A 61,135-nucleotide genomic window follows, 5' to 3' on the forward strand; every position below is an offset into this window, starting at 1 on the left:
CGTCATCAGGGCAGCTGGTACAAAACTTGTCCTGATCTTTGGAAGAGGATAAAATGCTTATGCAGGCAGGGATGGTGCTTATTTAAGGCTACTATATGCTGGCATTCGAGATTCTTAAATGTATCATGTTCCAACCTTCACATTTCTCCAAATGAGGTGTGTATGTGTGCATTGTTTATTTCTGTTCATTACATTTTCTTCAATAAAATATCTCAATCACTTTTCAAAGGTGTCTGATCAATCTTATGAAATATATAAGCAAGCAAATAAATAAATAACTCAGCCATGGGGATGCAAATAATGATCTTGGGCAAAACTCAGAAAAAGCGCTATCCTTGCTCATGAGCAAACAGCTGGTGGGATGTTTTGCTTATAATCATGTAGCAGAGAACAAAAAACAGGGTGCTTACAAAATACCATATTTTGGGCTGGGATTCAACCACATACTGGCAAATTCAGGCTGTGCAATTAAAGTTGATTTTGAGGTATCGCACAACAAATCCTCTTCTCTCAAAAAATTGTGTTTTTTTGCGATAAGCAAAGTGATGAGAAAAAGCACTGGAAAGTGTGGGATAACAGTTCCTTGATGAAATGCTCAATAAATAGGCTTACTATTTATGGGATGGAGATGGAGATGAGATGGAGAACAAATTTGACTCAGTTTGTATTTAAAGGCAAATCTACCTACAGTGGTACCCCGCAAGACGAATGCCTCGCAAGACGGAAAACCCGCAAGACGAAAGGGTTTTCTGTTTCGGAGGCGCTTCGCAAGACGAATTTCCCTATGGGCTTGCTTCGCAAGACGAAAGCCCATAGGGAAATCTCCGGGGACCTGTTTTAAATTGCTGGCGGTCGGGAGCAAAGACTTTCGCCCACAGCCGGCCTTCAGAAGAGGTCCTGGACCTCTTCTGAAGGCCGGCGGGGGGCAAAAGTCTTTGCTCCCCCCCGCCTGCCTTCCCGGGACAGCGGAGACTTCTCCGCTGCCCCGGGCGATCTTAAAATGCTGGCGGGCGGGAGCGAAGCGTTCGCTGCCGACCCCCAGCATTTTAAAATCTCCCCGGGACAGCAGAGAAGTCCCGCCCCGCTCGGGATGGCGGCGCAGAGCTGTCTGCCGTCCCAGGATCAGCGCAGCTCTGCGCGGCCATCGGGAGCCGGGGGCGAAGCCCGCCCCGCTCCAGATGGCCGCGCAAAGCTGCCTGCAGTCCCGGGATTGCAGGCAGATCTGCGCCACCATCCCGAGCGGGGTGCTAAGTCCTGCCCCGCTCGGGATGGCGGCGCAGAGCTGTCTGCCGTCCCGGGATCAGCGCAGCTCTGCGCGGCCATCGGGAGCCGGGGGCGAAGCCCGCCCCGCTCCAGATGGCCGCGCAAAGCTGCCTGCAGTCGCGGGATTGCAGGCAGATCTGCGCCACCATCCCGAGCGGGGTGCTAAGTCCTGCCCCGCTCGGGATGGCGGCGCAGAGCTGTCTGCCGTCCCGGGATCAGCGCAGCTCTGCGCGGCCATCGGGAGCCGGGGGCGAAGCCCACCCCGCTCCAGATGGCCGCGCAAAGCTGCCTGCAGTCGCGGGATTGCAGGCAGATCTGCGCCACCATCCAGAGCGGGGTGCTAAGTCCCGCCCCGCTCGGGATGGCGGCGCAGAGCTGTCTGCCGTCCCGGGATCAGCGCAGCTCTGCGCGGCCATCGGGAGCCGGGGGCGAAGCCCGCCCCGCTCCAGATGGCCGCGCAAAGCTGCCTGCAGTCGCGGGATTGCAGGCAGATCTGCGCCACCATCCCGAGCGGGGTGCTAAGTCCTGCCCCGCTCGGGATGGCGGCGCAGAGCTGTCTGCCGTCCCGGGATCAGCGCAGCTCTGCGCGGCCATCGGGAGCCGGGGGCGAAGCCCACCCCGCTCCAGATGGCCGCGCAAAGCTGCCTGCAGTCGCGGGATTGCAGGCAGATCTGCGCCACCATCCAGAGCGGGGTGCTAAGTCCCGCCCCGCTCGGGATGGCGGCGCAGAGCTGTCTGCCGTCCCGGGACTGCAGGCAGATCTGTGCCGCCATCCCGAGCGGGGCGCTAAGTCCCGCCCCGCTCTGGATGCCAGCGCAGAGCTGTCCCGGGACTGCAGGCAGATCTGCGCCACCATCCCGAGCGGGGTGCTAAGTCCCGCCCCGCTCGGGATGGCGGCGCAGAGCTGTCTGCCGTCCCGGGACTGCAGGCAGATCTGTGCCGCCATCCCGAGCGCGGCGCTAAGTCCCGCCCCGCTCTGGATGCCAGCGCAGAGCTGTCTGCCGTCCCGGGACTGCAGGCAGATCTGCGCCACCATCCCGAGCGGGGTGCTAAGTCCCGCCCCGCTCGGGATGGCGGCGCAGAGCTGTCTGCCGTCCCGGGACTGCAGGCAGATCTGTGCCGCCATCCCGAGCGGGGCGCTAAGTCCCGCCCCGCTCTGGATGGCGGTGCAGATCTGCCTGCCGTCCCGGGATCAGCGAAGCGTTCGCTGCCGACCCCCAGCATTTTAAAATCTCCCCGTGTCCCGGTGAGATTTTAAAATGCTGGGGGTCGGCAGCGAAGCCCTTGTTCCCCCCCAGCCCCCCCCCAGCCTTCAGAAGCCCTTGTTCCCCCCCCCCCCAGCCTTCAGAAGAGGTCGGGGGAGAGACTGTCCCCGGACCTGGTCTGAAGGCGGTTTCCCTTGGAACGCATTAATTGATTTTCAATGCATTCCTATGGGAAACCGTGCATCGCAAGACGAAAAACTCGCAAGAAGAAAAAACTTGCGGAACGAATTAATTTCGTCTTGCGAGGCACCACTGTAATTCGCAATTTTCAAAACATGATTATGATCCAAAACACAGTCTTCCTCCAAAACTGTCACTCTCCAAATGGCTTGTAAAATGTGTATATTTGTCAAAACCACATACAAAAATGTCTTTATTAAACTTATGAGTTTAATAAAGACATTGCAGTGAAATGATTAATTTTCATTAAAGCTGCTCGGCTGGTGGCAATGGCCACTGTGTTTCAAAGCACAGAAACAGGAATTTAAAACTGGCAAAGCGAGAAAGCCAGCAAACCGAAATTGCCCATCTGCAAGTGACCTTAGATATTGTATATTACAAGAAACTGAGCACGCTATTACAGCAAAATATTTTAAAAATATGTACCATGTTCTCTCCCTGGAGCATAGATGTCAATGTTTCCCTTTTTTAAAGGGAAACTCCCTTATTCCAAATAGGATTCCTCGCAAGAAAAGGGAAAAGTTAACAGCTATGCCCTAGAGTACCAATAGACAATAGTAACCCCACTCTGGCTAATTCCCATCTGGCACCTGACCCTTTCATCATTAAAGTCAACAGAACTACACCAGTTTGCCTAATATGATGAACGGAACCCTCCTGTTTACTTAACCTGCAATAACTTCAGTTTACAAGGCTCTTCTGTCCAAATTACCCGAGAACATACAAAGGATTTTTCAGTGCAATTCATGAAAAGAAGACCAACAGTGTCAAATTCATCTTTTAACTTATGAAGTAGCAGCATAGGCCATAATAATCTGCTTATTAATTACTAATACATGGATGTTTCCTAAGTTCAACTGGACACTGACTTCCCCAGTTGCAATTGGAAGGAAAATTCCCAAGCCTTGTATGTGGGTTATGTTTCTTATTTCCAGGCATTCCCAAGCCAATGCTTCTGGGAAACACAGAAGCAGGCTTGTATTTATTTCTCATTTTTCTGAGAGCCCTCTCATTTTTTGCCCCCTACCACCTGATATTCAAAAGGCACTAGTGAAAAGGTACTGTTGTAGTGTCCTGTTCAGGGCTACAGCCAGCAAACCTCGCCCACTTCCAGAATACTCCATTACATCCCTCCTCCTCCTCTTCAATTTTTCCCCAGTCAGTCAGCATTCTATGTACATGGACCATGATCTGTCCTCAATAAGCTGATTTTGGTCTCTTCCCCTGCTCCACTTGAGTTTTCCACCCTGAGGTGTTTTTTTGGGCTTCTGCAAACCTTGGGGCTCCACCCCACCTCCAAAGCCTCCTGGTACCTCCATCTTGTGTGCAGATGGTGCCATTTTGTGTGCATAATACATTCACTGTCTGTTTATAGGAGAAGTGCCTCAGAACTTGCAAGCTCTGCTTAGCTAATTAATAACAATCACCACTTGGCAAACATTGGAGGAGAGCTAGCACTTCCTTGTGGACTTCCTTCAAACCTCTGGCAGGCCACATTAACTAGATAACAGGAGCATTAACTAGATAAGACAGGGGTGGTCAGATTTAGCAAAGCCACAGGGAGCACCCAGTTTGCCCTGTAGCTCAGTTACTGCACATGTCCTACAACTATGTGTTGCTCTCTGAGCAATGAATTGCAAAGGGACCAGGAAAAGCTACACTGGCTGAACTGCCTCCCACAGCAGTACAAAACTGTCTACCACAAAAGTATACAAAACCTTTACTATAACTAGTGCAAGCATATACCACTAGTTAGCTATTAACTCTGGGAAAGAAACAGAAAGCTCCATCCATGGTGGTGGTTGTTGTTGTTGTTGTTGTTTAGTCGTTTAGTCGTGTCCGACTCTTTGTAATTGGGATTAAATCAAAATTTAGATTTCCTGGGAAACATCACAACCATTTTTGATGAGGGTCAGCTCTGTCACCTGGCCTTGAGTTTTGATTGGCTAGAGACCTCCTCATAGAATCGCAGAATTGTAGAGTTGGAAGAAACCACAAGGGTCATCTAGTCCAATTTCCTGCAGTGCAGGAATCTTTTGCCCTATGTGGGGCTCGAACCCACAACTGTAAGAGTCCCATGTTCTAATGCTCCACCAACTCCGCTGTCTCATGACCTTCCTGAGACCACGCAGTGGGGAACTTAGGTGCCCTGGACCTCTGTGCAGTGAGGAGGAGCGCAATCCATCCAACCCCCTGTGGACTTCAGCACAGTAAACAGGCTACAAGAACTGCCTCAGAGCACACACAGTGTGAAAACTTGGAACATGCCTTTTGCAAGTTTGTTCTACGCAGGTGTTCTATCAAACAGTCTTTATCTGAATGCAAACACTACATGGCAAGTATGACTAGCAAACATTAAAGCCATCTCTGGGCTCATTGCTTCTTCAAGAGAACTGGGACATACAGTATGCAAACATTTTTCAGGAAAAATCTGAACTCAGGTAACACTGAATGTACTGCCTTTTTACAGCGGCTGAATGGCGTGTGCCCAGGTAACTTTTGAAATGTCCTGTGGTGGAAAGGTTAAAGCACCCTACCTTGTTTTATTTTGATCAGCAATGGGAACCTCCACCCCACACACTAAATTAGGCCTGGCACTGGGCTGCAGCATTCTGCACTAACTGGGGTTTGCAGGTCAAGTGAAAGGGACGCCCTACACATAGTGCATTACAATAATCCAACCTTGAAGTCCCCAGTGCCTGAACTAAAGGGGTCAGCCTCTCCCATCCCAGGAACAATTTGTAGTACATGTAGACCCAGTACATTTTTCCTGCTCTTCCTATATGGCAGGGGTGGGGAACGTCAGGCCTCAGGGACATACATGACCCTCCAGGACTCTCTAGCCAGCTCATGGGACTCACTGCAGACCCTCTCCCACTCAGGCCACACGACACTGCTGGCCCTGCTTCACACCTTCCTTGTGTGTTTTGCTTGGCTAGGTTATGCTCTTGAGCTGTGATAATGCCTTTTGCTTGCCTGGATGGAGAGATGATGTGCTGAAACCTCTGACTTTAGGATGACCAGAATAAAAGCTACTGCTCCACCCACTTTTGCCTCTGACCTTGCCTACCTATGCAGCTCCCAGAAGGTTCCCCAGGAGGGGCTGTGAGCCTTTGGCTGAAAACGATTCCACACCCTGTCACAGACTTTGTATCAAATGCAGGGCTGGCCCACTTAGGAGGCAAGGTGAGGCGACCATCTCAGGCGGCAGAATCCACAGGGGCAGCAGATGCAGATCCCGATGTAGATCTTTCCCTGCTTGTTCCTGGTATATTTTCCCTCAACCCTTCTTCCCTGGTGGGGAGGGGGGCACTATTTTGTGGTCTGCCTCAGGCGCCAAAATGTATTGGGCTGCCCCTGTCCAAATAATTTACTCCATTCCAACAGCTTACTGTTCTTACATTCTCCTTTAAAACCAAGTACTCTAGCTTTGGGACACGGGTGGCGCTGTGGGTTAAACCACAGAGCTTAGGACTTGCCGATCAAAAGGTCGGCGGTTCGAATCCCTGCGACAGGGTGAGCTCCCGTTGCTCGGTCCCTGCTCCTGCCCACCTAGCAGTTCGAAAGCACGTCAAAGTGCAAGTAGATAAATAGGTACTGCTCTGGCGGAAGGTAAACGGCATTTCCGTGCGCTGCTCTGGTTCGCTAGAAGCAGCTTAGTCATGCTGGCCGCATGACCCTGAAGTTGTACGCCGGCTCCCTCAGCCAATAAAGCAAGATGAGTGCCGCAACCCCAGAGTCGGTCACAACTGGACCTAAAGGTCAGGGGTCCCTTTACCTTTACCCTAGCTTTCTTTGTCATTTCACATCACTGGTTCAGTTGTACATTGGTTCTCGAATTTGATCCATTCCGGGAGTCCGTTCGACTCCCAAAACAGTGCAAAAACCAAGGCACAGGAATTTCCTGCAGCCAATCAGAAGCCGCATAAGCCACATCGGATGTTCGGCTTCCAAAAAACGTTCACAAACGTTCACTTCTGGGTTTGCGACGTTTGGGAGCCAATTTGTTTGACAACTGAGGCGTTTGACTACCAAGGTACGACTGTACATTTAACACCCTGTCCACTACACCACCCTAACTTGGGCTCAAACTACACATGCTTTTAACCTGAATCTATTGCAATGACATAGGCACCCCAATTTAAAGAGCAGAAAGGGGGATTGTGGGTGAAATGTGAGGAACACTCTCCTTGCTTGCTGCTTAAGCCTCTGCAGCTCCTCTGCCTATGTGCTTTTATCCCAGATTTATTCACTTCTGGGATCAGACATGTGAGGCCTCAGGTGAGGAAGGCCCCATTGCTTTTTCTCCCAACTCTGCTTTCTATCTGCCACCGTGTCATGTGTAGTTTGAGCCTCAGGCTATCAACATCAGCTTTACAGAAGAACACGTATTTTACAATATACCAGATAATGTGTATTGTCAGTAGCTAGCTGATAAGCAGTCAGCCTTGAGTATAAACAGTCAGCCTTGAAAATATAGCCTTGACTAGCACTGGTCAAGGGCCTTCAGTAATCCAGGTATCTTTAATCACTTGTATAGTAACTGGAACCATCAATTATCCTTGAACCTTTGAACAACAGAAGTCATTTCCATTAAATAGATGCCCAGAAATATTACAGTACAAAATATATTACGTTAAGACATTGAGATATAAGCAACACCTTACAGATATAAAAAGACCTTGATTATTGAGCCACACGTAGTTGCCAGGTGATTGAAACTGAGGAATTCTTAGAATGTAATGCTTACATTGTCAATATGTACTTCAGAGTATTTGACTGAGAAACCAGATAGATGTCCATATTGAATTAATAAAGTTTTAATCTTAGCGATGGATGAAATTGGATCTGAAATCAAAAGAGCTACATAAACTGCAAACAAACTTTTATGTTGGTACACCAGGCACGTCCAACTCCCAAAAGACTGCAATCTACCCATTAAGGGGGGGGGGAGAGGGCAAAGCCAAAGTTGTTGAGCTTTTTAGGGAGGAGGAGCTTTTTTTTACAGGGGGGGGGGGGACATCGCTCGCCTAGAGAAACAATGCAACAATAACAACTATTTTCGTTTTCAAACTACTTGGCAAAACTCCCTTTTGAACGACGGCGGGGGGGCACTTAAACTCCGCTGCTTATCACTATTGCAGATCAATAGGGATCCTACGATCAACTGCAATCATCATCCGGGGATTGTCCAGTCAATCATGGTCGACCGGTTGGACATCCCTGCTGTACACCAACCATTTCAGAACATTTAATGCCTGAATTCTTACTATGAAACCTCACTGCTGTTGCCAGAGGTTCCATAGGAAGACGACAGTCTGGTTTAGTACCTCTTCCAATTTTAATGTAGCCATTTTCAAAGGCATTTAGTCTAATGCTGGCTATGCTTTTATAATATACTTTGTGAATAGTCTTTAAGAATCTACTTCTAAAATGAAACCGTTCTAATGCGGCAGTTTAAAAAGACCAGTTTAATGAATCAAAAGCTTTCAATGCATCTACAGTAATTTTAAAATAGCTAAAGGTATTCCATGTTGTTTGCTATGCCATATAATATTTAATAGTCTGTGAACTGGATCTGATATTTGCCTACCCTTAATATACCACACTTGATCTTGATGGGCCAATGATGGTAGGATTGTACTCAAGTGATTAGCAAGTACAGTGGTATCTCGTGTTACGGATGGGATCTGTTCTGGAGGCTCATCCGTAACATGAAAAGCCTGCAACTCAAAGCACCGCACGTGTGCAAGTGCGCAGTGCGATATGGCACTTCTGTGCATGCGGCGAAACCTGGAAGTAACCCATTCCGGTACTTCTGGGTTGCTGCAGGACACAAGACGAAAACATGCAACCTGAAGCAGACGTAACATGAGGTATGACTGTACAGCTATGAATTTTTTTATCTTGATTTGACAAATTGATTGGTCTATAAGAGTTGACAACAATTCTGTAAGAAAAATTATTTGAGATGATCTCACATCGCAAGTTTTACTGATTTCATCTTCAGTAATTCTAGAATTTAGGAAGATATTTTGTTCTGTAGATAGTAACTGATATAAGTTCTTTTTAATTTGTAGGGACTGGAGAATATAAGGATTGCTAAAATGTTTTAAATTCCTGATGAATTTTCCTAGTATCAAAAGCATGTAAGTCATCTGTGTTGTATCTTGCACCACACCAATGTGATTATGAATTCTGCCATTTCATGTCACCTAATAAAATCATGGAGGAGTGACATGCAGGAAATTATAAGCATTGCTCCCTCTCTCTCTCATGCTATTTATTCCTGTGTATGCGCTTCATGTACAATCTTAAAGCACAAGCTTAAGTTCCTGGATGTTTTTGAATGAGCACCCATAGAGTCATACTTGCCACACATGATATCCCATCATTAGTAGGCAGCTTCTTTAAAGTACCCAGACAGTGGCTTTAAAGAGTTTCATGGTTAATAGGTGTTTGGCAGAGAGGCGATCAGCTGACGTAACTTCTCATGTCACTGTGACAGGAATAAGAAATCACATTGACACAGCTGTCAAAGAGGCCCTTTGGACAGGGGAGAATGCTAAATCAACTTTATTAAAAACTGAAATTGACAGCAAGAATTCAGCTGAAATATCCTTCTTAATTTAATCCTGCCTAATTTAAAGTTAATTCCGTTTAATTTTTTATGCTCATTGCACTAACAAGGGCTGCAGCCACCACTGTGTTCATCTACATTAATGGTTTTGCAAGAGACTAAAGGTTGAAAACAGCCTCCAAGCTGGATGGCACCTTTTTATGTAGATTGGCTTAAATCCAAGTAAAGCAGTACTGGTTAATCATGGGACCAATGCTACTTAACAATTCCTATCCCAGACTAACTGATTTATCAGTTAATCTTCTCCAGGTTTACCTCAAAAGAAATCATGAACACCAAATTCTGCAAGTCACAAATGCTGTAATTTGGATTATTTCTAACTTTGGTATTTGACCAAAACAAAAGGTCTTATAATAATTGATAATGAAAATATTCTCTCAAAATGAATTTAGCCAGAAATGCTTTAAGGCACATGAGGTAACATTCCTTTTTGGTAAGCGAGAAAGGTAGGAAGTTAGACCTCAAGGGTTATTTCAAGGTAAGGACCTCTTGAGAAGCTTGCTGGCTGCTAAACCAAGAAGACCACACTTCTTTTTATTTAAACAAAATGAATACATTAATAAAATATCTAGTGAGTGACTTAGAAAAACAGATTTTGTTTTGGTTAATGTAAAGCAAAAACTTAACTTTACCTGCACTGTCCTCCATCTCCAGCCTTCACCACACAGCTTGGCTTGTAGTAGAAATGAAATGTTAAAGGTGCTTCTGTCCTGTCTGCTTTTAACTGTTTGCATCCCTTTACAAAAGCTTCTTTCTCCTAACCTGCCTTCGAGTGGAGACGAAAATTTAAAGGGAAAGTTAAAGGGACTATTCTCCAGTATGACTGGTTTCCACCGCTTTACTGTTTGAAAAGTTAACGAGCTTGTTGCTAACATTTTACAAGCCATGCCTACTCAAGTTAGCATGGGGCTTTAAAAAAATGTTTTAATATACCCCAATTGAAACAGACACTTTATTAGTTAAGGAATCCCACACAGACAAATTTATCTTCACTTTCACCCCACAAGCAGCCATTTGAAAACATTGCTTTCTTTCTGTCTCCTAATCACATTACAGCACAAGCCTATAAGTGTCTGCAGCTGGGCTGTATTCTAAGTACCTCAGAAAGCCCCAAGGCTGGAATTTGAATTGCAAAAGGGAGAGGTGGTGGTTCTGCCTACTTTAGAAGCACCAGTAGGCTGAGGATGGCCAGAAGAGGGAATAAAATAGATCTTACTTGGTGATGTTAGGAGCAGGAGCAGCAGCAGCAGCACAATGCCTCAGACCTCTACACACACACTCACACAATATTGTCCCACCCTTGTGTCAGGTCCTGGGGCATGTACCTAGTTCATCTGAATGGTAACACTTGGGTTACAATGGGTTACACTCAAGCTCCATTGTCTTCACAAAGTTAACTTAAAACCCATTAGCTGTCTTGTGGTTCCACTTACCTGTTCCTCAGATTCACAGCAGGCACATACTCAGACACAGGCACATTTCCACTTTTTTTTTTTAAAGAAAATGAAATATGAAAAACATGTAGAAGCCATATAGTTAAAACATTCTTTTTATTGATTACCACAGGAGAATTTGCAATTGGTTCAATCATGCAGACATTAGATTTACAAAATCTTCCCCCAAGTTCTACTAAACCTTTTCAAATATTTGTAACTCTGAAATGTATATATATATACATGTGTGAATTTCAAGGGAAGCTGCTATACAGATCAAGAAGAAAAAAAGACATGGTTGACCAACACAAAATTAGTCAGAACAAATATTTATAGTTAAAAAAACCCCACACACCAATTTTGACGTAAGACACACTTCTCTTAATGTATCCCCCTTCTTCATTTTTGCTTTGAGAAACAGCAACAAGCTATACTGGAAGTGCCATTTTTCATCATTCAAATAATACTGAGCATGAGATATATAGCTAAAGGTTCTCCAGAAAGACTACTTTTCTTAAAAGAGTTTCAGGATTCAAATTAGGCCAACTATTAACAATCTGAATAGAAATGATGTCGGTCAAATTGTCTTTATGTTAAAACTTTAAGTTACTTTAAGCAACATATTGGCCAGATATTTGAATATGATAAGGTGCAAATTGGACTTATATTTAAGCAGAGACAGTGGCGTCCCACCATATATTGTTGAATTCCCAGACATAAGAGCTGCGCAACAGGCCAAATATCTCACTAGCACTAGATTAAAGTATATGTTTATATTATGCTAGATATGTGGAAGACAACCTATATAACAGAATATTTCCAATATTTCATACGATGGGGCATACACATATCTCAGCTGATAAAATAGTGCAATCCTGTTAGTGTCTATTCAGAGGAAAATCCCAATGAGATTAATGAGCTTACTCTCAAATAAAGGAGCATAGGATTGCAACCCTAAATTCTTAATGGCTGTTAGCTGATGCAGCATAAAATTCTTCCACAGTTCAAGTCTTACCAGAAAAGAGGCCCTTTCTCTTTCTACAAAAATGGCTTCTGCACCCTTATAAATTACCCCCAACCCTCACCTCACCCCCACCCAATAAAAGAAGTACTTGAATCCACACCAGTTTATATAGGCTGTTTTGAAAGAATACAAAAATCAATTAATATTTATTAGCATATCTCTGAATTCCAATTCAGACGAATTATCGCTGGAAGACAGAACAGTACTAAATGCCAATTGATCCATTAAAGTGGGAAACGGTTAGTTTCTCTCTGCCATTTCCCCCCCTTTCTCCTTGGAAGCATTTTTGAGGAACAATATGCAACATTATCCATTCACAGAAGCGATATTGCACTGAAAGGCTCAAGATTTACTTTAGTTGCTGAAGAATCACAGTGTTCAGAATATCTGATTCTTGTAGTGTCAGGCTTTCATCTGTAAGCTCTTTGTGTGGAAATGTAGTCAGAAGCACAAAGTCAGTGGTGGCAAACAAAGGGCGAGACTGGATAATAAAGTTCCGAATATCTATAATCCTATTGACAAAAGTATAACAATGTAGATTTTAGTCTTTGGATCAATACAATATGCTCTGCACTTTAAAAACAAACCACTCATCAGCTCCGAATACTGGCAATAACCTTCAGATGACAAGTTGTGATAATCTGGAACTAAGATCCAATGTTTCAGTACAGTTAAACAGTTAAGCTTACCTATGGGTATGATTAAATCTTTGTATTAAACGGCTTCCATCTGCTAGCCTAATCTGAATCTTAGTTGTTGGCACAGCGTCATCGATCAGAACCACAGCATCAAGGAAGGATTTTTCTTCTTCCTCTGGGGAAGATGGTGTACTGACAATCTCAGGCGTAAGGCTAAAATTAAGAAACAAGTGAAACAGCTGAAAGACAGCTGAAATGTTAAAGACTTTATCTACAAGCCAACCAGTACCACTGAAGTCAATGGGGCTTACTTGCAAATGAATGTGTCTACAAAGAGAGTGCAAGGGTGCCTTCTAAAAATGCTCTCTTGCCTTCCTCAGTACCTCATACAATTCAACAAAACATAATTAGTTAAATTTTGTGCTTTTGTATTTGTTTAATACAAAGAAAAGGATTTGAACTGGATGTTAAAAACATTTCAGTCGCTTAAGGGACTGGCTATAAGTAAATCTACACTCACAAAATATAAAATAAAATAAGAACATACGTAACTGTCTTGTTATGCCAAGGCAGACCACTGGTCCGTCTAGCTCAGTACTGTGTACACTGATATACAGCTGCTTTCTAGGGTTTCAAACCAGTAGCCTTTGCCAGCAGTACCCTGAGATGCTGAATCAGGGATGTCCTGGATGCAAAGCCGATGCTCTACCACCAGACCCATAGCTAGGTGATCTTGCGCCCCGTCCAAATTGCGCCCCCAGCCATGGACAAATTAGCTCTTCTTTGCACCTCTCCACACTTCTAACATTGCATTTTGTAATTAAAAGGTAATGGTAAAGGTACCCCTGCCCATACGGGCCAGTCTTGCCAGACTCTAGGGTTGTGCGCTCATCTCACTCTATAGGCCAGGAGCCAGTGCTGTCCGCAGACACTTCCGGGTCACGTGGCCAGCGTGACAAGCTGCATCTGGCGAGCCAGCGCAGCACACGGAACACTGTTTACCTTCCTGCTAGTAAGCGGTCCCTATTTATCTACTTGCACCCGAAGGTGCTTTCGAACTGCTAGGTTGGCAGGCGCTGGGACCGAACGACAGGAGCGCACCCCGCCGCAGGGATTCGAACCGCCAACCTTTCGATCGGCAAGTCCTAGGTGCTGAGGCTTTAACCCACAGCGCCACCTGCGTCCCATTTTGTAATTAAGCACAGTCAATTATTGTATAATATGTCAGAAAGCAGTAAGAAATCTCAACACTGACAGAATGCAGTCAAAGAGAACATAGTGCTATTGCATATTCTGGACCAGTATATGTATACTTCCAACAGCCATAAAAAGATGTTCAGACATGCCCTTCTGCAAACAGAAAAAAAGGCTCTGTCTGTTAATGGAAGAACTACCATTCCAGCAGAGGGAAGGCAATTTTCATCAATTCCCTCTTCAGCTCCAAGAACTACAGTAGTACCTTGGGTTACAAACACTTTGGGTCACAAACTCAACTAACCTGGAAGTAGTACCTCAGGTTAAAAACTTTGCCCCAGGATGAGAACAGAAATCGTGCAGTGGCGGCACGGTGGCAGTGTGAGACCCCATTAGCTAAAGTGGTACCTCAGGTTTAAAACGGTTTCAGGTTAAGAACGGACCTCCGGAATGAATTAAGTTCGTAACCCGACGTACCACTATACTTACAACATAGTTCCAGAGGGTCCCCCAAAATAAATTCCTAGTCCCTTTCCTCCAGCAGAGTGTCCTTGAAGCAGAACTCTGCTCCAGGGAAATCTAGATCCAACCCAACACCCATAACTTGCCAGCCTTCAATAATAAAGGAAAAACAGCAGAGCAATTGAAATGTATTTCACTTAGCAATACCAGGCATATAATTACCATTAGCTTGGAGGGAAAAAAGCTCCAAACGAGGAACAGCCCAATCTTATGCATGTTTATTCAGTCCCACTGAGCATCCTTAGTCTAATTGCTTTTGTAGAGTAACCAAACTCAAATGCTAAGATTAACTTAAAAGATTAAAACAAACTGTTGGAATGGGGTGGCAAGTGAGAAGCATAGTCTGCATAGCATGCAGAAGACCTATAGCAGGGGTGGGGAAGCTGCAGCCTGTAGGCCAGATGTGGCCAGCAAGGCCTACACTTTCATCCTGCCTCCCCTTCCACTCAGCAATGGGTGTTTGTTGGGTGGGGGGAGACTTTTGTGAGGAGACACAATGAGGAGAGAGTTAAGCCCCCCTCCTCCCAACATGGCAGTTAGGCTAAGTAATAATAATAATAATAATAATAATAATAATAATAATAATAATAGGTTTCATAGCTGCCAGTGGAAGCTATTTTTCCAGTCTAATTGCTGCATGGGGTAACAAGAGGTGAGAAGGAGGATGTAGTTGGGGAAGAGAGACACAGAGAGACAAAGAGGGGCAAAAGAAAATGGAATGAATGCATGCTAGACATGGGTCTGCATGAGCAAGAGGGAAATACAGTCAAACCTTGGTTGTCAAACGTAATCCATTCCGGAAGCCCGTTCGGCTTCCGAAAGGTTTGACAACTGAGGCATGGCTTCTGATTGGCTGCAGGAGCTTCCTGAACTCAAGCGGAAGCCCCGTCGGACGTTCAGCTTCTGAAAAACGGTCGAAAACCAGAACTCTTACTTCTGGGTTTTTGGTGTTCGGGAGCTGAAACATTCCAAAAGGGAGGAGCATGGGAACTGAGGTTTGACTGTAGCTCTGAGCCCTGTTCACTACAGGTATAAAGTCCCCAATAGATTTCTGAGTTAATGTGGTTTTCACCAGCAGGGTGGGGAAGATAATAGAATGGCCTTTGGCATTTTATATTCCAATCATCAACTGTCTCAATGGCAAGAATACAAGATAACTGTATTTTTATAAACCAAGGATTTTGAAAAAAAATTAACCTTCCAAGTTTCTGGCCTTCTCCACTGAAAGCTTTGAATCTCAATCTAGGCCTTACATATTCCTGCTCCTGGTGGTCTTCCATATCCAGATTAACTTGGCCTCCATGCACCAAACGTTGAAGTTCTGCAGGAATCTCTCTTAACAGCAGAAACAAAAGGGAAAATATCCAATTTAAGCAATTTTATTGATTTATGCAAGAGCATAAAGAGCAAGTGATGAAACTGAAAAGTATTCAATTTTGTCTGGATCACGTCATTAAAATATGAAATAATGAGAACAACAATAGTTCCGATCCACTATGCTCTAGTCTTCTCTGTTATCAGCACATACATTCCACAATGCAGATAAAATGGCTTGTTTAAGATATACAGTGGTACCTCGCAAGACGAATGCCTCGCAAGACGAAAGGGTTTTTGGTTTTTTGAGTTGCTTCGCAAGACGAATTTCCCTATGGGCTTGCTTCGCAAGACGAAAACGTCTTGCAATTTTGTTTCCTTTTTCTAAAAACCGTTAATACAGTTGCGACTTGACTTCGAGGAGCAACTCATAGCACGCGGTGTGGTAGCCTTTTTTGAGGTTTTTGTAGACTTCGGTGATTTTTGAAGCTTTTCCAAAACTTTTCCGAAACCGTGCTTCGCAAGACGAAAAATTTGCAAGACGAAAAAACTCGCGGAATGAATTAATTTCGTCTTGCGAGGCACCACTGTAATCCTATACACGCTTACTACAGAAAAAGAACCAAAGAGACTTAATTTCAGTAGACATGTATAGTATTGTGCTGTTAATCAGGCATACATAAGAAATGCTACAGGCAAAATTATGGTCAGGAAGGGGCAGGGGGAGAAAGGCAAAATTATATGTACTTCACTTGCTACGTGTTGAAGCCGCAGACTGAAAATAAAAGACTGTCTAGAAGAGTCATCACCATGTTACAGGGCTGGGTATTCATATCCTATTCAGTGGTTGAGGATGATATAGCCCCTAGTAACAGAATATCCTTTTTGGTACATTTTTAATACAAAAAGTCCTCTATCAAAACCAACCCTTTCCATATATAATAAACAAGCTTCCTCACATGTTATTTATGGGATATATAGACTTCTCTAGTAATTGTGATCTACTTCCTTGATCTGGAAACAGCTTTTTTGGTGCCAGCTGGTTGCAAATTACCATCCCTTCCCTAAATATTTATCCTTTCCTTATCGAAATGGTCTATTGCAGCCTACATTTTATCATAAGTTAGAACCGTTCTCTTGACGATAACTCAACCAGTGCTCCAAATGCTAAACCCTCTGATCCTGAGACCAATCTCTCACTCTTAAAAAAACAACTCTTCTTCAAGCAGTTCAGCTGGAGATTTGGGGAGAGAATTGCTCCCAGTTCAAGATGTAAACAGCCAAACAGAAACACTTCACCAGAAGAGCTGGTTGCGCCAATACCTCTACGGGGTGAGGACACCGTGTTGCCTTCCTCAGACTCAGTTCAGAAGACCTAGTGCAGGAATGGGGAATGTTTTACAGCCTGAGGGCTTCATTGCATCATGGGCAACCTTGAAGGAGCTGCATCCCAGTTGTGGGTGAGGCTGGAAAAAACAGATGCGGCTCTCACCTTTGTAGAGTAGGCTATATTGCAGCTAAGAGGCGTATCTCTTTATCCAGGTAAGCAGGATGCATTATCATAGTTTAAGGCCACATTTCAACCAGGAGAAAGTACTTGAGGACGGCGAGGAATGGGGCTGGTATGGGACACGGCCTGGTGATGGAGACAGAGGCCTGGAGGGCCACGTTCAGCCCCTGGGCTTGAGGTTTCCCAACCTCTGCCCTAGTGGACCCACAGCCTCCTACGCTCCATCAGAGTCAATTACTACTACAGCAAAGATGCTCCTCTCTTCAAAGGCAGACAAAATAGAAGCTGCAGCTCTATTTGAGACTTGGTTGCTGAAACAATATCTGAGCTCAGGTCTTATGATCTAGCCTGATTCCTGCATGGATCTGTCTAGGGTACCACTGAAGCCTTGCCTAGGTACTGCTAAGGCCGTCACTTAAAACAGAAGACCTTGTGGAAAAGGGAGTGTTCCAAACCAAGCAGCATCTCTTTAATTGACCCTAGGACTTCTACTTAGCTACTGAGGCTTCTTGGATTTCCTCTCCAGCTGCAGTTTCTTCCACTGCACGGGAAGCAATGTGTTCCTATAGCCACAAATACCATAAACTTACCCTCTTTTAACAGACTCAAGAAACTCTGCATTCACTGGATCCGTGTATGATCTCAGCTCTCCATCATCTAAACTAAAACCGTTCCTCCACAGTTTAAGTAAAATTTGAACCTATGAATAAATCAGATGTACTTTGAAAATGTAAAAAAGTAACACCAGATGTTTGATCATTATATTCATCTTGGTTTGTTTTCCAGTATTACAATACTAAACACTCTATTCAGCTATACAGTTATACCTTGAGTTGAATGTGCTTTGGGTTGAGCGTGTTCGAGTTGCGCTCCGCAGCAACCCGGAAGTAACGGAGCGCATTACTTCCGGGTTTCGCCGTGCGCGCAGATGCTCAAAATGACGTCACGCACATGCACGGAAGTGGCGAAATGCAACCCACGCACATGCAGACGTGCCGTCGCGTCTTGCATTCCGTTCGGGATGCGAACGGGGCTTCGGAACGGATCCCGTTTGCATCCCAAGGTACCACTGTAATAATAATAATATTGTTGGGCGGCTTCCAACAAAATATTAAAATATAATAGTCCATCAAACACTAAAAGCTTCCCTAAACAGGGCTGCCTTCAAAGAGTAGACCCATTAAAAGTAATGGACCCAAGTGAGTTATGTCCATTAATTTCAATGCATCTACTATGCGTACTATGTGTAGAACTAACATTGGGTACAACCCATAGTCTAAAAGGAATGTGTTGCATTTGCCTATGAATTTATGCCATCAGAATGTAATCAAAGACACATTAGCTCCAACTCAGTGTCCAGAAGAGCTCTGCTGTGCCTCTGTAGCTCTTTATGAGAAAGGACTGCCTCACTCTCTTCACTGCATGGGAATTCTCACACATGAATCCACACTGCCCTTGTGGAACACTAACCAACAAGGACGACAATGGGATGGTATTTGCTAGTGCCAACCATGATGTGGTCAGGCAACACATGGTAATGTATTCTATTGTTCATTCAGAAGAAACTACAATATGGCATGCTGTCTAGTTAGAGCATGGGGAGGCAAACTAAGGCTCGGGGGCCAGATCCGGCCCAATCACCTTCTAAATCTGACCCACAGATGGTTCGGGAATGGGCGTGTTTTTACATGAGTAGAATGTATCCTTTTATTTAAAATGCATCTCTGGGTTATTTGTGGGGCACAGGAATTCGTTCATCTCTCCCCCCCAATATAGTCTGGCCCCCCACAAGGTCTGAGGGACAGTGGACCGGCCCCCTGCTAAAAAAGTTTGCTGACCCCTGAGTTAGAGGTTATCACTTTGCATCTTTCATTTCATATACATTGGCTTAAGGACTAAGATCTTATATTTTGGACATATCACTTAAAGTGAAGCTTTTATTCAAATAGGAGCTCTGATCAATAAGAGAAGCACCTTGATTCCTTTCCCCTAACTCGCTCTAAAACTCACTCTGAGTCCCTAGTACAGAAATAATTACATTCCCTTTAAAATATTTATTTTTGCATCACTGGAGTTCAAAAAATTATTATTGTCAAATGTAACTTATGGTTCTATAAAATTATCTAGGTATATATTGATGATATAAGGAACAAGCTATCAGGAATTTCTCTTGCAGTTGGGTATGTCATATGTTACGCACACAGGGTTCCTAAAGTTAATTATCTCTTGCATGTAACAGGAAATTATGTTCATCGTATTTATACTTACATCTTGTCCAAACTGATTTTCTCCATAGATATATTCAGAGCGCTTCATAGTTGACTTCCCCAATCTGTATCCACCACCAGAAAATGACTAATAAAATAGTTAAAATACAGGTCTGAGTTACAGAGCTGCAGTAACTACTTGAATTTATTTTAAACCAACTGACTACTAGTAATATTAACAGATCACTGTTTAGTTAAGTAAATACTTTGTAAAAAATGCACCCTGCAGCTTAGAAAGAAAGTCTTCACAGGAGGGAAGATTTGGCAAAAGTCAGTGACAACTGGTTTAATCTTCACACAATTAAGTAATAAGCAATTCAAAACAATATTTTTATAGATAGTGACACTCTTCTCTTCTGGTGAGCAGAAAGTAATTTCCTATAGCACACAGAAAAATTCAAGCATGCCAAATGATGTTGTTTTGATCAACCAGTAAAACAGGATCTGAAAGCATAGTTTGAAGTGGGATTGCAAAGTATTCTCTGGCATGATGCTCAAATTGAAAAGCAAACCAGTGTCCCAGCTTTCACTCCACCTCCAGAAGTTACTGTTCCACAGAGATAGGAGTAGATTTAAGAAGTGCTAAGCAGACAGAAAAACAAAAATCAGACAAGCAACTCTAAACTATGGCTTGTTTGTTGGGTATCTGGAAATTAATAAATCATAGAATAGCAGAATTGGAAGGGGCCCTGACGATCATCTACTCCAACACCGCTGCAATGCGGTGTTGAAGTAGACGGCCCGTAGGAGGAATCGAATCCACAACCTGGTTTGAGTTCTAAATAATGGTTAGCATATAGTATGGGCTGGTGCAATGGCTCAAGTCAGGCAAAGTATGAAAAGTAGTTGTCAGGGACATGTGCCAGCACACACTGTTTGAACATGAACCTGGTGATGGTCACCATCTACTACATCCAGTGGCTTTCATTTTGTTCAATGTAATGAAATGGCTAGTAGTTGCTAAGGTGATATTTACCATATCATGTGGACTAGTTTAGACTTTGTGTTCAATTGTAGGTAGTGTTTCCATACTATTTTCATACAAAAGATACTGGAGCCGCACCTTTTCTTTTCACATGACCCTCTCCCATAACCTCCCAACCTGGGACACTAGCATCTAGCGTTAATTGCTGTCAATTCCTGTCTGGCAGAAAAGCTGTTTAAAGCAGGCAAATATTATGAATTGGAGTACACTTTACCCACTGCCTCTCTAAATTCGGCTCACGTTTTGTAATGAAAGTAATTAAAAATAATTTTTAAAAAGGAATCAAGTGCTATACTTGTTAAATAAAAACACTTTTGCATTAAAACAATTGTGCTTTTCCCTTTAAAAAATGATTGCATTGTACTTACTTTAGCTTTATGACAATCCCCCGATGCTCTTGATACTTCATCTAACGGGACTGCCCCATGTTCTTTTGCTTCTTTGAAAAGTTCAGCGACAATTTTACTGGATGCTATATTATTGGATGAGGCAACAACACTGAGCCCTCTGTATTCTGAATCACCTGAATAAAATCTTTTTTTAAAAAAAGAAAGAAAGCAAACAGCATTTGTTGGTCATAAATATTAAGAAATATTAAGAAGTACATTAGTTTGTGCAGTGCCAGAAACAGCACTCTGTTTCAGATGGGAAAGTGGCTTAGGCTGTCCCACCCTGCTTTCGACTGTAAGCTCTCTTTGGGAGAAAGGGCAAGATAGACATTTAAGAACTTCAACAAGTAAATATAGTTTTAAATTTAGAAATTAAGTTTTTATTTTTACGTACAATATCTAATCCCTGAAGCTCTTTAATGCCTTATTATTGGAATTATTTTTACTTCATGCTGGAATCAATATTTTTGGAAGAACCTTACCAGGTAATGTTAGGAAAAAATATTATTCTGGTTAATATCTTCATTTTAACAAAAGCCACCCTCCCATACTATTTAATTTCCTGACTTTTTCATATTCTGATTAGAACCACATTACTGCTTATGTGCTGTTAAAAGATTGAGAGAGTTTTGACAGAGTCAGGAGCTCCAAATTTATCTGTACTTCTTTAAGATGTCCAGATATTCATAAAAATAATAGGGTGCATTCAATATGCCTTTGAATCTGAGTTGCTGGGGACAACAAATGGGAGAGGGCTATTGCGTATTCTACTTCTGGGATTCTAACAGGCATCTGCCTGGCCACTGTGGAAACAGAATGCTGCACTGGATACATTTTTGCTGTGATTCAGCAGGACTACTCTTAAGTTCTCACACAACCCTGATGCAAATAGAAGGGAGTTTCACACAAGGGAATTCCCTGAACCCCATCCGTCCTTAAAGTTTTCTGAAGACCAGAAGATCCTCAGCAACACTAAGTGATTGGGCACAGGTTGCTGCTGAAGAACTGGAGAAATCTGACAGCATGCAAAAATCATGACTGGGTGTTTGCACCTGTGTCAGGTTCCAAGATGCAATTGAGATATCATTTATGGCCCACAGACATGCCCTTGAAAAAACTTCCCCAGGGATGAAGAGACGAAAACCACACAAAAACAAAACACTGAAGAAAGGTGAAAAATTAGATTAATTATTTCATATTTTGATTTTATACCTTCAACATGTAATATGTGCATCTTATATTGGATGTTGGTTTACGGAAGCATATTTTAGAAATAAAGACTGAATGTATAACCTATTCTACCTGCTGCCTTATGGGGCATCTTCAGAGGAAGAAAAGGCTAAGGAGTAAACTCTAAAAAAAATTGGAATGGAGTTCCTAAGACAGTTGGATGGCATCTTGTATGCTTCCTTCTAGCAACCCCTGCAGCCAAGCTGATGCCAAATGTATTGCTCTGCTTTCCTTTGGACCACATTAGTGAGGTTGAGAGGGAGGCCTTGCTGTCTGGGCAGCCCTGGCTCTCCATACACACTGCCCAGGCTTGCTAACTCAGCAAAAACAATGCAAGAGGCAGCAGTTACAAGTTACCAGTCTCTGCAGCCACAGCGGGCGCTGTGATTTTCCAGTGATTTGATTTCACCCCTGGACGAGAACTCCATTGTCTTTCAATACCAACAGATGCCAACAACCACCTATCCTGTCACTATTTCCAACTAAAGAAAAAGCATCATCATTCAGAATCAAAGGAGTTGGAAGGGTGTCTTGCAGGGCACCCAGTCAAACTTAAGAGTAACGACTCCATGATGAAAGGTTACAGCATTTGGGACTTTTGTTTTGTTTTCAAGAAAAATAGTCAAATAAGCCGGGAGTGGGTGGGCATAAAATTGTGCATGATTTATGAAAACTCAGCCATTCAATGAAGCTGAATGCTGGAAGACTCAGGATAGACAAAAGACAGTACTTTTTCCACACAGCATAGTTAAACTGTGGAATTCACTCAAACAAGAGGTAGTGATGGCTGCCAACTTAGATGACTTTAGAAGAGGATTAGACTAATTTGTGGAGGCCCTCAAAGCCATTATACCTCCACTGTCTCTTCTCATGTTAGCTTATGATATTAACCCCACGTTCAATGTGAGAGGATCCACAACAATTGAGGATGACAACTACAGTGGTACCTCGGGTTAAGTACTTAATTCGTTCTGGAGGTCCGTACTTAACATGAAACTGTTCTTAACCTGAAGCACCACTTTAGCTAATGGGGCCTCCCACTGCTGCTGTGCTGCCGGAGCACAATTTCTGTTCTCATCCTGAAGCAAAGTTCTTAACCTGAAGCACTATTTCTGGGTTAGCAGCGTCTGTAACCTGAAGCGTATGTAACCTGAAGCATATGTAACCCGAGGTACCACTGTATTATTACAGCTGGGGATGATGACAACAATAATAAAAAGACAAGAAAAGTTCAAGGGGAAAAGGAGCATAAAAACTTAAACACACACTATTTATGAATATTATAAATCAATAAATGCTTATTCTATGGTACCTTTTGTTATCCTTGTCATCACTCATACTTCTTTCTGGTTTTCGCAAGCTTCTGAAGAAGTCAGCCAAGAAATATTCATTTAAACTTCCATTAATTTTACACCACCAATGTTAATTTTTTTTATATTGAAAATAAATTTGTGATATCCAACCTCTGTAGAGTTCATAGGTTGTGACAGTCAAATCTAAGTTAGAAGACTCTTGCTATAATAAAAGAATAGCATGCAAATGCTGTACAATTTGTCTACAACAAATTTTATATTATAATCACCTTGCCCCAGTGCTGCTCATCAACTTTCATGCATTTCAGTAGAGCTTATGTAGAAGGTTCTCCATTGCTCTTTGGTTCCCTGATGAAAGACAGCAACTCACACTGCAATCCAATGCACATTTTCTTGGAAGAAAGTACCACTGTGCACAATGGAATTTACTCCCATACAAGTGTACATAGGATTGCGTCTTCAGGGATTTAGGAAGAGACTCCTTTACATTTTTAAAATGCTTGCTTAATATTTGCATTTTTGAAATGCACACTTATAGGAACTATCACAGTTAATTTGAACTGTTTGACAGTGTCATAGAAAAATAATAAAAGCCCTTATTTACCTTTGCACTGGTAATCTCGGATGACTGCTCACTCTAGCTGTTGGTTTCTCAGAATGAGACGGTTGTCTTTTCATTTCATCTTCATACAATCCAGCCAATGCCAGCTATACCAAACACCAGATGCTTTAGTCAATGTCTACAGACCCAAAAAACTAACTACATGTATTCTACATGTAGTTCTCTTTTAAAAGAGAGGTGACTAATTCATACCAGTCAAATATGCAGATCATTGGGCAGGCATGGTTATGAGAACTATTTTTTTTTAAATTAACCTTTTTTCCCAATCACATGCTGAAAGAACAGCTGTTTGCCAAATAAAAATTACTAATATCACAAAAGAGCAACACTTGATAGCACAACAATTAATAACATTTCTTCATGACAGCTATAAATCCTTTCCTTATATGACTGAACCCATGGTTTTACTTTCAGAATAAAACAGTATAGTAAGGATAATGTAGTAAGTGAACAAGAAGCATATGCTTAGACACAATGATCTAGCTCACATATTACATAAAACCATTTTTAATTTAATATAAATGAAAGAGAAGCATACTGGTGCATGGTGCTTCTTCTAACTCCTGCTGACCACAAGTGTGGTGCTGTCTAACGATGGGCTTATGGTTTGTTTTCAGCTTAGTTTGTTTTAAACTATGGTTTAACATGACAAGCAAATTAGGCCAACTTCTACTGACTTCTAGACCAGGAACTGGGGACTACAGCTCTCATCTTCCATTACCATTGGCTATGCTGGGTGGGGCCAATGGTCCAACAATATCTGAGGGCCACAGGTTTCATTTCTTGCTGTAGACACAGTGGAAGTTAATGATATGTCTAAGCAATTATTATAGAATATATACTGAAGTCCAAGCAAGAGGCAGAAATATTATGAGCTTTGTTATATAGAATCATAAAATTGTAGTTGGGAGGGACCACAAGGGTAATCTAGTCCAACCCCCTGCAATGCAGGAATCTTTCACCTAATGTGGGGCTCGAATCCACAACCCTGAGTCTCATGTTCTACTGACTGAGCTATCCCAGCTCACGAACTCGGCAATTATCAAAATAATTTTTGATTTAAAGCCTGTGAAGATTAACTTCATGATTATAAAAGTACACAGATATGTCCCTGCTGTGTTTTTGCATGTGTATTTTTTGCCCTCTCTGTTGTTTTCAGTGAATGGTGGATGTGGGTTTCCACTTGGCAAAGATGTGAGAGTAACAAAACTGCATGTAATTTACATAATATATCTTATTAATATTAATACAAGTGGCCCAAAGAATAAGAATCAAAAATTAAACAAAGAAAAATGCTGCTATATGGTTTGTTTCTACACTGAAAACCTAAAGTATTATAGTTTAATTTTGTTTCCCTGAGTATTGATGTTTCACTTCAATGTATTTTTAAAATCTGGATTAGAAACAAACATTTCTATGAAGAGAGCCAGATGCCATTTCAATGACAAGCTGCTTCAGGGCGAGGGCACAAAATTTAGGGCAAGAACATGTTTTTCATAAACATTTTAATGCTCCATAGAATTGTGAAGCCACAAATAACATATCACAGTTTGAGACTTGAGATAAGAGATTCTGACATCAACAGGCAACTCTATGGTTACTTTGATTTATTTCGGAAAATCGTTCCTGGTGTCTGACCTGGTGTGCAAAAAAAGCACACACAAACTTGAATCGCTGAGGCAAATATCTCCAGCCAAAACCATATGCACTCTCTTACCGGGAGCAAGCCCCACTGAGCTCAGCGACGCTTATTTTTGAAAAGGCATGCAGAGGAATGCACTGTCAGAGCAGTTTCCCCATGCCATTTCATTTCACTAGAGACTGATGAGGAAACGACATTTCCAGCTCTTAACCTATATTTAACAGCCCCCCCGGTACAACCCGTGTTTGGCAACACGGTGAGCTCGGCGGAGGTTTTACCTAAGGCAAGGCGTGTCGCCATCAGTTGCGAGGAAAAGAAGTTGCTTGCTATAAACTCTCCCAGAAAGCGACAGCTCCCAGCTTGCTCTCTTACACAACCCTGGCTGGCCATTCTGGAGCACCTCCACCGTCGGTTTACGAGGCGGAGCGACTCCCAGGAAGGGGAGGCGACACCGACGGCTGTCTCGCCCGCCCCACTCCGCTCCCCGTACCTGCAGGTCCCTGACGGAAGGGGGCCGCCCGCTTCCACGGGGCCCTTTCTCCCGCCGCATCCCGCTCGTGCCGGGTCCCGTATCCTCGTCCTCCGCCTTCTCTTGCTGCTGTTGCTGCTCCTGCTCGGTGCTCGCCCCGCCGTCCGCCATCTTCAGCGGCCAAGGAGCCTCTCCCAGGAGCCCGAGCTCTGCGCTACGGAGAGGCTCGGGGAGCTGGGCGGGACCATGGAGGAGCACTTCCGGCAGCGCGTGTAGCTATGGCAACGAGATCTCAGGAGCTGGACCACTTCTTCGCGCGCCCCTTGCTAAGCCTCGAACTCTGGGCCCATTCCGTTCAGTGTGCGCACGCGCAGTCTGCGTTCGTTGCCCCGTCCCTCTCCATCGGGTCAGGTGGTGCAAAAAAAAAAAAAAAAAAGAAGGGGAAGAAAGGGTGCAGCTGCCAATCTTGCTTCCGGTTAAGGGATAATGATATTTATTATTCTTTCGCCTCATAACCCCGATCTGCGAAACTGGCACTGCTGCAGGTGCCACAGAATATTCGTTCTGCACTTGTAAGAAACTGATCTTTTAGTGTGACGGCGCCCACGCTTTAGAACTCCCTTGACTATTGACGTGCGGCAGGTGCTGTCACTGTATTCGGTGCCTGCTGAAAAGATTTTTGTTTAGGCAAGTCTATTCAGACATACAGAATGTTGGCAGGTGCTATAAACTGGTTTTTAGCTGATCGTTGATTTTAGTTAGTTTTGCAAATGTTTTATATTGTTATTTTTAACTGTTTTTATTGATAACTTTGCTGTTTTTTGTTTTTTGTAAACTGCTATCATTTCTCTCCAATAAAATATCTTTCATCTATCTTTTTAAAACCCTTTTTACAGAGAAACGGTTTGCCACTAGGTGGTGCTGAAATAGCACTTAAATGGCTGAAGGTGTTGACCCATTTTACTTTTTTCTTTACCATGTTTGTTTTTCCTATGGCTCATTGAAAATAAGAACACATATTTGCCAAATCAAATTCTTGGTGGTTCAATACCAGAAGGCTGCTTCAGAATTATACACCATGTTGGTTCTGGTTTGTTTGTACTATAGATGTTGTTAGTACTCACTGAATAATTTCAGATAGGCACCCAACAGGTTATGGAGGCTTCCGTTCCTAAAATAAATTGATATTTTACTGCTATCTTGGACTGCAAGGGACACATTGCAAAGGGGAAAGGGTGTGTTTCACAGAGAGGCATTTAACTATTGGGACAGAGAAACCCAGAGGAAATTGGCCCAAAATAGTGGATCCTGTATTGCAAATAACTGATAGCTGATTTCCCATAAGTCTTTGCTGATACTACTAGCATGGGGACACTTTTCAGACATAAAAAGAGTTCTGTGTTTTATTTCATTGTTGCAGAAGTGTATCCCATTTCAAATGAGATAAGCTGTCGACCTTTGCCAGACACTAATTCCTTGAGAGGACCTTCTCTGGAAAGACTGCAGACATAAACTTAATTACGTCTAGCAGTTTTGTCAGAAAACGAAACTTCTGCCCTTTTGTAATAGTAAATCACCATCACAATAATACATCTGTGTTTTGCAGCTTGGTCATGAAAGTGTCCCATTATATCTTAAGCTAATATTTCCCACAGTTTGTTGGAATTAATGGAATTAATGGGGTTGTGAACATCACCTAAAATTTATCACATAAGGCACAGTACAATTCTTGATTATTTCATCAACGATTTTGTTCACCCCTGGCTACCAGATACTTTGATTATTTCATCTTTTAGTTAGACATGCCTATGTGATCTCCATGGACCACATTAATTAATCTTGCTTGTGGAGATGTTGGAATTACTCAATTCTCAATTTTTCAAATCTCACTGAGGAGGCACAATTCACTTGCTACTTGCCCGTATGTTTGCAGAGGTCTGGATAGCTTCTTTTTGCATTACTATCTTTTGCTTATATAAGATCAATAGGCTCTTTGTCAGCACTCAGGGCTACTTTCCATTCTGAAGGTATACTCGCCCCTTGGGTGGATGAGGCTATTGTTTAATTACCAATGCTTCATCTGCATCTGCATGTCCTCTTGGCTTAAAATCAGAACACAGGATAAGCAATCTGCAGTGGTATTCCAAATGTTTGGGAGATGATCAATTTGGAAATAGAAGTCCCTAAGTCTGATGATTTGCTTACCTATTCTTGAGGTTGCTTGACTTGAACTATGTGTGATAAATGTTAACCTTATATCACAAGAAAGGCCAGAAGCATGTTAGAGCCTCTTTTTCAATGACAGAACATGTTCTTTTCTGATGCATTAAGCACTCTGGAGGCAAACGCAGCTGTAACTTCCCTGCCTCCTTTCATTTGCATCAAGACAACACCCAAAGCATAGTGGGAAGCATAGTGGGTTACAATTGTTTGTCTGCTAGTATCAAAACAATCAAGAGCAGGGAATGGGTTAGATGAAGAATGAACACAGTAGAAAAAGAGAGTATGCAATGGTCTTATTCACAGCAACAACCCTGGGAAGAGGCAATCTGCACAACTCTGTTTGCTTATTAAACTACTCCTTATTCTTTTACAGGAAAATTGCCTTTTGAATTGCTTAAAGGACATTAAGTGAACACCAAATTTACCTAGTGGCAGAAACTCACAAAACTCTTCATGTCATCTAAGAATGCCAAGCTTTGTGATTGGATTCAAGTGAAATATAAACTCTATGTGGAATATTAAAAAGGTGCTAAATAGCAAATATTTCAGACTGAGGACTCTGTTACTTAGAGCTTACCCAATAGGGTTGGAAAAAGATGTTCCAGACACTTCAGGCTGAAATGAAGAATTAAAAACTGTGAAGGCTCCTTTATAACAGATGATGCCCATAAATGGACCATGCTAAAACTAAGCTGGGGTGGTGAACAGTTCTTGACATAAGGGCTGAATTTACACTTGGGCAACCCTCCAACTGAGCAACTGAAGTGGCTATGACACATGCACACACACGCATGGCACAGCCACCCTGCCCTCATTTGATCCAAGCAGATCTACTCAGGAATAGGTAACTATCACCCATTCATCAAACAATCAATTTCATGACCAGTGAGGGCAGTTCACATCCCCACCAGTGCGCTGAGCTGCTCTTCTTTTCTTTCTTCTTTCCACCACTGCCAAAATTGGTGGGATCTTGAGGGCTCTGTCATGACATAGCATCATTCCCAGGGGTATTCTTTTGGTCGGGGGAGATGTCTAGCCCCATTGGCTAAATGTACCTGCCCTCCCTTCCTCCAGAGCCAGCTGCAAAGTCTACACACACGCTTGAGAAGAAACAGTGGGGTTCTTAAGGATTGGTATGTTAAGGATTGTGAGTTTTATGGGTCACTTATCTGGTCAGTCATGTGAGACTCAAGGTCATATACTCAGCGGTGGGTAATATATCTCCTGCCTCTGAGCTCAGTTTATCAGTCAGTTTTTTTCTTTCTGTTTTCCTGTTCTTTGCTTCTGTAACCAGACATGCTCTTAGGAGCTGAAGTTTTTGAACCTTCCTGGGGATCCAGTAAGACCTGTATACTTTTAAACCTCAGTAAACTGTTACTGAAGAATTCTGCTGCCTGTGTGTGTTTTACTTTGGAACCAGATGCATCGGCTACTCTGCTACTTTCTCCCCATGCACTAAGGTTGTTGCATTCAGGCATGGAAACTGTGTTTCTGTGTGTGTGTGTGTGTGTGTGTGTGTGTGTGTGTGTGAGAGAGAGAGAGAGAGAGAGAGAGAGAGAGAGAGAGAGAGAGAGAGACTGGATTTTGCACCAGCCCTGTCATGGCATTAGTGGCAACAATGTCACACTCCTGGTCTAAATTCAGTTTGGAATCTGTTACACACTCTAGACTAGGGGTGGGGAATCCTTTTCAGCTTGCAGCGGCATAGCAACCCCCGCTAGCGCCTGGGGCGGACCAAATTTTTTTTAGGGGAGCCACCAAACGTCTTGTGCTATTTTTAGCAGAGCTGCCAAAACTTCCGTAGCTGGTGTTTTGAAGGATGGGCAGTGGCTCCACCCCTTGCAGTGCCCAAGATGCCCAGCAACCACCATGCTGCCCTACCACCCCATACCACCCTGAGACACCCCCCCCCGGTGCCCAGTGTGCCACCCCCCCATCTGCCCCTACTTTCTATCCCTATTCTATAAATGCACATTTGGCATTGAATAATAATAATAATAATAATAATAATAATAATAATAATAATAATAATTTCTTACTTATACCCCACCCATCTGGCCAGACCTCCCCAGCCACTCTGGGCGGCTTCCAACAGGATATTAAAAACACAATAAAAGATCAAACATTAAAAAGCTCCCTAAACAGGGCTGCCTTCAGATGTCTTCTAAAAGTCAGATAGTTGTTTATTTCCTTGACATCTGGTGGGAGGGCATTCCACAGAGTGGGTGCCACTGCCAAGAAAGCCCTCTGCCTGGTATGTAATGGGAATAAAATTGGAACCGTATCTATCTAGCCTGGATTTTGTTTTGTTGGTTTCAATTGTCAAGATTGTTTTTAATTATAATACGATACAGCTAAATTTTCCCCATATCTGTACATTTCTTCCCAATTTGCATAATTTTTAAATTTCATGAGTAAAAATTTGTCCTTAAAATCTGAAATGACGTAATTCAAGATGGCAAAAATACAACTGATCTATCCGAGATCGAGAGGTTTCTGTGCCCCTGGCAAAATAGTTTAAATCTTAAGTTTAAATCTTAAAACAGAATGAAAATGTACTCCACCATGGTCTAGGGTTGCTAAATAAAGCTAATATTTGATCTGAACATCTTATGCAAAACTGTATTATAAGGCTGAATAAATTAGATAGGTCAGACTTCATTCATTATGTTTGTGTACATGTGAGGTTTAAAGGGTGAAAGTAAAGTCTTCAGATGTAATAATATAATTTAAACAAGTCAGCAACTATGTCATCATTCTCAGTTCGCATTAGAGCAAAATTGTCCTTAATAAAATGAGTGGTGGGGACTCAACTATGCCAAACTTGTATATTGGGTCATGATTAAGTAAAACAAGTCTCAGAGTAGAGCTCTGAATGGGGTTGGGATATATTCATGAGCTATTCAGTGGGCTCACATTAACATGTGCAGTGCTGAATCACCCAATCAAAGAAACCTTTTTATGGGAACTGATAGAACAAGGGATTTACTGTGATAGTTGGAATCTATAACCTACTCATCTAGGTTATTTGAATTTTGTACAATCCTTCAGTAACACCGAAGACCTTTCTCTCTCTCTCTCAATCTCTCTCTCTCTCTCTCTGGCTCTAGAAATTGAACCATCATTCAAAATGTATGACTCTGATCAGCTCAGCACTGTCAGAAATTCATTTCTGAGTGTTAATGCTGCAAATAGTTTTGGATTTCATGTGGCAGAAAACCATTTCTTAGCAAGAATATTTTATGTTAAAATTGATATATCTACTGCCAAACGTGTCTCTGATCAGGACTCATTATTTCATATTCACACAAATGTAGTATCATTTTTCAATCAGGGAGCTATCAAACAATAAAATACAAATGCCAGCCCATTTATATTCAGTGCACACCATCCTAGTAGCTACATCACCATAGTTTCTGAACACCAGAAACTTATCAATAAGCATTGTGAGATATGAACCTAGTGATGATGATGATGGTGGTGGTGATTTTATTTTTACCCTGCCCATCTGTCTGGGTTTCCCCTGGCATTCTGGGCGGCTTCCAGCATATATAAAAACATAAGTCATATTCTATTGATCCAAAGATGTGACCTGAATAAGTGAGATACAGAGAAGATAGCCCTTACTACCCATCTTTTAAAACTCAGGTTTAAGGCATTTTTAGTCCCGTTGAAGGAGGAGGAATAGGGGAGGGAGGGAGGACTGCATAGACAGCATGCAAATTCAGAAAGCAAGGCAATAAAATAGATTTGAACACAGCTGAGTGTGTGCTTATCTCCAAAGTAATACATTTGATACCGAGACAGCTTCTGAACTAAATAATGCAATCAATTACAAAGCAATCTATTGTGGCCTTGGTGTGAACCTTGGAAGTTTGCATTAGGATTCAATTTGGAAGTCGAGGTTTTCTGTACAGAAAGTAAAGTTTTCTAGACCAGTGGGCAGGGACATGTAAATTAACTAGAATCACTTTGGATTGATGTGTCTGTTGTGGTTTAATAGAATCAAATGGGTATAAATCTTGTTTGGGTGGAAAGAAGCCGTTAGCTGTTTTAATCAGACAAAATCACCAAATAAAGAGGTACATTTGGACCTTTGTGGGAAAATTAACTTATTCATAAAGGAGAGAATTAATAGTTTTGTTTAAATCACCACAGATTTGACTTGTTCAATCAAGCCACTAAACATTCATTGGGTTTGAATGAAATGAAACAATTTTATTTCTAAAACTATTTCAAGGCTCACTATAGAACTAGAATGGATTTAGCTTCCCAATAGATACTATGAACAGTACATTTAGAAATATAGGCAAATTATATACACAGTCTACTGCTGAAGTGACTATTTCTGAGCAGTGTAGCTGATTTTTAGAAATATAACATATGAAAAGGAGCCTTAGCTTGTGGTGTTCAGAATGTAAGCTAAATACATAATATATTTGTATGAACTGCATAGTGAAGCAGTTTTGAGGCATAGATTGGCAAAGTCATGTACACATTGGCTCCTGATATTATTGGAAGAGAAATAACCTAACCCAGAAATGTGGGGGCACTTGCACAAGTCTATTTGGTGATTGGACTGTTTAGGGAAGTTTTTAATATTTAATGCTGTATTGTTTTTAACACTTGATTGGAAGCCGCCCAGAGTGGCTGGGGAAACTCAGCAAGATGGGCGGGGTATTATTATTATTATTATTATTATTATTATTATTATTATTATTATTGTTTCACAAACAGGATGTTGTTTCTCTGTTGCATTGGTGGTCATTTTAAAACCTCAACTTATGTGTTAAATTCATAAATATGTATTCTGTAGATAACACTGCTTTTCAGACCTTTGGAAAAATTGTTGATTTCTCACTACCAGAGATGGCATATAATATATTATACTTACAAATGGCAGAAAATTCTAAATTCTGTTCTTGACAGTATTTGAGGGATTGACTTTTCAGAAACACTCAGCATTGAAGACCTACCAAGAATTCTACCTTGAATTTAAGCCAGTTTAGCTGTCTCAATATCTTTTCACAATGGCTCTTCCTACAGCAAAGGATAAAGTTCTATTTCACTTGTAGATGTTAAAAGAGAGTGGGTTGAACTTGAATTGAACACAAAAGATTTGCTTCATATACAAAATGACAGAACTTTGAAAATGTTAGTTGGCATTGTAAACAGAAGCCAGTTCCCTAGACCAATGTCATTCTGGCTTCAGGCAGGGGTGGTTTCTGAACCGTTTTTCTTGCCCAGATTGATAACCTGCGTCAGGGAAAGGACAGCTTGATAAATCTGCTTGATTTCTATGCAGCTTTTGATATCTTCTTGGACTGGAATGACTCTGTGAAATGGGAGTTGGAGCCACGGTGTTACAGTGGTTTGACTCATGGCCCGTGGTAGCACTGCTGGACTCTGAGCTTTCGTTTAAAAACAAAAGCAAGCTATTCTGTCTCTGGAGAGTAAAGAAAAAAAAGGAAATCATGTCCAGAAAAACTTCAAAGTATATGCTGGCCATTCCTCCTGCATGTTTTCGGTGAATGAATGAACAAGGCAGTGATGAGTGGACTGCTTTGGACACCAGGTGACAGGAATCCCTGAGTCCTAACAACAGGCTTCTTGCTCCCCCCCCCTTTCGTATCTGCTTACAATCTCCAAAGAGATTTCCTTACCCCCACTCCACTGCCTTTCCTTTCTTCATAGCAATCAATGGATTCAAGTTACAAGAACAGAGATTCCAACTAAACATTGGGAAGAACTTTCTGATATTAAGAGCTGTTCGATGGTGGAATGGTCTCCCTCGGGAGGTTGTGGGCTCTCCTTCCTTGGAGGCTTTTAAGCAGAGGTTGGAAGGCCATCTGTCTTGGATGCTTTAGTTGAGATTCCTGCATTGCAGGGGGTTGGACTAAGTGACCCTCGGATTCCCATACAACTCTACAATTCTAAGATTCTACAACATGTGGGTGGTTGTTTAAGAATGCCCCCCTTCATGGCAAATGCAAAAAACCCTACATGGATAAAGTCCAGGCAGTTAACTTATAGTACAGTACAGTAACATATATGTCTACTCGGAAGGAAGTCACTTTAATGGGGCTTGCTTTGATTTCAGTTAAATTGGGTATAGGATTCTGGTAAGATTGATTGAAGTTGTTTTTTGTGGGGGTAGGGAACAGAAAAACATGGAACAAAGATGCACCAGTCTGGTTAAAGGAAGTAGAATTTGATGTCTACAGTACAAGGACCAAGTCCCCTTTTGCAGCCATTTTGCAGCCGCGATGGCACCCCACCAGGATCGCATTGCCGGGGGCGGTGCGCTCCCCCCGCACTCCTCTTCCTCTGTCAGTGATCCTCATTCACCAAACGAAGAAAAGATATACAGTAATCTGTTCTGTTCCTTTCCAAGAATATGTCAGGGAGTTTTATATACTGAGCAGACTTGTGTGCAATGGAGCAGTCTCTGCTGAGATGACTGTAGAAAATGTTATCATTAGTTCTGTTGGGCAACAGTATTAGCAGACAGAAAACAGTTGGTGGAAGCCAGGATGATTAAGTCACTACTAGCTAGTCAGCATCGCAAAGCAAGATGTATCCAAAAATATCAATAATGTTGATGAAGGCAGAATGAAGTCACAGTGCACAGCCTAAAAACATGATGGAAATGAAACATTTCTATTTCATATCAAGAAATCAAGGATTTGCAAAAGTAACCAACTTCACTAAACTCTCCCCAAGCAAGTAGCACTTTCTTGATCACAGATATATCAGGGCAAATTCAATTATTAATAGCTGCATTAAATGACGTACTGGCACAATCTGAAGAAAACACAAAGGCACACATTGGACCATAAAATTAGCAGTGCTAAAGGATGAAAAGGAATAAGGATATACACAATGCTGCTGTAGACATCATTCCAGCAGCCTCTAACTATATAGCATGCACGACCCTCCAGGACAAGTTTCCTTATTGTTTAAGGCCACATGGACAACCTCTGAAATGGTTTTGGTATGGAAGCTGCTTTAACAGGCTGAGCATCTTCCTGACTTGACCCCGTTGGGTACAGCGGCATTTGTATGCCACTTACAGCCCCCACCAAAAGATTCTCCTTCTGGATGGAGAACAGTCCATGTACTGAAACATTGCACATGTCTTAGTTGCCACATGAAGCAGTACCAATGAGGAGGCTGTTTAAAGCAATCTCCATGTAGCTATTGTAACACAGAGGCTCTGACTGCTTGGGGTTTGGGGAACTAATTATAGAAGATTCCCAGGATTCACATTTCCAGGTCATTAATCTAGAATCTATCCATTCTTGGCTTTCACTCTTCAGTGTAAAAGCATCATTGGATGTTTGACAACATTCAAACCTGACAGCAGAGATGGGGTGTTCTTGATCTCTGGTTGTGATGGGTTTCCAATAAAAAGCTGCTCACAGCACAGGTTAGAAGTATTACAGTATGCTCTGCAAAATCTTTAATAGCTGACTGCCAATTCTTCATCATGTGCACGAGAGGAAACTCTTCTGTTTCCTTTCCATTGCCTAGGTCTCTTGGGGTCATTGCCAATGTTGGTGTCTTAAAGGAAACAGGCACCTGGAAGTTTGGCATGAGTTTCTTAGGGTAATAGCCATGAAAAACGGATCTACCAAACTAGCACATCACAAATTCAGACAGTGTACTTTGTATTAATTTACAACATTCACATCTAAAAATGAATGGTGCACAATGGAGAACAAAGGCCATAAGGCAATAATTGCAATAGAGACTACAAAAGTTAAACTTCTATAATTGGATGTTGTATTACATAAGCACTTTATGATCACTGAAATAGTTTTGCTTTTAGTCTTAGGTGAAATGTAACATTGTTAAGTGTGATTTATTTCTTGTTTATAGCTAGCACTATCCGTGTTTGTGTGTGTGTGTGTGTGTGTGTGTGTGTGTGTGTGATCAGCATATGTGTGTATGGAGGCAAAAAGGTCAAGCAATGCCAGAGATAGCTGTAGGTGTATCACACGATTATGCAGAACACAAGTAAATACAGAATCCAATCAAATGAATAATCATATGAAATCACTCAACTGTTCTGTTCAGAAGTAATTTGTGGATTGTAAGTATACTTATATAGGGTTGCCTACACCCTTGTGCAAATTAATTGAAACAAAGCATGTTTTCTATCTTACTCATAATCCTGTACTCAAAACAAACACGAAAAGTCAGTTGATCATTATGGCGTTGGAAGCCTGCAGCCAATAGAAGGAATGATGTGCTCACCACAATATATTGAGGTTCTACGAAAAAAGAGTTATTCCAGAGCTGGAAAAGAGGTGTCCTGATGGTACTGGGATATTGTAGCAGGACCTAGGCCCCTGTCATGCATCGAAAGTGGTGAAGAAATTCATGACAGAGCAGCAAATACAGATACTTGATTGGCCAGGGAATTCCCTGGACGTGAATCCCATTGAGAACTTGTGGGCTATATGCAAAAGTCGCCTCCGTGCTGTAGACTGTACGACAGTGGAGAAGCTCATTCAGGCGCTGATTCAAGTGTGGTAAAGGTAAAGGTAAAGGTAAAGGGACCCCTGACCATGAGGTCCAGTCGTGGCCGACTCTGGGGTTGTGGCGCTCATTATGTTTTATTGGCCGAGGGAGCCGGCGTACAGCTTCCGGGTCATGTGGCCAGCATGACTAAGCCACTTCTGGCGAACCAGAGCAGCGCACGGAAATGCCATTTACCTTCCCGCCGGAGTGGTACCTATTTATCTACTTGTACTTTGACGTGCTTTCGAACTGCTAGGTGGGCTGGATCAAGTGTCGTCCAAGGATCCAAAAATCAACAGTGACTGTTCGAAACAAGTAGACTCCATGCCAAACCATGTTCAAATGCTGCTTAAAAATAGTGGAGCTCATATCCGTTACTAATGTATGTATATGTGAGTTTTGTACATGTATATGTGAGTTTTGTACATTGTTTGTTTCAATTAATTTGCACAAGGATGTATATCCAGGGCTGTTCCAGAGCCTATTTAATATTATTGTACTGAATCAAAAACCAAATGTAAAATTACAGAATCCATATCACAGATGTCAGAAATTGCAGGTGCCTTAATTATACCACCCACCTTTTATGGCAATGATCAGGCTTTTGCTGGTGAAAAATAGATGAGTCTAGTGCTTCCTCTCTGCCCTATACTCGTAGATCTCAGGGCGGTTCACACTATAAAAGTACAATAAAGTACATAAAAACACATAATAAAAATAATTACAAAGACAATCCAATAATTCCATCTTCCATAACACATTTTATGACGATTTAAACTTGATATTAGGTATTACTGATTATAGTAATTGTTTTCAATATATTTTGCCACCAGAAAATGGACGAAGTTTTATCAAGCTTTTTTTTTAAGGCTACTGTGCCTTTACTTATAATATTCCTCCTTGTGACTCCTGCCCCTATAATAGCCTCCTGTTCAGCCTTACTTATGATTGGTTTCTTAGCCGGTTTACAGCACAATGCTAACCATGTCTACTCAGAAGCCCTATTGAATTCAATGGGACTTTCTCCCAGATAAGTGGGGTTCAGGTTGCAGCCTTAGTCTTTTATTGATGTTCTTTTTATTGCAGAAGAGACAAAATCAATCATTATACAGTATGCTTTAAAAAGTATAGGAATTGCATGATTAAGCTGCAATCAAGTACCTACTTGTTAAGGATGAGGCCAAACAGGTAGAAGCCACATGGAGAAAGCTTATAATTAAAGTAATAGAGGATCTTTGTTGAACAGGACTTATTTCTGGCTTCATAGAAGGCTCTTCATCCTGAGGATGCATATTGTTATGTACTATAGTGCTCTGTTAAATCATTTGTGGAACCATCATTTCCTAGTGCTTAAGTGCCTGCTGAAGTTTGTTTATCCACCACTCCGTCTTTCTCTTTGTTCAGCACTGAAGCCATTCAATTGTATGTGTTTCTGGGTGTTCCTGATTTACTGAATAAAACCACTGAGAGTTTTTAGAACTCTGAAGTTCTAAACTCTACCGCAATTGATCTATCCCCCTCTGCAACCTATCTGTTTGCTGAATTCCATTTCATGCTAGTTCCTCATATCTTTGGACAGGCTAAAAAAACCCATAGCTAGGCGCACGCGCGTGCACACACACTAAACTCAGAGGTGGATCTGAGATTATCATTGTTCAGATATAACTGGTGTACATCCTTTTGGGCAGCTGTTCACTCAGCTATAGTTTTGATCTGAAGGAAAAGTGAGTTTATGAGATATCTGCAGCCTGTAACTTAAAGGAACCAAGGGAAGTGATGCTGTCAGAAACACTCTATTTGGCATGCAGGACTGATGCAAACCACTGAGCAGCAAAAGGAATCATAGAACATGCCTGTCACACAGCATTCTTGTTTTCTTTGCTTCCAAAGTCTGACAGGACTTTTTACATGCACTTTCTCTTTAAAAGAAAACTCTTTACTGGCAATCTGGACCATACCAATTCCTGTTGTTAGGTGAATCTTATGGATGGCCAGAGAGCTTGGATGACCCCTCCAAACTTTGGGGTGTGTATGTGAAAGATAGACAGATATTACATTCAAGCGGATTGGTTGCTCCACTGACTCAACAATAAGCACAACCCTAAGGTAAGCACTTTGAGGCTCTGTTGGCTTTAAGTGAAGAAATTTAAGCACATAATTTAACACTCCCATTTAATCAACTGGACCTCAATTTGGCTACATCCTGCTCCGCAATATGCCATATTCCTTTGTTGTCATCCAATCTTGACTTCTATGCTTACAGGTTTCAGGTTAGTTGAGAAGTTGTGCCATTGGTTCCTCTGTAGGCATAGCTGAATACATTGGTTTCAGTAGGAATATAATAACCTCACACCAGTCCCAGGCTGGCAAGTTTTTGCTTCCTTGCTGGGGATATGGGAAGTGCTGAGATCATGTGGGTCCAAGGCTTCCCTCAATATGCTCCAATATGCCCTTGTCAAGTCCTACTACCATTGTAGCACTGTAGAAATTAAATTAGCTTCTTTCTTTCTTTCTTTCTTTCTTTCTTTCTTTCTTTCTTTCTTTCTTTCTTTCTTTTTGAAATTGTACTCGAAATAAAAGAATGTCAATGATTATCTGCCAAGATACAAATTTGCATTGTTAATATTTTCATAATGCATAACGTTTGCATAACTTTTCTGCTTGGACTAAGCTTGCCAGATTTCACTTTCCTAGTTCTGATTTGTTGCAAACAGTTGTCCTTTCCCTAATTATGTTCTATAACATGGCTGGAATAAGAAGACAACAGAAATTATATGCAGATGTAGAACTGATGTGTAGTCAGCTTTATATTCAAACTTCCAGTGCACACAACAAGAAGCGAACCCAGCAAGTTTCTAATTACTGCACTGTTGGATATCAAGAGCAGCAGAGAGATGACTGATTAACAGGTTGTACAAAAGAGGTTTTGAATACAAATTTTAAAAACCTGGAAAAAATAAAGTTGCTTTCATTGGTGTTTATATATACGGAATCTAGACCATTTTCATATTTAGGACACATTTAATGTAGATTTTAAAATCACAGCAATATGAACTATTATTTATTTATTTCCAACTTCTTTCTTATTTTGCAGTAAATTGTAAATGGTCAACTCTTCAAAATGAGGGTTATGAATAAAAATGTTATTTTTTTAATTCAACAGGCAACTCCATGTTACCAGTTCTAGTGTGGAATTGGTAAATATCTCCACACTCTTCCCAAAATTAATGGGCACTTAGATTTACCTGCCCTGCAGAAAAGGGCAGGTACAACCCTGCACATACCTACTAAGATGACAGCTTATGAGCACATACTAAAAAAGTTCTTTTGTAAGTATAATGAACACCCCCCCCCCACATATGCAACCCCCCCCATTTATGTGCGTTCAATATGTCCACGACCATGCATACGCGCATTGCTCCAAACCCAGAAGTGACCCAAAAATGTCACAAAAAGGGGCAGAATGGGGCGACGCGGGTGTGGAATGGGGCGTTTCCAGGCTTAAAGGTTCCGGGCCCTAAGGAAGCCAAACTATCCTCCACCAGGGCCAGGGCTTTTTCAGTGATGGCTCTGACCTGATGGAATGCTCTGTCCCACGAGACTAGGGCCCTGCAGGACTTGATCTCCTTCTGCAGGGCGTGTAAGACAGAGCTATTCCACCTGGCCATCAATTTGAATTAGCCTGATCCTCTATTCCCTTTCCTCTTCTATGAAGAAACCCTTTCTGGGACTCCACATTTAAATTCTTCCCTGGTCTCCTTGCTGGCCCTAGTAGACCAACTTGGCCAGTAAGCCCTGGTGATCATTTGATGTCTACTGACTGGTTCCCTACCCCCCCCCCCCAAAAAAATGACCCCTGAATTTTTGAATTTTATTGATATTGATGCTGCATGCTGATATTGAGCATGACTTAGCAGGACATCACTCCATACGTCTTTGTTCTTTTGTTTATGCTCCATGTGTTTAAATTATATTTGTGAATCTCAAAAATATTTTGTTGTTGTTAATATATTGTATAGAAATGTTGTGCATAGATAAGCTCAGTCATTCTCTGGTCCTGAAGAAACTGGCGAGGATGCTAAAACTCATTTCACCTTCTCCTTCCTCTTCAGCTTGGGTTGTGGAAAAGAGAATGGTGCATCATCGTAAGTTGCACATTCCTATGTGGCTTAACCTGTCCCTTCTTTATCCCACACCTTCACTCTTTATCCCAATGCCCAAATCCCCTTTGCTCACAGTCAACTACGGCATAGGAAATAATATGAGCATTCCTGAAACGAAGTCATGTTTACCTCCTGATTTATTTATATATTTGTCCTTTGCTAGGTGACATAATTAGAATGTGCAAATATTGCTAAGCCAATCTAATTTGCATTTCTGTTGCCTCACTTCATGATATCCATGGAGCTTTTCAGATCTCTTGTGCATGTCATAACAACCAATCTTTTTATTTCCTATGTCTTTCCGTTAGCCCCCTGAGATAGATAATAACTTTTAGTTTGTCAGTGTGACAAAGCAAATGCTCTAATCAAATACTCCCAAGGGCAATTGGAATGCATAATAACAGGGACTTTGATGGCCTTATCAGATGTGCATCAAAAGGCTCACATTAGGAACAGGAACAAATGATTTCTGTGAAATGAAAATCTTTAGGAATCTGGATAATTAGATTAAAACAAAGAAAAGAAAAAGAGACACAATGCTATTGTTTTTGCAATGTGACATAATAGTACTTTTTAGCACATATTAAAATATCAATAATTGACCTTTTATTTTGATTTTAATCCTGCTTTCAGTAGCCTTAATTGATATTAATACATGAGCTTGAGATATAAACTTTGTGTTTTATCTTGTATTTTATCCTGTGAACTGCCCTGAGATCTCCTGATGAAGGGCGGTATATAAATTTTAAAAATAAACAAATAAAAATAAACTCATTTGCTTTTCCCTTATGAGGTTATTTTGCAAGACATCGCAATGAAGAACTCCTCACAGTTGAGGATGGAAGAAATGTAGCTTGCTAGCTTTCAGTGAAAACTCAGGAAGTTACTGCAAACAATCAGGTCTGATGGACTTCATTTGTTGATTACATTTTAGAGAAATGTTATTTTGTAGCATGGTGGATCCTAGGGCACTGATTGCGCTTTGAAAAAAGAACAGAAAACCTAATGGCAGAGGCATCTGTGGGCAGAAGAATTGCCATAGGGTTCTAGAAAGTCTCCTCCCACATCTTCTCAGTTTGTGCTCATGAGACGTGTTGGGCATTTCCTAGAACAGAAGGATGACACACTCTCTTTCCTGCTTTCAGGCCCTTCCTGGAATTACTTTGATCTCCACTGAACCCCTAAGGCTCCATTAGACTCCTGATTATTTTGTGTTGGGATCTTATGATATTTACTTTCCAATATTACCACAAATTCATTGAACTCCCCATATTTCTTATTAAACTCTCTTCTTCTTAATATCAAAGTAAGCAAGAAAAGCTTCTGAAAATTGTTTTCTGTGGTTTATAAACATGGCTGATGCTGATTAAAATGAGCTTCATTAGCACCAACCTCACTTTGCATATTAAACCAACAAGACTAGGACGACTCAACCACATCCTCTTTAACAAACTATCAAGTGGACTTTCTACTTTCTACTTTTATCAGACAGGAAATCCCTATATTCCCAAAGCCAATTCAATATGGGATTTTCACTCACCCTCTTGCCACTCCCACACCAGGCATTTAAAGCTCTGAATGGTGCAGTTTCTAGGATTATTTTGGGGAAGCAATGAGCTTTAAATGTATGTGTGGTGTGCATGCAGCCACAGGGGGGAAAACAGCAGATATGAGACTCTGCTTTAACACCAATCTAATTTGTAAACTACTACAGTGATACCTCAGGTTACATACGCTTCAGGTTACACACGCTTCAGGTTACAGACTCCGCTAACCCAGAAATCATGCTTCAGGTTAAGAACTTTGCTTCAGGATGAGAACAGAAATAGCATGCCGGCGGCGCAGCGGCAGCAGGAGGCCCCATTAGCTAAAGTTGTGCTTCAGGTTAAGAACAGTTTCAGGTTAAGAACGGACCTCCGGAACGAATTAAGTACTTAACCTGAGGTACCACTGTATACTAAAATGGCCCCCCCCCAATTCCACTTCACTCACTTTCACTTTTAAATAATTGGGATTTTTTTTAAAATGCAATAAAATCTATAAACTAGGGTTCTCTCTCTCTTTCTTTTACTGGGATAAGTAATTAAGCATAATCTTAATCTGCAGACAGAGATAACCACCTGGACCTTGTACATTTTTGAAGCTCCTATATAGCATCCTGTCTGATAGTAAATATAAACAGTAATTAAAAAACAAAATTGAAGCTAGTATTGACAGTGAATGGCTTTGCTTGCTAAGTTCAGAGAGGAAGAGGAAAGCTACTGTTTAGCATATGGTGCCGTCCAAAATAGAAAGATGAGATGTTCTGTTCTGTCATAGCACCTTATGCTTCCATTCAGCCATACTTAGGCATTCACAGACGAAATTACTTCTGTAGCTCCAGCACTCATATTTAATGCCACACAGCCTGTTAACAAAATAAGGCCTTGGTATTAAAGTGTCACCATGGTGGTAGCTGTAATGAATACATTCATTCAGGTGCATTTAAAAAGATACTTTCTAAGGAGAAAACAGATCGCTCCAAAGATTAAACATGGCTGAGCAAAGCATACATAACCAATGCTGCTGAAATAGATGTTTAAAAGTGTTGAAAAAAAATGAATAGCACCACTTTGGAAAATAAGATGTTTCCAGTTTGACGGTAAAGGCTGTAATGTAAAGTAAAGCCACAACAAACCGCTGAATGGAGTAAAATGTTCAGTGGGAAAAGGGGGCGGGAATTATTCATTTCCAAGGAAAGGAAGTGCCATTTTTCAGATGAAAGGAAGAAGCATCCACGAAGAATTGCGAGGTTGGAGTAATGGGAGGAAGTAAAAGGAAATCACAATAGGTTCAGAAATGCAACATTAAGGCCATTTAAATTACTTTTAAACAATCCTGTGAGAATGCTTTGGCATGTGCTAGGAACATAGGAAGCTACCTCGTGCTGCAATGCAGTATTGATACATGTAGCTCAGTATTGTCCACTCTGATTGGCAGCTTTCCAGACAACAGTCTCTCCCCGTTCTACCTGGAGATGCCAAGGATTGAACCTTCTGCAGTCAAAGCAGATGCTCTAGCACTGAGCCTTGTCCTTCCTCATCAACTTACAGTGGTTGGTTTGGGGAGAGTCGTCTACAACCTCCTTCCCAGTATCAACCAGTCAAGACATTTTACTGCAGAAAGGGAAGCTGCAATGGCAGCCTTCTCCCTGCTGGCGCCCAAAGTGTCAGAAGCCTTGTGCAGCATTCAGGCTTCAGGTCCTGTCTCCCCAGAGTTGTTTTTTTCAGCTGGAAATCACTGGAACTCAGTTCCGGCACCTCTCAGGTGGGCACCAATGCTATTAAAAGAGAACAAAGGAGGCGTTTATGGTGAGCTCTGGCACCTCTTTTTCTCGAATAATAGCACTGCCCCTGCCCCAAGATGCCACCTGAAGAAGACCCAGCCAGGAACACCTCCCCAAACATTTCTCACATCAAAACCTCAGGACAGGTGTAAGGGAATCCTTTTGGCTGCTATTGAACTACAGCTCCCATCATCTCTGGCCATTGGCCATATTGAATGGAGCTGATGGGAGTTGTAGTTGTTCCCCACAACAACTGTCTCAGGGCAACAGGGAAGTGACAAATGAACAACACTCGTTCACAGGTGCTGTTCACTTACATTGCATTGCCAGCTCTCATCTTACTGTGGGAGAGCTGCTGCCTTTGCAGATACTGACAGCTTATTCATCAGCGTTGGATACTGCAAAACTCCTTTTTGCTTCAAACACTTATGTCATCAAATTCCAGGTTTTCTTAGTACGTAATTTCAACTCCTACGATGGCTTAGTTGTCACAAAGAGGGGGGAGGATGAGAAGAAGATTAATTAAGATAAGAGAGATCCCCTTCTCTCTACATTTCCACACACTTTTAAAAGGCAGACTCATGTGAAAATGTAACTGAATAAGGGAAATCTCGATTATGGTTTCCTAATTTTAAAATGAAGTGCATTTCTTGCTTATCCTGTTACACTGTTTTGTATAAAAGAAGTTATGGGAAGCTAGACAGCTCTCTCTTTTTCATGCCACATTCCTCCCAATATATATTTTTTAAAGCCTGAGGTGAAAATATGCATTAAATTCAACAAACAAAATCATATTCAGAGTTCAAAACTGAAAATGTAAATTCAACTCACATTAAGTTTATTTTCCACCCGTTCATTTTTATTCATTGATCTTGTATTCTCTTTCTGTCTTCATGTACATTCAGAAGGGTCACAGCTTAGTGGTAGGGCATATGCCTTGCTTGCAGAAGGTCTTAGGTTCTATCTTTGATGGGACTGGGAGAGACCCTGGAAAATCTCTGACAGTCGGTGTAGACAGAACTAGATAGCCCAATGATTTGGCTCACAATATGACAATTTCCTGTGCTCCTGTTCTATTGGACTGTGCACAATTACCATGCCCTTCTTTTCTGAGGAGCAGATGAAGCCCAAACAGCACTGTCCATGCATAAGCAGGTTTGGGGAAAGTACATACATATTCATAGGAGCCAACTCCTAGGGTGTGAAAGGTCTTTAGCCTCCCCAATACTTGAGGAGGCCTGCCCCCCCCCCCAAGTTGATAGTCATTGCCATTCAAATGGTGTGCATGCACTGTGTCATGTGATCGATTATGCCTGACAGGGCTTACCTGCCCCCCCCCCCCCATATTTTATCATACCCAACATAGGAAACCCTGCAAGCCAGGTGGAGACAAGCCCAAGACTTCTGCATTAAGGGGTGGCATATCTGACAATGGAGCTGTTGGCCCTACTGGAAAGCATGGGTTTTAATCATAGCAGGAATTAGCATCCATGATAGGTGATTATGCGCTGAAACTGTTCCAGGACCAGCTGTGTTGATTCAAATTATCTGTAACCTCTGTAATTGCAGCTTTTCAAAATCATTCAGAATTGGGGGAAACGTGTGTGAGGGGTGGGGTGATGGTAAGTAGAAGATATGGTGGTGGGGGAGAGAGAGCAAATACTATAATTCATTAGGACAAAACCTGCCAAAAAAATCCTGAAATGTGTTGGCTACTTTCCTTAGCAGCTCCTGGCTTAGACACACACTCCTTCCCTTCCTTCCCCGTCTCTCCTTTAAACCCCACCCCCACCCCTCTAAATCAGTGTCACATCTTTTCAGCCTTTCTTAACTGGCCAATTACAAATACTACTTTCAAATGAAGAAAGAAGCCAGTAATCTGCCAAGAGGTTTGGAAAGAGAATTTTTTCTGAAAGATTAACAGTCCTGGGTAGTTCCTGAAGTCCTATTCTTAATCAATTTTTTAATAAACCACATTCTCTTTATAATTGGACTATGGCAAAACAGATATCAACATTACAACTTTTTCCAAGGAGTTTATGAAATTATCTACACATATATAGCCATTACACTGTAAACATTTCATATTACAGTGGTACCTCAGGTTACAGACACTTCAGGTTACAGACTCCGCTAACCCAGAAATAGTACCTTGGGTTAAGAACTTTGCTTCAGGATGAGAACAGAAATCAAGTGGTGGTAGTGAGAGGCCCCATTAGCTAAAGTGGTGTCTCAGGTTAAGAACAGTTTTAGCTTAAGAACGGACCTCCGGAACAAATTAAGTTCTTAACCTGAGGTACCACTGTAATGCTTTTTTGAAAGTTTGTGGGGCAATCTTTTTTTTTTTTTAACAAAGCAGAAAGGTCAAATAATATCTTCCCTTGTCTTTTATCTTGTCTCTTTGCTATTTGATTTACAAATGTGTGCATGTGTTGCTTATCTGCACAGAATTTTGCTTAATGGTTGCCATCAATTTGATTTTAATTAATTTTTAGAATGAGATGTTTTTAGAATGTTGGATTATCTGATTGCTGTTAGCCGCCCTGAGCCCGGCTTCGGCTGGGGAGGGCGGGATATAAATAAAATTTATTATTATTATTATTATTATTATTATTATTATTATTATTATTATCACATCTGTGGCTGATTAAACAGCAGGACAAAGTAGAGACATTTATTAAGGGCAAATTAAAATCAGTAATAGACAAACTGGTTCTGGACACCAATAATGTTGAACAATGTGAGATGTAAAGATGTGCAGTTTGGCTTTAATTCTATGCACGCTCTCCTTGGACCAAAGCTGCATATACCCCATGTATTCAATATACACTTAAAGCACATGACTTCCCCTAAAGAACTCTGGTTAGCCCTCAAGCACCCTTAGAAATTCTGAGCACCCTTAAACTTCAGTTACTAGGCTTTTTAAAAGTGGGAGATGTGTGCTTTAAATGTGTGGTGTGTATGCAGACTAAGTTCTATTGTGGAAAGGAATGCTCAGCAGGTACATCTAAGATTAGGATGCACATAACTGAAAGAGAAACTGAATGCTCAAGAGTTAAGTGGTGAGGTAGGATGGACTGTTGAGGCTACATTCTGGAACAGTATATTGTGTGACAACTACAAGACAGAGTCCCACAGCACCTTAAGAATTAGGCTGTCTACTTGGAGATGCCTGAAATGGCCAGAAGTGACAGTGAATATCACTATATAGATTAATGAAGCATAACAGAAGAAATAAGAGCTTCAGAGGATTAAAATTGAAAGATTAAAAAAATGCAAAGAACATGCCCTGGCTAGTGAAGTCTGAGAAGCCATTTAGCATGAAACCTCTATACCCAGAAAGTCCTCTAATGTAAGGGTTAGCATAAAAGTCATTTAGATAATAATATCCGACAATCTTACATATGTCCGCCCCCTCCACCCTGCCTAGCTTGTCTGGTTAGATGAGTACATTTAGAGTCATTTCTGTGTTTTATAATTGAAGGAACAACAACCTGACCTAAGTAAATTACCCAGTCTACTTAATCTCATTATTCCTTTGGGAAATTTTTCATATTGGGATGGCAAAATGACTGTTCGGTGTTCATCAACATGCAAATCATGCTACCCCTGAGCTACCCCTGAGCAATGGACAGAAGGAAACTGAGGCTGCAATCCTATAACACTAACTTGAATTCAGTGGCATTTACCTCTGAGTAGACATGCACAGAACTGTGCAATGAGAGATGCAGGTGTAGAAACGCCTGACATGTTTATCTAAAATTGTGGGTGTAGCAGGGAAAGCCATAGCCACCAGACACATTTCCAGTTCCTGTTCTACACAGTTTTCCAGGACAAGATTAAAGGTTTGCTGATTTCCACCTTTTCCCCCCAATGGCAAAATCTGCTGCACTTTGTCAGCATGTTATGTATTTTTTTTAATCATTCACAGCATTTCCATGAGCTCTGTTCCCTGATGATCACTCTAATAATGGAAATCACCCATATCAAACATGAGTCATGTTTATTACTGATTAAATGGAAGAAGGTCGGTGTCAACTGGTAATTTGCCTAGTCTAAAACTCCACACGGCATAAAATAAGGTGTGATGTCACCACCGGCTGTACATTGTTAAGTGGTCTGTGCAGATATCCCGATCTAGATGAGGAAACACCTGTATTCCTAGACCAACCCAACAACTTTCTTTGTACATGCACAGCACTAGCCAGATCATCAGTGATAGGCAGAATATTATTTGCATTTGGGAATGGGAGTCTGGATTCCATCTCCCTCTTCCTATCTGTTCCTTGAATAGATTATTCATACTTTTGCCAAGGAACTGATTCAGTCTAAGTCAATAGGGGCCAGAAAGTATATAATAAAGTATAATAAATACATTTATAGTTAATCTCTTCATCTGCATTGATAATTTGAGATGTGTTATATGTGCTATCAGAACACGTAAAAAAAATATAAAACTATGATAATTTTTCTATGTGTTAGCTTTTATCACTCATAGATATAATACAAGTGTTCCAGAAAGTAATTGCTTTCTGGGTACCATATTCAGATATACAGGAGTATCCCCTCATCTGTGATCTAGACCAGGGTTTCCCAAACTTGGGTCTCTAGCTGTTTAGGACTACAACTCCCATCATACTCGACCACTGGTCTTGCTAGCTAGGGATGGTGGGAGTTGTAGGCCAAAAACAGCTAGAGAACCAAGCTTAATCTAGACAAACCTCCATCCACCTGATGCCATCCAGATGTTATGGACTACAGTTTCCATCATCCCAAGCCAGAATGATCTGGGTTGATGGGAGTTGTAGTCCTTAATATCTGGAGGGCATCAGGTTGATGAAGGTTGATCTAGATATTTTTTTCTCCATTTTCAATTATTAAAACCTTGCAACCACAAAAATACCTAAGAGAAAAGGCACTTAAACGCTGATAGAGTTTGAACTGCCAAACTATACTGTTGTATTCATTACCTTGCTTGAGAGATTTATGAAAGTTTATCGTCACTTTGAACTAAAAACAACAGCACATATTTTAAAAGGAAAAAAATCTTAGCATCATTCATTATTTACTTTTATTGCACCGATGAAAACATAATTTCATAATTCATAAACTTTGAGATTGCAGCATGCGGCATTTTACAAAGTTATTTAGGTTTCAGGGAAACTAAATCATCTCTTTTGATGTTGCCTGTAAATGAATCCACCCACAATTACTCTTATATCACTACCTTTTTCTGTGCATTTTGTTAAATTTAGAAATGTCAGCAAAGCTTGCCAGGCCTGAGCTCAGAATTAAACTTTGGGGACTTGTAATGTTCATCTCGCTGAAGAGTCAAGTGTTAGAAACTCCTAAATTCATATGCAGTTAAGATTAAAATCCATGCTGGAAAAGAATCTCCAGTTCACCTGCTTTCCATCCAGCTACTTCTAATCTGCCTCAGTCAGCAGATGCCCTGCCAGATCTCTCCTGTCTGCACAAAACTATGAAAGGCAGCCTGGGGGGGGGGTGTCCTTTGATCCTTGCTAGCCTGGAAGCTGATCTGTTTGGCCTGGGGAAACCCCAGCAAGGCTACTCCTCGCTACTTGAAACTGTTAAAAGCAGCAGACTTGCAAGTCTATTTGGCTTGATGGGTGTACCCCCCCCAAAAAAAAACACTTCCACACCCACCCACCCACCCACCCATCCAGGAGGATAGGCTTCCAGCTATAGTTCCCCCCGCCCAATATAGCTTCATTAAATCTCTTATTAAATATAATGATGTCACTCTGTAAGTTTAAATAAGGCTGATATCCTATACCCACTTACCTAGGGGTAAGCTCTATTGAAGTAAATGAAACTGACTTCTAAGTGGTCAAGTACAAGATTTGACTGTAAGAGGATGTAGAAGGGCAGCATGTCCGAGAATTACTGAGGCATGAGGAGCTCAATGGAAGACACTGGGGCAAGAGAGACATCTAAGAGGGTGGAATTCCTGCCATCAGTGGTTTTGAGAATGCTGCCTGTTTACCTCAGATGTTTCATGCTGTCACACAAAGCTGTCATTTGATGGCCAGGGATTCTCAGTGGTTCTCCCTGGCTGTCAAACTGAGAGGAGGCAAGGTCAAATTCAGATCGCTTCAGAAATTAGATGAGCCATTCGACCTTGCCGAATTTCAAGAAGTAAGAAATCTGGACACAAAAGTTGTTGATCTTTTTCAGGGGAAATTTGTGTAGGCCCATCAAAATGTTTGTCCTACAATTGCAATAGTTTGTGGTCAAATTCTTACAACTACCATTGATGTCTGCTTATGTATTTACCATTGATGTTTTGTAATGTGTTTCTAATGTTGTAGAAGAAGAAGAAGAAGAAGAAGAAGAAGAAGAAGAAGAGGAGGAGGAGGAGGAGGAGGAGGAGGAGGAGTTTGGATTTGATATCCTGCTTTATCACTACCCGAAGGAATCTCAAAGCGGCTAACATTCTCCTTTTCCTTCCTCCTCCACAACAAACACTCTGTGAGGTGAGTGGGGCTGAGAGACTTCAGAGAAGTGTGACTAGCCCAAGGTCACCCAGCAGCTGCATGTGGAGGAGCGGAGACGCGAACCCGGTTCACCAGATTATGAGACTACCGCTCTTAACCACTACACCACACTGGCTCTGATATATAATAATATATCACTATATATAATTATATATCACTGCCCTGATATAATAATAATAATAATAATAATAATAATAATAATAATAATAATGATGATGATGATGATGTATTGTCTGCACCTATGCAATATCAAATTCTCAAAATAAATGTTTATCTTAATGCAGCTTCACATAATGAAAACTGATGTGTTCCACATGAGATAAATCCACTGAAAAGTTGATCACTATGATCATATAAAGATGTCATGATCCCACAGGAATGCCTATCACCAAGTACAGGATTCTTGGCTCCCAAGACAAGGGAAGAGTCATACACAAAGATAGTACTCTTGCTGCTGTGGCCAAAGAAGGCCCCAGAACAACTGGCTGAGTTTTATGGCAAGTCTAGGTAGTTATTGACTGGAGGCCCCACCCCTTGAGTGTTACCTTCCAGCCAGTTAAAGGGTTAGTGCCTATTTCTACATTTGTTGGCTCTTTGGGGATAATGATGTTTCCAGCTGTTGGGATGTGTCCTTGGGTTTTCTTGATCCCCTGAGGGGGAAAAAAAACCTTTCAAGTGGCTGGGATGACTGAGCCCACTTTCATTCTTATTTGTCAACTGCAATGTATTGTAGCACTGGAGTTCTGCCAGTTGGGTAGTGGTTGTTTTAACCACAAAGTAATTCAATTAATTTTAACTGAGTAAACCAGATGGTATTGAATCTAAGTGGGATCATAAAAGGCAGTGTTGAGCAAATATTATGTAGAATAGAGGTCTTCATTTCTCTTTGAAATGCCTGAAGATTTAATTGCTGTGGCTCGTTTTTTAAATGGAGTGTTTAGATAAAAATGAGAGGAAGAGGCTGTTTTGTTCTGTTTCCTGTAATATAAATAAGTGAAGAAAAGGGGAACAGGAGAATATCACCTGGGCACCACAGTTCAAGAAGGACACTGACAAACTGGAACGTGTCCAGAGGAGGGCAACCAAAATGGTCAAAGGCCTGGAAACGATGCCTTATGAGGAACGGCTAAGGGAGCTGGGCATGTTTAGCCTGGAGACGAGGAGGTTAAGGGGTGATATGATAGCCATGTTCAAATATATAAAAGGATGTCATATAGAGGAGGGAGAAAGGTTCTTTTCTGCTGCTCCAGAGAAGTGGACACGGAGCAATGGATCCAAACTACAAGAAAGAAGATTCCACCTAAACATTAGGAAGAACTTCCTGACAGTAAGAGCTGTTCGACAGTGGAATTTGCTGCCAAGGAGTGTGGTGGAGTCTCCTTCTTTGGAGGCCTTTAAGCAGAGGCTTGACAACCATATGTCAGGAGTGCTCTGATGGTGTTTCCTGCTTGGCAGGGGGTTGGACTCGATGGCCCTTGTGGTCTCTTCCAACTCTATGATTCTATGATTTGTCCTTCACCTGTAGGCAACAAATTGTAGGGTGGGACAGCCAAGATGACAAAGGGCATGTAGGTCCAAAAGACAGTACCATGGCCTTAAGGATGGACTTGTGGAAACAAAAGCCTTGCTAAAATACCTTATTGTCCACCTGAACTCCAGTACTACCAATCAACCAAAGGGAAATTTGCACAGATGCACATTAGGGAAGCAGTTCTTTAGATAACCCTGTGACTCTTTTTAACCAGGTTTGCAAAGATCTTTAGCATTTCTAACCATTCTAACAATTAATAACCATGGTTGGCTGCTGTGAGAACTGGATGCTGGACTAGATGGGCCTTTGGCCACACCCAGGAGGCCTTTTCTTTTGTTCTATTCATGCTATTATTCAGGTCTGACTCCATGTTTGGGTAAGCTTCTCTCAGAGGGCTCTTCTAGAGGTATTGTGCCCCACACCAGCAGTGCTCATCCCACACCACTTAAAAATTGCCAGGTAAGTTCCCTGCCTATTCAAATAGAACTAGTGTTGAGTGGAGCTCTGGGTTTGCATGGGGTACTTAATAGCATGCCCTCCAACAGTGAAGTGAGGGAAACTGGAACATAACCTCAACAGAGACCATGCCCCCTCTCATTCTGGTCTCATTCCTCTTTGCATGCCTGACCCTTCCCTCCCATCCTCGCACCTTCACCCACTGCCTTTGCTTTCAACCTCCACCTCCGTGGCCTCCATGGCTGCCACCACACTTCCAGATGCTGCTGCCACTTCCACAAGTGTGGTGGAAAGCCATGGCAGAAGGGGGAAGAAGAGTGGTGACGTATGGGGCAAGTTAAGTTTTGCTTCTGTTGTTTTTGTTTGTTTGTTTTTTGTCCCATGCTCTGGTGTGAACCAATTGACTCACACCACAGGGTGGAATGAAAAAACTCCCTCTAGAACACGGGAGCCAAAATGGGACATCTGGGATTGGGACTGGCTTCTGTAAATTTGGAATGTTCCGCTTAAAATGGAACACAGTATGCAAGAGCGCTGCCATCTGAATTATCCCAGATCTGCTGCAACATATGTAAGTTAGGCTGAGGCCAGAGTAATTCAGATGGTGGCACTGTGGAACCAGAGTATATACACCCACTGATATGGTTTGCTTTCAAAATACCCAGCTCTTTTTGGGCATTTACTTAATTAAAAAAATGCCAACTAAAATCTGCAAGGCTGCAAATACTGTAGGTAATGGTGTTATTGTTAAGCATAAGAAATCTCTTTATGACAAAGCACCTTGCAGCACCAGGTATAGAATGCCTTCACTACATAAATCCACATCTCCTTAATCCTAAAAGTCTGCAGAGTGATAAAACTGTTATCATTTGTTAAACTAGGGGGAAAGGATTTTCAAAAGCTCCTAAGTGACTTAAGGGGCATGGCTGGGTCCCTAAATCATAATAAACCTTTAAAAAGCGTATTCATCATGGTAAATGCATTTCAGGGCAATAATTTCTCACTGGGAAGCAGTCATATTTACCTGTCAATCAGCAAACAGGATCTGATGTTGTTAGTAGTTCATGTGTTCTTGAACTATTTCTTGAAATAGGAATCAATTGAGGGTTAACTACCTGAGACTTGTAATATTTATTGTTATGTTACTGCTTCAGAAGACATAATGATATGTTTTGCTTTGAATTCATTGCTTTAAATTCATGGCTGTAGAAATCACCCAAGGGAATTTGAAGATGGTATACACATATACACCCATACAAAATGTTTCCATGTTTCCCTATCTGAATATTTTGAATTAATGTTTAGGGATCTTGTCTTGAAACAGCTATACTTTAATTAAAAAGATCTGGATACAAAAACCTGGAAAGCTTGTGTGTGTGTGTGTGTGTGTGTGTGTGTGTGTGTGACATCATTTCTTGTCTGGAAACACAAAATCTTACCTTGCTTTCATTCATTTACCATCAGTGCTATGCCAAACTCTGTCCTCCAAGTTCTCTAAAGTTTTCTTTCCCTGTGAAAGAGGCTTCAATTTTTCTTGCTCATTCTCAGGGAACCTGAAAATGTAGTTACAATTTATTTAGAAATCCTGATCATTGCAAGCAGCTGAGGGGGTGTAGATGTTTTCTGTCCTGGGTACATTTCTCTAGCCTCCCTGCGCCCTGAACCAAAAAAAAAGCTCCCTGGGAAGAATTATGATTAACGTTTTCAAATGCTTTGCAAATGTTAAGTGGTTCTACTAGAAATAGTAGAAACACCCCCCCCCCCCAATCGAATTATTTATGTTGAGTTAAATACAGTAGTGACTGTTCACTGATAGAAGGGGATCAGTCAGCAGGACAGAGCGTGAGACTATTTTCCTCCTTGCAGTGGCCCCTGTAAATCTGCTCCAGAGGATTGGGAGACTCCAGAATGACTTCTCTCCCTTATCTGCTGATGGATTCCTCTCCATCAGCAGATAGTGACCACTGGATCCCACCCTTTATTATTTATTTATTACAAGTATTTTCATACTGCTCTTCAATTGGACTAGTTTACAATTTCCAAAAATAACAACAAACACATAATGACACCCCCCTCTTGTCACTTATATTGGAATTCTAGGGATAATACAAAGAACAGCAGCTTCACTGTTTCAGATTTCATTGTTTTGTCTGCCTGAAAAGCCTTCAAATAATAAGGATACTAGAAGAAAAATCCAGGATGTTTAAAAACTGGTGTGGCTGCAATGATGCATTAGGGAGCAATAAAATGGAAGCAGATAACCTGTTTGTTGAGCATCCGTCCTGATTTCTTGGCACAAAGTTTGCAGGCAGGTTAGACAACCACAGTTTTTATTGAGCATTTATTCTGGTTTGATTATGGATGGAATAAGGTTAGATAACATTGCATGATCAAACAATTGTTACCACACTTTCCAGTGCTTTTTCCTTCTTGCAAAAAGTCCACTTGTGACGGATGTTTGTTGCACAACAGCGCCAAATCAACTTTAATTACCTAACCTGAATTTGGTAGGCTGTGATTAAAAATAGCAACAGTGCCTCACTTTTCATTTGCAGTCAGACTCTACCTTGTTCCGTTTGCCCAGCAATCAAGCTAGCAATAGTGGACACCAAGGGAATAATCTATAAGGGTGCTTTGTGGAAGGTTATTCCTGTTATTCTGTTGGGGTTGTGGTGCTGAAACCATGTGTATGCAGCCTGATTCTAAACCGATGTCCTTGGAGATAAACTCCATTCAGATTGAAATGGGATTACTTACAAAGAAATGTCTTCAGGATTGCACCCATGGGCGCACCTCACTTCCTTTTGCCCCTGCACAATAATACAGGGAGCTGCCAATTCTAAATATAACTTCACTTTGAGTTGCATTTCTCCTGCAAGATGAGAGACCACTTTTACCCTTCCTAAGCTTCACATTGTTATTGATTTATCTATTTTTTGCTGTGCATGAGCTCTTAGCAGAAAGCAGCAACTCAGCTGATCTGCTCACTGGAGATGCTTGACATGCTCCGAAAGTGCTTCTGTTGATGCTGAGCGATCGGGAAAATAAATCAAAGCCAATCCCTTTAATTTAGCCATACTAATCTGAAAACAGTAGTAAGGCCTTTGCGAACAACTTTGTCTACATCACTTTAAACAGTGTTGACAAGTTCCAGTTCCAATGAAATGGAACCTCCCCTTCATTTTCCTCTTTTTCTCTCCAGTGAAAGCAAGATAAAACATGGATGCTTTTGATGCCCTTCTTTTCAAAGGAATGAGTACTTTACCTCCAGCCATTCATCTGCAGAATTCTGTACAGCAGTCCCAAGACTGGCAACACCGAGGCTGTTGTTAGAAAGGGATGTAAGCTTTGCAGGTAGCTCCTCTTTGACAGAAGCTCAGCGGATGGTCAGCCAGATGCCTGTGGGAAGCCTAGAAGCAGGACATGAACGTGTGATTTCTGGGAACTGGTTTTCAGAGGCCTCTAGCAGCAGAGGTAGCACAGAACTATCGTGGTTAGTAGCTTTATACTTCGTCAATTTGTCGGACTCCCTTGTAAAGCCATCCAAGTTAGTGGCCATCACTACATCCCGTGAGAGCAAATGCCATAGTTCAATTATGTGCTGTGTGAAAAAAATGCTTCCCCCCCCCCCCGAATCTTCTGCCATTTAGCTCAAAATACTAGTAATATGAGAGAGGGAGAAAAAAATGTGCTCTTTCTGCTTTTCCCACAAAATGCGCAATCTGATTCACCTCTACCATGTCTCTACCGTGCTTGTTTTCTCCCCTAAAAAACAACACACAACAACACCTCAAATGTTGTAATCTTTCCTCATGGGGGAACTGCTCCAATTCAGAATAGATTACCTACAAGGCTCCCCCTCCAACTGTTATGATTCTGTGATGTTGCTTTTTCATTAGTAGGATATAGTGACAAGATACCGTATTTTTTGCTCTATAAGACTCACTTTTTCCCTCCTAAAAAGTAAGGGGAAATGTGTGTGCATCTTATGGAGCAAATGCAGGCTGCGAAGCTATCCCAGAAGCCAGAACAGCAAGAGGGATTGCTGCTTTCACTGCGCAGCGATCCCTCTTGCTGTTCTGGCTTCTGAGATTCAGAATATTTTTTTTCTTGTTTTCCTCCTCCAAAAACTAGGTGCGTCTTGTGGTCTTGTGCGTCTTTTAGAGCAAAAAATATGGTATATAGAAAAATGAACTTAGAAAAATGAAGGGTGAGCAGAATAGAATGACTTGTTGCTACAGAGAATTCCTCCTAGAGGCATCAAATACCAGGATACCTCAGGTTGACAGGCAAGGAAATGCCAGGCCTTAACTTGGCTTTCTTGTGGAGAGCCACCACTGCAGTACAAATTAAAGAAGCTTTCCTATCCTATTGGTGAAACCTTGAAATGGCAGCTAGAATTAAATCCCTTATTTTCACAGGAATGTCACAGTTTGGACATGGCAAAAAAATTATAAATGCATCTGGCCAACTGAATGCTGAGCAGCTCAAAAGAATTGCCACTTTCTTTCACGGGCTGCTTTCTCATCAGATTTAGGCATTCAGTGACCTTGGCAGCCTTACAGCGGGAATCTTCTTAGGGGGGCTGAATCAGGGTTTCTGCAATTTCCTTAAAGCTTAGACATAAATACACTTGGCTGCTTCATCATTAGATGCACAGATTTGTGTCAGTTTCCTCTCCTCTTTCCCACTGAATAAGCGGCTGTTCAAGATTGGGGGGGGGGGAGGGAGTTACTCCAGCTGCTTGGTTTCTGTCAACCCTCCTAAAGAATACCAAGATGGAAGGCACAAAACAGTTGTTCATTTCATTTTTTAAAGAAAGATTTCAGAACCAGCAACGGGAAGTGACTTTTCTGTGTGAGAATCCTTCCCTTTTGGCAGTGGACCAGGTTGATCTCATACGACCATGCAGATAAGGCATGTTTTCCCTCACTGAAGAATGTTCAGTAATAAGACGGGTGGGGGAGGGAGAGAAGCAATTGCCGTGTTTATACTTTAAATACTGGATTTTCCATACTTGATTAAAACATTGGTTTGACTCCAGCCTCTTCCTTCAGGCAATAGTTTCTGGAATGAGACAAATCCCACCAGGCAAATGTAACAGATTGCTATAACCAGGACCTATTTTTTCTGGCCATACCTACACGAACAAGTTAAAACTGAATTAAAGCACAGTCTTAAACATGTCTAATCAGAAGAAAGTAAAATTGAATCTAATGGGACTTACATAGAAGGAAGTGTGTATAGGACTGCATCCTCAATCATCCCTACTTCTCAAGGAGCCCTGCAAACAGGAACAAGAGGGGGTGGCTTAGAGATCCAAGACTAGCCTTTCCCAACTGTTTCTCTTCTGTTGGTCACTGAACAACATCTCACATCATCTCCGTTCATTGGCCATGTTGGCTGGGACTGATTGGAGCTAGAATTGAGCGACATCTGGAGAGGACAATGTTGGGGAAGACTTTCATAGAGCCCTTGATGAGGCTGCTTAGAATTCCTTCTGAAGGAACTTCCACTCACTCCTATTATGGCATATTAGGGAGCAAAGAGCTGGCAGGTGACAGCAGGGGCAAAGCTTCTGGAACACAAAACCAGATTTCAAATATTTACTCTCTCAACTTAACTTCCTTGTGCTAAAACACTTCTAGTGTGTCATCATTACACCGTATTGTTTTATTTTTTTTGGTGTGGAAAATACACACATCTCCCACAAGAAGGTCATTATTAGAAATGAATTAACATACAAGAAGCAGAACATGTTGTATTACAATGCAAAATATTTACTATGGTGATGATGTGATTTGGCACACCAGAAGGCTAGAGAATGAACAAACAGAAAGAAGTCAAGTAGTGATCCAGAACGAAGTTGTAATGAACTCCAGAAGGCCTGGTACTCAATCATATTTTATATTGCAGCCAGTGGCTTTCCCTTTCTGTTTCTAACATTACTGGAACAACGGCATGTGGAATTTGAATGATTAAAGAACTGCTTAATAATCACTAAAGTTACCTGTATGATTGTGGCCAAGTCTAACAATGCCAGGAACAGACATAGTTCGTAACCAGCTGAAAGTGAGCAAAAATATCATCTTAAGGATGTTCCTTCCCAGAAATTCAGTTTACTATCTGAGGCCCTGTTCCAGATTTCATGGCTGTATGAGGCCTGCAGGTACCAACATGGAAAGGGCATTTTTGATAGTAATGCTCTCTCTGTGAAATGCCTTCCCAGAGGAGATCTACCAATCCCTGACACTTTGGAAGGCATTCAGTTAAACTTTAGTCTGAATAAAGCCACTGAAATGATTGGGCATGACTAAGTTTGGTCCATAAATTTCAATAGGCCTACATATTGAATGCCACTTGTTACGTTTTTAGCTCAAACCAGGTTGTTTATTAAGGTCTTCAGCTAAAGAACTTTTATTTTCTCATGATGTTAATGATGTTTTCCTTGCTGTGTTTGCTTGATTGTATGAGTTGTTTTTGTCTTCAATATGTTATTATTTTTTGGTTGTTTTGCTTTAATATAATTTGTGATTTCGGTCTTAACATTTGTATATTTGATTGTTGTAAGCTGCTTTTGAGTTTCTTTTTGGGGGGAAATAGCAGGATATAAAATTCTATAAGGCAACCTGTGGGGAAAAAAATGAGAACATTGGGATCACCAAGCAGGAACCATCCCTTCTTTTAGAAACTGTATTGTTTAGGCAGATCTTCACAATATGAATTTCTGTTTTTAACCAGCCAGTACTTACTCATGTTGTACTGATGTTTTTGATTATGTTTCAATGGATATTTTTGCTGTTTTAATATATTTCATTTGTTGTGGTACTGCCTCATTCTTCCAGTATTCTCCTTCACCTCTGTGTCCCTTTCAAGGAGCAAAAAGCAATTCCCTACCTTATGATAAAAAGGGTATGGGGCAGGGGTTGGTACTCAGAGGTTTCATGGGCACCAGGGGAAGTCCTCACGGGTGCCACATTGGTGACCCCAGTTTTAGATAAGAGATAAAGTTTAGGAAGACATGTTCCCTGACATGCTTTCCTTGTTTTCTTTTCTCTTCCTTCCACCCTGTTCACCACTATGTGAACTTTTTCCTCAATAATTTCTTGCTATTCTCTCCTAGTCTATTCTGAAAGGAGCAATTTTACTCAAGAGATTTCTGGCAGGAGAAAAAGGAAGACAAAAGTCCTTGTTGAAGGTTTTAGACAACAAATAAAAGGTTGAACAAGAAGGTAATTAAAGAAAAACACTAAATGCTTTTCATTCTACAAGGAGTTTGGGGGGAGGGGGGAGATAGTGGAAAAGATAAAGAGTCTCCAAATCCCAGTTTAATTTTTCTTGTCATGTTGGCAAATCCAGCCCTCACGAACAGACAAAATGTTCCTATTTCTCTTTCTTTGTGTGTAGATGTTCAATTTTCTTTCCACCATGCTCCATATAAAAGTTTAAACATTGGGAATAGAGTGACCAGTTATGCATTGCTAAAAAAGAGGATTTGCCTCAGCAGGTAAAAAAGAGAGCCAAAGAGAGCTCCAATTTGTACAACATTTGCATATGGCAATTTGTCTGCAGAGCTGCAAATTTAGAAAAAGTACCATAATTTGAATAGAAGTATTTAATTATATAGATGTATATAGAAATGAAGTAAGGAGTGAAGAGACACCAGGTGACTTATATGTTGGCTTGATCTGCTGCCCAGATGCTGTTAACTATGGATGGTAAGCTTCAAGGCTCCTGCTCTCCCTTCTTAAGTGTTCCTTATGTTTAAATCAGACTTGAACTGGAGAGCTTTCAAATAGGCTGTTCTCTGTTAAGTAGGAACCATCGTCACCACAGATAGAAAATAAAGGCAAGATGAAAAGGGATTGTTTCCCTCATCAGTGGTGAGAGTGTTGTACTAGGGCCTGGGAAACCAGGGTTCAGTTCTCCACTTGCCCAGGAAGCTCACTGGCTGACCTTGGACCAGTCACTACCTCTCAGACACACCTGCCTCATGGAGATGTTGTGGGGATTAGATGAGGAGCAGGAGAACTATGTAAGCCACCATGAGGGAAAAGGTGGGATATAAATGCAAGCAAGCAAGCAAGCAAGAAAGAAAGAAAGAAGGAGACAAGCGGCTTCTCCTCTTCCTGCACTCTCTCACCAGTGGTGCAATTTTCACACACTCCTGGGTCTGTGCCCTTGGTGGGAGCCAACCTTACCAATGATTCTCAGAGAGGAGGTTGTGGCCACTGTGCTTTTCCTGCTGGAGTTGCACTGCTGTGAGCTAAGCTGTGGTTTGCCTATGGCTGTGTTCATACTCCTGCTTACTAGGTACTCGCTGAGTTTCCATTACTGGGTTTTTGTGTTCACACAATGTTATCCAATATATATATGTATCCTCTACTAGTATTTGATGCAGTGTTTCTTAAGCCAGTGTCACATCCTAATTCTCCTTTAATAAGGTTTGAACACATTTGCATAGGATACAGATACCCCCGCCCTGTCAACAAC

At 41.7% G+C, this 61,135-nt stretch overlaps 2 protein-coding genes and 1 long non-coding RNA gene across 8 annotated transcripts in view; 1 reads left to right on the top strand and 2 right to left on the bottom strand.

The window, feature by feature from the left end:
• CYP7A1 (cytochrome P450 family 7 subfamily A member 1) overlaps positions 1 to 228 on the top strand; it is an 8,981-nt gene extending 8,753 nt beyond the window's left edge. Inside the window, exon 6 of the mRNA XM_028736890.2 lies at positions 1 to 228. This exon is cut by the window's left edge and continues 1,203 nt beyond it. The gene's annotated coding sequence lies outside the window, so the exon portion shown is untranslated.
• A 10,653-nt stretch (positions 229 to 10,881) lies between these two features.
• UBXN2B (UBX domain protein 2B) lies at positions 10,882 to 26,312 on the bottom strand. 6 transcript variants are annotated; one of them, XM_028736891.2, is made up of 9 exons: positions 25,922 to 26,312; positions 23,772 to 23,875; positions 23,167 to 23,217; positions 20,604 to 20,769; positions 19,252 to 19,338; positions 17,574 to 17,683; positions 15,357 to 15,494; positions 12,495 to 12,656; positions 10,882 to 12,317 (listed from the first exon to the last, which is right to left on the bottom strand). In XM_028736891.2, the coding sequence occupies exons 1-9, from the start codon at positions 26,069 to 26,071 to the stop codon at positions 12,155 to 12,157; spliced, it is 1,131 nt and encodes a 376-aa protein (XP_028592724.2). In that variant the 5' UTR covers positions 26,072 to 26,312; the 3' UTR covers positions 10,882 to 12,154. The 6 variants fall into 6 exon arrangements, with proteins under 6 accessions (XP_028592724.2, XP_028592726.1, XP_077789110.1 ...); XM_028736893.2 differs by having other exon boundaries at positions 25,993 to 26,080; XM_077932984.1 differs by lacking the exon at positions 25,922 to 26,312 and adding an exon at positions 25,710 to 25,881.
• A 7,865-nt stretch (positions 26,313 to 34,177) lies between these two features.
• Positions 34,178 to 40,203, bottom strand: LOC144328702 (uncharacterized). Its single transcript, XR_013393924.1, has 2 exons — positions 38,911 to 40,203; positions 34,178 to 37,325 (listed from the first exon to the last, which is right to left on the bottom strand). It is a non-coding gene; the product is annotated as an uncharacterized LOC144328702 (long non-coding RNA).
• Positions 40,204 to 61,135: the final 20,932 nt, after the last annotated feature.

This window comes from Podarcis muralis, chromosome 8 (assembly GCF_964188315.1).
Source record: "Podarcis muralis chromosome 8, rPodMur119.hap1.1, whole genome shotgun sequence".
Taxonomy (NCBI): Eukaryota; Metazoa; Chordata; class Lepidosauria; order Squamata; family Lacertidae; genus Podarcis; species Podarcis muralis.

Excerpts from the sequence above, each read along its gene's own strand:
- UBXN2B (XM_028736891.2), bottom strand. The coding sequence starts at position 26,071 with ATGGCGGACGGCGGGGCGAGCACCGAGCAGGAGCAGCAACAGCAGCAA. Across the intron at positions 19,339-20,603 it reads GGGATTGTCATAAAGCTAAA|TCATTTTCTGGTGGTGGATA; the intron begins GTAAGTACAATG and ends CTATTTTATTAG. Across the intron at positions 12,318-12,494 it reads AGATTTAATCATACCCATAG|GATTATAGATATTCGGAACT; the intron begins GTAAGCTTAACT and ends TTTTGTCAATAG.